Source organism: Durio zibethinus, chromosome 11 (genome assembly GCF_047325235.1).
Source record: "Durio zibethinus cultivar Kanyao isolate XHJ-2024 chromosome 11, ASM4732523v1, whole genome shotgun sequence".
In the NCBI taxonomy this organism is placed as follows: domain Eukaryota; kingdom Viridiplantae; phylum Streptophyta; class Magnoliopsida; order Malvales; family Malvaceae; genus Durio; species Durio zibethinus.
The window spans coordinates 13,302,675-13,374,763 of record NC_143172.1 but is presented as its reverse complement, the minus strand read 5'-3'; the positions used below and the strand labels follow the sequence as shown (position 1 = coordinate 13,374,763).

At 30.4% G+C, this 72,089-nt stretch overlaps 2 protein-coding genes across 12 annotated transcripts; one reads left to right on the top strand and one right to left on the bottom strand.

Annotated features, from left to right (window-relative positions):
• Positions 1–36,120: 36,120 nt before the first annotated feature.
• Positions 36,121–43,041, bottom strand: LOC111289625 (V-type proton ATPase subunit B 2). Of its 2 annotated transcripts, XM_022880826.2 has the most exons (16): positions 42,905–43,036; positions 41,633–41,699; positions 41,348–41,403; positions 41,150–41,248; positions 40,871–40,930; positions 39,617–39,728; positions 39,304–39,512; positions 38,610–38,738; positions 38,326–38,463; positions 37,887–38,037; positions 37,712–37,794; positions 37,287–37,334; positions 37,103–37,156; positions 36,922–37,005; positions 36,635–36,822; positions 36,121–36,289 (listed from the first exon to the last, which is right to left on the bottom strand). In XM_022880826.2, the coding sequence occupies exons 2-15, from the start codon at positions 41,688–41,690 to the stop codon at positions 36,637–36,639; spliced, it is 1,467 nt and encodes a 488-aa protein (XP_022736561.1). In that variant the 5' UTR covers positions 41,691–41,699; positions 42,905–43,036; the 3' UTR covers positions 36,121–36,289; positions 36,635–36,636. The 2 variants fall into 2 exon arrangements, with proteins under 2 accessions (XP_022736561.1, XP_022736560.1); XM_022880825.2 differs by lacking the exon at positions 36,121–36,289 and having other exon boundaries at positions 36,330–36,822; positions 42,905–43,041.
• Positions 43,042–56,941: 13,900 nt separating this feature from the next.
• On the top strand, positions 56,942–69,774 carry LOC111290970 (uncharacterized). 10 transcript variants are annotated; one of them, XM_089768034.1, is made up of 12 exons: positions 57,442–57,511; positions 57,741–57,808; positions 58,865–58,964; positions 59,199–59,260; positions 59,520–59,695; positions 61,074–61,138; positions 61,692–61,773; positions 61,870–62,103; positions 67,971–68,099; positions 68,187–68,248; positions 68,329–68,445; positions 69,059–69,596. In XM_089768034.1, exons 6-12 carry the CDS (start codon positions 61,122–61,124, stop codon positions 69,135–69,137), a joined length of 720 nt encoding a protein of 239 aa, XP_089624160.1. In that variant the 5' UTR covers positions 57,442–57,511; positions 57,741–57,808; positions 58,865–58,964; positions 59,199–59,260; positions 59,520–59,695; positions 61,074–61,121; the 3' UTR covers positions 69,138–69,596. The 10 variants fall into 10 exon arrangements, 9 of the variants coding, with proteins under 9 accessions (XP_089624157.1, XP_089624156.1, XP_022738225.1 ...); XR_016346362.1 differs by lacking the exons at positions 58,865–58,964; positions 59,520–59,695; positions 61,074–61,138 and adding an exon at positions 56,942–57,328 and having other exon boundaries at positions 68,946–69,163; positions 69,277–69,774; XM_089768031.1 differs by lacking the exons at positions 58,865–58,964; positions 59,520–59,695; positions 61,074–61,138 and adding an exon at positions 56,942–57,328 and having other exon boundaries at positions 69,059–69,163; positions 69,277–69,595.
• Positions 69,775–72,089: the final 2,315 nt, after the last annotated feature.

Sequence of the window (72,089 nt, the reverse complement as noted above, 5' to 3'; positions counted from 1 at the left end):
TTAAGAAACTGTTTAATAAGTATAAGTATCTTAATATAAAAGAAGCCAATACTCCATATGATACAAGTATAAAACTAACAAAAAATCAAAGTTATGCAATTACACAACTTGAATATGCTGGTGCTATTGTTATATATGCTATGCATTGTACTAGGCCAGATATAGCTTTTGCTATTTGCAAGTTATCAAGATATACAAGTAAGCCTAGTATAAGTCATTGGAAACCCATAGGAAGAGTTCTAGGTTATCTTAAAAGAACTAAAGATTTTGACTTATTTTATTTCAAATATGTAGCTATTTTGGAAGGATATTCAGATGCAAGGTGGATCACTAGTATAAGTGATAATAAATCCACTTCAGGATGGATGTTTACCCCTAGAGGTGGTGTAATTAGTTGGGCATCCAAGAAACAAACTTGCATTTTACATTCAACTATGGAATCTGAATTTATAGCTTTAGCTGCATCAGACAAGAAAGCTGAATGGCTAAGAAATTTATTAATAGATATAGAGTTGTGGTCATAACCAATGATAGCCATTTCCTTGTACTATGATAGTGATGCTACTATGTTTAGAGCTTACAGTGAAATTTATAATGGAAAATCTAGACATATTAGTCTAAGACATGATTATATTAGAGAATTGATAAAAAAAATGGGGTGATTACCATAATATATGTTAAATTTGCTAACAATTTAGTAGATCCTCTTACCAAGGGGCTACCTAGAAATTTGGTAAGAAGCACCACAAGTGGAATGGGTTTAAAATTGCTTTTAGACATCAATAATGGGAACCTAACATTGAATTAGTAACCTCTAATTGCAAAGTTTAATAGGTAACAACAAGTTATTGTTATGTGTCTGTAAACACTAGTCAACCCATTCTAAATATTTAGAATACTAGTGTAAGCCATTGTGTAAATGAAGGATGAGATTGAACTTTTAATGGAGTTTATAATTTAATGTCTATAGCAATGGAGACATGAACAAGAAACTCCACCTTTATAAACGTAAAAGTGGTGCTGCATCAACAAGAAAATTGGAAACTTTCTTGTAAATGTTTATGAATAAGGATAAGCATATGGCCATAATAGTGCTAAACCGGTTATAAACCTCTGACAGAATATTAAATAAATATTATGTGTGTTATATCTTCAATTTTAACACTAGGAGTTGAGGTTTAATTTATGAACACCATCAACTTTGTTAGAATTCTAAGGTATATACACTAATTAAAGGTTTAAATCAAAAGATACCTTATTGTATTCATAATATTTATTTGTGTGAAAGGTTAAAGATTAAGCACCAACATTCCAAACTAGTAGGGGATTGTTGGTAGTTTAGAATGTGGTGTATCCTACATTGAGTAGAAAGATCATTTATATGTGGTTTAAAAGAGATTACTTATCGTAATTAAGTAATTAAGCTAAGTGCTAGAGTAGGCTAAGTCATTTGAGCTTGCTAGGAGTTTTCCTAGTGGGTCAAACAATTTTAAAAGTCAAAAGATAAGCACTTGGACACTTAGGGCACTTGGGCTTGTTTGGTAAATAGATTTAATTTTTAAATCTTTTAAATTTTATTTTTTTATTTATTTGTTTCGAAATATTACCAATTTTGAATAAACATGTTTTAAACAGAGAAAACATGACTATTTAAATAAAGTTTATTTAAACAAGAAAATATGACTATACAGAATGTCATAACTTTTTGAATTAGCTTGATTGGTGTCTATGCATTTGTTATAAATAGATCTTTCTACATGACCAATTTCACTACTTCTAATTTATAAAATTTTTAAGGCTTTGTTGTATCTTATAGGCACAATTGCCTTTAAGATAATGTTCTTCATGCCTACTGCATGCCACTTTTTTTTTCTATTTATTCCTCTTTGCACTATATACTTGTCTTGCATTTCTTTTTTGTATGTCCGCCTCTTCTTGTCTCTACCTGTCTTTTTTTCTATTTTCTAATCTTTTGTTCTACACCTTTTTTTCCTAGTGGTTGTTGCCACTATTTTTTGCTTTGTTTTTTCTCTTTTTTTTGGTATGTTTTTTCCTGTCTTTTTTTCCTAATGTTTCGGCTATTGTTTTTCTCTTTTTCAAAGTTGTCTTCCCATTTTCAACTCTCTTCCTTTTTAGTTCTGCTTTTTCCCTTTACTTTTTAATTGTTGCTTACCCCTTTTTTACCAACTTTCAAAACTGGTTTCTTTTTTTGAATTTTTTTCGCTTTTTTGGGGCCCTTTTTACTCACTTCTTTTTTGTTTAGCCTTTTCTTTTAGCCTCACGTACCCACGAGACCAAGCCCTGCAACTACCATTTTCCTCATGTTCATGCAACTTTTCTAAAACCTCTACTTTTCTCTTCTATTTTTCAACTCAATGTTTCCATGTTCCCATGTAGTTTTTTTCATAAGTTTTTCAATGTCCCAGCTTGCCATTTCTTTACCTCTTGTATGCAAAATTCATGTAAATTTTTTTAAGGTCAAACGGGCCTACTTTATGCTCAAATGAACCAAATGAGACCACCATTTCTTGACCTTGTCTTGCATGGTGCCCAGCTTTCATTTTTTGGATGGCTTTTATTTCTCAAATTAAGCTAATTACTTGGCCTATTTTCTTGACCATGTGTTGGGCTTTCAATTTTTTATCTTTTTTTTATTTTTGGGCCTTTAAATTGTCAAGCTTTTTGTTGTTTTATTTTTTTTGTTTATTTATATATTTTTATCATTTTATATTATTATTTTTATGATTATGTTTTTTATTTGGTTTTTATATTTTTTTGTTTAATGGCCACCAATGGGCCTTAATGGGCTTTCATAAAAATGGGCCTTTATCGAGCCCTTATATCATGCCACTTTTAGTATTTTAAAAAGTGAACTATGTATTGGACTCAAAAAATGGAGATTGGGCCTAATTGCCAAAGCCCGTTCAATTAAAAGGTATAGTATCTCAGACAAAATTAAGTGCCAAAACCCCTCTTTGCATTTTTCTAAAGATCATGAATAATGCAAAAATATAGACAATAATTTTATTTGGATGTTACTTCCCAATAAGCACATTTTTTTGTTGTCTTGTTGTTTTTTTTTTGGTTCTTTTGTTTTGTTTTGTTTTTGTTTGTTTCTTAAAAGTTGAAAAGTTCATAAACTGCCAAAATTATTAAGATTGATACACAAGTTAACAAACAAGAATGCTCAGTATTAAGTCACGAATCAAAAATAAAAAATGATTGAGATTAAAATACAAGTTGGGAAAATAAAGATAACCGAGACTAAGCCGTAAGTTGAGAATGACCAAGATTAAATCGCAAGTCAGAAAATAAAAGTTATCGGGACTGAGCTGCACGTCAAGAAATTCAAATGATCGAGACAAAATCGCAAGTCAAAAATTAAAGATAACGGGATCGAAATTGCAAGTAAAAAAATAAAAAAGACTGGGACAAAATCACAAGTCAGAAAATAGAGATGACTAGGACAAAATCGTAAATAAAAAAAATATAAATGATTGGGACTAAACTGTAAGTCAAGGAATAAAGATGATTAGATGAAGCCATAACTTAGAAAATAAAAATGATCAGATGAAGCCGCAAGTTAGAAAATAAAGATGACCAAGACCAAACCGTAAGTCAAGGAATAAAGAACACTAGGACGAAGCTGCAAGTCAAAAAATAAAAATGATCGAGACTAAACCATAAGTCCAAAAAAAAAAGATGACCTGAACGAAGCCCTATGTCAAAAAATAAAAACTACTGGGATGAAACCTCAAGTCAAAAAATAAAAATTATTAGAATAATATGGTAAGTCAAAAAATAAAGATGACCGAAACTAAGCCACAAGTTAAGAAATAAAGAACATTGGGATAAAGTTGCAATTTAAAAAATAAAGATGACCAAGATAAAGGCACAAGTTAGAAAATAAAGATGAGTGGGACAAAACCATAAGTCAAAAAATAAATATGACCAAGACGAAATCACAAGTCAAAAAATAAAGATGATTGGGATGAAACCATAAGTTAGAAAATAAAAATGACCAGAGATTAAGATGTAAGTCGAGGGATAAAGATGATTAAGATAAAGCTACAAGTCAAAAAATAAAGATGACCAAGACAAAACTATAGGTCAAAAAATAAAAATGACCAAGATGAAGCTATAAGTCAAAAAATAAAAATAACTAAGACAAAGTCGTAACTCAAAAAATAAAGACGACTGGGATAAAACTGCAAGTTAGAAAATAAAGATGACCAAGACTATATCGTAAGTTAAAAAAATAAAGATCACCAAGACGAAGTTATGAGTCAAAATATAAAGATGATCGAGACGAAACTGTAAGTTATAAAATAAAGATGACTGAGATAAAGCTGCAAGTCAAAAAATAAAAATGATTAAGAAAAATCGTAAGTTAAAAAATAAAGATGATTGGGACTAAATAGCAAGTCGAAGAATCAAGATGACCGAAACAAAATTGTAAGTCAAAAATAAAGATGACCAAGACTAAATCGCAAGTTATAAAATAAAGATGATCAAGATGAAATTGCAAGTTAGAAAATAAAGACAATTGGGATGAAACTATAAGTTAAAAAATAAAGATGACTAGAACAAAGCTATAAGTCAAAAAATAAAGATGATCAGGATGAAACTACAAGTTAGAAAATAAAAATGACTAGGAGTAAGCCACAAGTTAGGGAATAAAGAACATTGGGACGAACTCGCAAGTCAAAAAATAAAAAAACCTGGACAAAATCGTAAGTCAAAAAATAAAGATGATTAGGGCAAGGCTATAAGTTAGAAAATAAAGATGACCAAGATGAAGCTACAAGTTAAAAAATAAAAATAACTTGGATGAAACCATAAATTAGAAAATAAAAAAAATTTGAGAATAAGCCATAAGTTGAGGAATAAAGATAACCGAAATGAAGCTACAAATCAAAAAATAATAATGATCAAGATGAAATCATAAGTCAAAAAATAAAAATGATCAAGACGAAGCCGTAAGTAAGAAAATAAAGACAATTAAGATGAAATCGTAAGTCAAAAAATAATGATGACCAAGATGAAGCGACCGGTCAAGGAATAAAGATGGCAGAATGAAGCCACAAGTTAGAAAATAAATATTAATGTTAATTTGGGTTTACATACCAGCTAATCCTAGATTTACGTGCTAGCTAAACTGGGTTTAAATTTTTATAGAGACCAGCTAAACTAGGCTTAAATTTTCATTGAGTGCCAATTAAATTGGGCTTAAAACTTCATTGGGTGCCATATAAACTAAACCCAAATCTTTTCATGAATGCCAGCTAAATCAAGCTTAAAACTTCTTTGGGTGCCAGCTAGATTGTGCTTAAATTTTTTTGGTGCCAACTAATCTGGGCTTAAATTTCATTGGGTGCCAACTAAACTAGGTTTAAAACTTGATTGGATATGAGGTAAACTAATCTTAAAATTTCATTGGGATACCAGCTAAATTGGGCTTAAATCCATTTACAAATGCCTAAAAAACTAGATTTAAATTTACATAAGAAGCTAGCTAAACTGGACTTAAAATTTCATTAATGCCAAAAAAAACTAGACTTAAAATTTTTTTGAGAATTGGCAATCCCTACCAGAAATGAAGAAGGTGAAAAAAAATTTTTCAACTAGATTGAATGGTTCAATATACAAAGGTCTCAGTTCATTTAAAAGGATTTTTCCACCTGAAAAGGGATAAAAAAGGTATTTTTTCCAAACAGGCTCACAAATGAAACATAAGTTTTTTCAAAAACATGAATCCCTTAAAAATCAAACATGTTAAACACTTTCTTTAACCTTCAAATGTGACATTTTGATACATGTCAAGGTTAGTTATAAGGGCTCAAGATTTTGAAAGGTTATATAGGAATGGAAAAAGGCTTAGGTTTTCGAAATCAACCATTCTTAAATGTTTGAGACTTTGATATTTTGGATCTTTCAAAAAGATTCAATTTGTCTTTGTTCAGCTTCCACTTTATCTAGTATCAAGAGTGGCTTTGATAGTTTTCTCTAGATTGCCCTATATAGAGTTTTCACCCTAGAGCCACATTCATTTTTTCTATTTGTTTCTCTTTTTTTTATTGATTGATTATCAAACCATGCACTTAAGAATTCAAACTTGTCCAACGAAAAGGATAATAGTCCATAAAGAAAATTACGTAAAAAAGAGGAACCAAAAGATTCATGGGTTTCAATGGCCATTTTTCTAATAAAAGCTCTTCAATTTTTAAACATCCATATTTGATCCAGTATGGACTTTCCATAGGATGTAACATAGGCTAAGGTTCGAGGTTGTCAAAAGAAAAGGATAGAAAGGCCCAAAATAGGTGTTTAAGGGTAATTAAAATCAAGGATCATTATTTTATTTGAAGGATTTACTTTGGGGTATATTCCTTACCATTTTTCTTGTGCTTTCCACCCATTCATTTTTTTCCTTTGTCTTTCTTTCTTTTCCTTTGTTCCTCTTTCTTTCCTTTATCCATATTTTCTTAATTTTTTTTCATTCTTTCACTTTTCCTTTTTTTTTTCTCTTAGTGGACTCAAATTTTTTAAGAACGTTTATATTAGGTCTTTGCCCCGACATATGAGATTCCATGTCTACATCATCATTTTTTAACCTTTAAATGCATTCTTTTTTGCCCCTACTGTAGAAGGTAATCTTTAGTTAAGGTTTATTTTTTAAAGAATTTTATCAAGCTCAAAGTGGCAACAAATGATGGAATTCAATATTTGAAGGGACGATAAAAGATGGCCATTTGTCATTTCAAACATGATCATTTCTATTAAAGAACAGTTTTCTTTAGGAAAATGAATTTGAAAAAAAGTCTTTCCATTTAAAACATTCTCTTTTCTTTTCTTTCTTCTTCTTTTTTTCTTTTTTTTTTGTTTTTATTTTTTTATTTTATCTTTCTTGACTTTTCTTCTAGCTTTTTCATTTTAGGTTTTTGTTTTTTTCCTTGTCTTTTTTTCAAAACTTTGAATTTGTTAGGACTTTATTTAGCTTTATTCAAACTTTTTAAGTGCATGATGTCATAACCTTTTTTTTCCTTTTTTTTTTTGCTCTTTCTATTTTTTGTGTTTTTTTACATACCTACTATAACTCATACCTAAATTCATTTTGCTAGTAATGCATTTCATTAAAGATGCCTCATTTTAGTAAACCATTCTTAATGAAAGTTATTACAAGAAAAATGTTATGTGAAATGAACGATAAAAGGTCATGTGGAATGAACCCGTTTAAGGTATCAAATGGTCCATGTCACTTTACCACAAAGAGAATGAATGGGTTAATCATAGCTCAAATTCTCTTAATAACAATGAGGTCTTTTTTTTCTGATTAATTTGCCCTTAAAACATTAGACCAAGCTAATTTTGGAGAAAAGAGCTGAAAGGTTGGTAAGTTTCTGATCAACATGCCCTTGAGACACATGAGCCAAGCTAATATTTAGGTAAAAAGCTGAAAGGTTAGTAAATCTTTGGTCATTTTACAGTACTTAGGGTGGCTTTGACTTTTAAAAATATTTGGAGTTATAACCTAACATTCACACATCAAATTGCCACATCTGAATTTTTTTTTAAATATCATGTTTGACTGATCTTCTAAGAATCTAAATTTTTTTGTTCTTTTTTTAATTAGATGTTTCATTGTTCATTGCCTTGAAAAAAATTATCATCCTTCGATCATAACATTATTAGGTGAATGTAATGTTTAAAAATTCAAATTCAAGGTTTTTGAAGAGTTATAGTGGATAGATGGAATCAATTAAATGATTTAAAAAATGATGTTTAGGTATTTGAGAAATTCCTAATAGTGATCTCCAACTTATCCGAGACTCAAAACTTTTCTATTTTTCACTTTTCTCTTTTCTATTTTTTTTTTTTAAGGCATGTTTTTTCTATAGCCTTAGGACTTAACTATGTGGGGCTTTATTCAAAACTAGCAATTTTTCGCTCTTTACTATTGTTTGTTTCAAAGAAAACCTACAAGTCCAAAATTTAAAAGAAATTAAAAATATCAAATGATAATATAAATCCATGGAATACTTATGATGCACAATATCTATTCATGCAATGCAAATACTCAAACATGACACAAAAATTCACATTTTCAATAGTATTCTTAAGATGACACTCAAACTTATAGAAACAAAAGTTTCTCTCTTAACTCTTTAGCTTTAGCATTATTGATTCGCAACTCCACTACCATCAACCATTAAAACCACTAACCAGATTTTTAAACTTCATGAGATCTTAATCAATCAAAGTGTGAACTGTATCCTAGAAGGTAATACAATTTTTTATAAAATATCTTTTGACCCCATCATGGAATTCACACTTAGCATTAGAATCATACCACTTTAGGTAAGAAGGCTTTTTGGGTATTGTAAGAATAATAGAGATCATTTGATTTTTAACTAGTAAAGTGAAAAGCTCAGCATAAGACACTGGGAGTGAATGATACATCTTGACTTTCTTTCTCTTATGGCTTTTTAAATGGCTTGGGTTGATCCTTTGTTTTGTGAATATTTGTGTTGAAGAAAATAGAGCACATAGATGAAGTGATTGAGGAAAATTACTAGCCCAAGATGTTGATTTGGAATAATACGATAACCATTAGGAATAGTCTTTCATAAAATCTTCTTGTATTCTGGTGAGGTTTCTCTCATTTCGCCCTTCAACAATTATCTCTTAGGCATATCTATCGAAAATATTCCTTTATCATTCATTATAAATTTCCACATTGGCATCCATAATTCTTTCTTTTGTTATCCTATCCTCAATTCTACCTATAGGAAATAACAAATCAATAAATTTTGAGAACGTATTACCAATTAACTTATCATAATAAGAAAAAGGAAGGGTATCCATAAATAGGGAATTCAACTTCTTATTAGTTAATGGTGGTTGGACTTGCGACGTAATCTCTTTCCATCTTACAGCATATTCTTTATAGCTTTCATTAGGGCTATTTCTTATGTTTTGAAAGGTTAATTGATCTAAAACCATTTTCAACATGTGTTGGTATTGCTTCAAGAATGCTTAAGATAAACCTTTTAAGTATGAATTTGGCTGCTTTCCAAACTGTAATACAATTGGTTGCTCCCCCAGTTAAACTTTCTTGAAATACATGAATAAGCAGCTTTTTGTCACTAGCATACCTAACCATTTTGTGACAGTATTGAGCCAAATGTGTCTTAAGACATCCAGTTCCATTATACTTCTCAAATGTTAGAACCTTAAACTTGGGTAAAACAACCATATCTAGAACTAGTTGGGATTTCTTTGTAACATAAGATTTATCTTTTCTTTCAATAGCTTGAATCCTTTTTTCTAAGAGACTATACCTCCTCTGTTCATTTAGATTCCTCCCTTATAGGTCCTACGCTAGGCCCTTTACGTTGACCATTTCTTTAAGTAAAAAATCCCTCGATAATATCTTCCATCTCTCTTATTGAATCAAAATTCTCTTGATCTTTAGAAGAAATCACATCGATTATCTTTAAAGAAAATCTTTCTTTTAAAGCACACATGAATTACATTCTATTGAATGGATACATATATAGATGAATGAATGAATACATAAATGACAAAACTTTTTGGTGACAAGTGTAAAAATTGAAAAAGGGATAAGAACTAAAGACAAACCATAATTCATATATCTAAGTTCAAAAAGACAACATCATATTAACATAAAGAAACTTTTTACAAAGAAAATAAATTCACAAAGCATTTCATTTTCCAAACAACCTATCACTTGAAAACAAAAACCCCATCCATGTTCATCATCATGCCATCCTATTCTCATTGTTCCTAAATCTTTAACTCCCTATTGTCATTGGAACGAATCATTTTGTATCTATGAGTGATTGCACCTTGTATTTAAAACTCTCATAATTCTCAATGGAATGCCCCATAATTCCACCATAGTATTCACATCTCTTATTTGGGTCAAAATATTTTGGGTATGGAAGCTTTAAAGGTTTTGAAGGCACATAGGCAACAAGGTGTTCCTTAAACAAATAGGGTTAGAGGTTTCCATATGAAATGGGGAGAATATCTAACTATTTCTTTTTCTTAGGTAATTTTTTGGCAACAGGTTGACTAGGAATCTAAGAATTTAGTGGTGGGGCAAAGGTTTAGAGTTGAGCAATTGGCTAAACAGGTGGTTGGGGAATTAAAGGCTGAAAATTTTGGTTTAGATGTGAACTTCTTAGAAATTGCATGACGTTTAGGGCATGATCCTAAATGCTTGGAAAAGACGTTGATGATAGACATCTTAGGATTTGAAAGCAAGTTCAAGTTCAAAACGATTGGTGAAGGTTGTATGGAACCTAGTAACTCTATTCTAGAAATCAAATTTTGGAGCTCAGACACTTGAGTGGTTAGATCACTCATCCATTTTATGATCTTGTCTAAACCTTTATTATTACTCAAACCATTGAATGCTTCAGTATGCTTGGGAAATGTACTAGGCCTAGCAAGAATCATTTAATCACAACTTTAAGAGTTTATCAGACTTACTTGAGCTGAAACTGGTAAGAACCCTTAAGAAGGCCTCAAAATAAACTCCTTAAGCATATCATCTATCTTTGTCAACTTAGTAAGCTATTTTGTCATCTCTCAAATGTCATGACCTAATTCCTCTTGATTGCATTCTAACGTACTAATTCAGGTCTCCAATTGATCCTTCATATTTCCAGCTTTTAATACCTACTAAAATAAAATTTTATTTTAAGTGTTTAAACCAAAAATGCATATGCTATTATTCATGCTGAATGGATAACATAATTCATGCTATACCAAAAATGTCTATGAAAGCCTGAAATGATAATGATGCAATGATATGTACACAAAATGGAATATCCTAAAATATACAAATCACCTTAACGATGAATGTAGAATAAAATGATTGAATTAAAAAAATGACAAATTCCAATCCTAAATCTCTTTTTTTTACCCTTTTTTCCATCTTTTTTTTAATTCTAACTTTATTTGCACTATTATTACCCTTAAACATAAACCGTATCAAAGTGCCCTACATATCCTAATTTGAGTCATTTCTATGAAAGAAATTGGTGTGGCTTTTAATTTCTAAATAACTACTACAAAAGGTTGACACCACTGATAGCTATATGAGATTTTTTTTTTATTTGTTGATGACTGACCTAAAACAAATAACCCCCTTAAAACATATTGCCTATATAATGTATGCAATAAAATTAAAGACTATACAAATAAAAATGAATCAATAATCTAAAACAAATAAATAACAGAAATAACATAACAACCATAACAGAATATGTACAATGTCCAAAAATTTTTTGGTGATTTTCTAAAAATGTGGCAAGGCTCTAAATTGGGCAGGCTTCCAATGGCTCTAGATATGTTGGGTCAGGATTTATTCATCTAAAGGTTCCTAAATTAAACCTTACATCATTGTCCATTATAAACTAATAAGGTATACGAATCCTCACTCATTACAGGCTACAAACGAAAAGAGTTAGATTTGAGTAAAAGTATTTTGCTAACAAATGCAAAGGTTATCACCTCACAGGAGCGTAGCTACTTAATTTCCTCCTAATAAAGATGGAACCCAGGTTTAGAACTCCTACATGTAAGTGAATGTACAAAAGAGTGCAAAAATGTACAAAGTAATATATTAAAATAACATAAATAAATCACAAATACAAAATCAAATAACTAACATGCAATTTATTTATTTATTTCATATATATATTTTAAAATTAAAATGAAGGGAATTAAATTAAATATCAACTAAAACCAATTAAATCCAAAACTATCAATAGCGCATGATTAGAATTTTTTACCTAACTCTCAAAATATCCCTAATGGAGTTCAAGCTATCATAACATATCAGTTTAGAGACTCGATTGGTAGACATAAAAATTTAAGATCATGAAAAACACGAAAATCACCACCAATCTTTTTTAAAGTATGATTGGCCACCCAAAAATTTTATCTTCTTAATAAAACAATAAAATGGGTTTAGAATTTATTAAAAAGATAATTTTGGTCTACGAAAATAAGACTATGTTCAGGAGTCAATTACGTGTAAAGAAGGATTAGCACTCCATAGTGCCCATAAAATTGGTACCAATAGATCAAACACTATTTATAATTTTAGACAAAAATGGTTTTTATACAAAATTGATTATGATTCTCTTTATTTTTAAGAAATAAAATCAATTAAAAAAATCTTTACTTAGGAATATTACGAAAAATCTTCAAATTAAAGAAATACCTTCAAATTCTCCGACATAAAGGTAAAATTCAAAGATAGTCATTTCATCTAACATTTATCATAACATTCCTTTTAAAAATAATAAAATAACATTCTTTATAAATAATAATCATTGATAACTCTCCAACATCTAGGTAGAGTACCAACAATTATATTTCTTGAAATACTATTTTAATTTTATTTACTTAGAACTAATTTTTTAAGAACTTTTTGAGCAATAAAAAAAGAAAAATGTTAATCATCAATAATTAAAACAAACATATATGCATATTATGAATGTACATGTTAATCTAAAAAATGAGACGTATGCAAATAATGATAAAATGCAAGTTTAGGAATCAAGTTTTCAAATATAAAAAGACTATTTGGACTCTCCAACATTTACATAAAGTTTGGATGTGACTGTTTATATTTAAAATCCCATTTTATTGTCTATTTATTTTTTATTCTTCATTAAAAACTTTATTTTAAGTTATGGAAATATATGAAAATTCTTAATGTAATAAAATTTTCTAAATACCCCCATCATTTAGGCAACATTCAAAAACAAATTATTTCATAAAAGATTTTCATACAAATCCTTAAAAATTTAATATGATTTTAGGGTTTTGTGTTTGTTTAGAGTTGCAAGGTTTAACAACTAAGGCTTAAAGATTTGGGTTTCATTTAGGATTTAGGGATTCGAGTTTCACTTAAGGTTTTAATTTTAAAGGTTTCATTTAGGGTTTCACTTTAGGGTTTTCATTTTAGGGTTTCGATTTAGGGTTTTGGTTTAGGGTTTCAGCTTACGGTTTTAACTTTAGGATTTTAATTTTAGGATTTTATGAACCTCTCTAAAAATCTCTAATATTTAGGCAAATTTTCGAAGTAAGTTTGTTTTTTACAATTTTTCCTTAAAAATGAAATTTTCTAGTTATATATACTCATATATTGTTCTTTTAAAAAAAAGTATTTATTGTTTATGTATCTTTTATTACTTTTATTTTTATTATTTTCGTAATTCTCCTACATCTAGGCAGAATTATTTATTTTTTTTAAAAGTTAATTTTTATTCCTTCCAACATCTAGGCATGAACTTTTTTAAAATTTTTTTATATAATTTAGCATTGTCATTCATTTTTTTTAAGAAAAAAAAAAAAAGAAAAAAAAGATGCATCAATGTATTAATAATTTTAAGGTGCAATAGGAATGAATCTCATTAAAAGGGATTTAAAACGTGGGGAATTAATTTACATACAAACTAAGATAAATAGAGAAGACATGGGCATCTAGTCTAAGTTTTAAACTTCCTAGTATGAAAATAATCACCATGAAAGACCATCATGCAAACAAAATGACTAAATCAAGTGCCTATGCCAACGTACAAACATTTTTTCAAAGTGAAGTTTTGGACTTTTTTTCAACCATGTACAAGTAGCAATAGTAATGAAAATAAAAATGGAAGCCATGACTTAACAGTAAAAAAAAACGAACACGGAAGCCATGAAGAGATTGAAGCTTCATGCTTCCATGAAGAAGTCATCTGCAGAAAGAAAAAACAGAGCAACCAATATTCTGCATTCTTTAAAAAAAAAAAAAAAAAAAAAAAAGAAAACAAAGTAGCAAAAACCTTTCCCCTTAAGCCTCCCGTAAAACCAACTTATATGCAGAAAATGAAAAAGAAGAAAACAAGGAGAAGCTTCATGCGTGGAAAAAAAAAAAGCAGCCCCACGTGTTAAACATAACAAATATAAACAACAAAAAGCTTTTAACTCAAGCATGCATGAACAAAGCAAAGTAATCCTGAGAATAAAAATAAAAGAAAAATCTGAAAGACGGCCAAAAATAGTATCGTTTCTGGTATCCTTCACCACTGCTGTTCCTTTTTCTTTTTTCTTTCTGCTCACCTTCCCGACGTTCCTGTTCACCATTTTTTTTTTTCATGTTTTCCTCTGGTTTTGATTTGCTACTGGTTGCTTCTTCCTCGCGCACCTCTTCCTTCTTTTCTTTTCTTTTTTTTTTTGCTGCGTTCCTCCTCTCCCTGCCCACGCCTCTCCCTACGTTTTTCTGCTCCTTTGTTTTCCCTTTTCGCGTCTGTTTTCTTCCTTTACTGTACGCCACTTTCTTTTTCTGTTTATTCCTCTCCGCTCTATATATTTGTCTTGCCTTTTTCTTCTGCACGTCCGCTTCTTCTTGTCACTGCCAGTTTTTTTTTTCTTTCTGTTTTATAGTCTTCTGTTCTGCACCTCTTTTTTCCTGGTGGTTGCTGCCACTATTTTCTGCTTTGTTTTTTCTCTTCTTTTTGGTCTGTTTTTTCCTGCCTTTTCTTCCTCTTCTTTTTGCTGCCGTTTTTCTCTTTTTCAAAGCTGTCTTCCCATTTTCAACTCTCTTCTTTTTTACTCCTGCTTCTCTCTTTTATTTTTTGGTTGCTGCGTACCCCTTTTTACCAGCTTTCAAAACTGGTTTCTTCTTCTGAAATTTTTTCTGCTTTTTTTTGGTGCCCTTCTTGCTCGCTGTTTTTCTGTACAGCTTTTTATTTCAGCTTCATGCACCCACGAGACCAAGCCCTCCAACTGCCCTTTTCCTCACGTTCATGCAACCTCTCCCAAACCTCTCTTTTTCTCTTCCATTTTCCCCCTCCACGTCTCCATGTTCCCATGCAGTTTTTTTCATCAGTTTTTCAATGTCCCAGCCTACCGTTTCTTCACCACTTGCATGCAAAATTCATGTAAATTTTTTTAACGCCAAACGGGCCTACTTCATGCTCAAATAAACCAAATGAAACCACCCTTTCTTGGCCTTGTCTTGCATGATGCCGAGCTTTCATTTTTTGCATGGCTTTTATTTCTCAAATAGAGCTAACTGCATGGCCCATTTTCTTGGCCATGTGTTGGGCTTTCAAATTTTGTTCTATTTTATTTTATTTTTATTTTTGGGCCTTTAAATTGCCAGCTTTTTGTTGTTTTATTTTATTTTATTTATTTATATATTTATTTTTATCATTTCATATTATTATTTTTATGATTATTTTTTCATTTGGCTTTTATATATTTTTATTTTTTTTTTGTTTGATGGCCACCAATGGGCCATTAATGGGCTTTCATAAAATGGGCCTTTATTGGGCCACTTTGAGTATTTTAAAAAGTAGGCTTTGTATTGGGCTTGAAAAATGGAGATTGGGCCCAATTGTCAAAGCCAGTCTGAATGATAAGATAAAGTATCCTGCACAAAATTAAGTATCTATAGCAGTAAGATCTTGTTAGAACATGTACCCACACCAAAGTACTTGCAGCCTTTACTTATATTGTGCATAGAACAAGATGACACTTGGTTGACTCCTACAAAGGCATACCTTCAATAGGAGTATCCACCTAATCCAATAGAATGTAAAAGAGTGTAGAAAAAAATAGCACAATTTGCGCTAATGGGTAATAGTTTGTATAAAAAAGCATTCTTAGCCCCCTTCTTAATTGTGCCTCCCCATTTAAAGCAAAATATAAATTCATGAAAGGGTATGTGGCTATCAAGTAAGTGGGTGAGCAGTAGCATAGAAGGCGCAAAGATAGAGATATTATTGGCCTACGATGAAAAAAGAAGTATAGAGTTTGGTGAAAAAATGTGATAAGTGCAAGAAATTCACCAAAGTCCCTAGACAACTAGCGAAAGCCCTCAACCAAATCTTTAGCCCATGGCCGTTTGCCAATGGGGTGTTGATATCCTAGGACCTTTCCCCACAACAATCGTTTAAAAGAAATTCATGATAGAAACCTGTGATTATTTCATGAAATAGGTAGAGGTAGAACCAATGGCTACCATTACGGTTTAAATGGTAGAACACTTCACTGAAAGTATATTATATGTAAGTTTAGCCTCCTTCACATCATTTGTTGCAAACAAAAGAATGTAATTTCAAGCTAACAAATTGAAGCAGGTTTACTAGAATTTTAAGGTGGCCCTAATAAACAACTCAATAGCCAATCCCCAAACAAATGGGTAAGTGGATCCATGAATCAGAAAATCTTAACAACCTTTAAAAAGAAGTTAGACAAAGCAAAAATAGCATATATAAAAGAGACCCTTGGCATACTTTGGACAAGCAGAACCATAAGCCATTTAGCCATAACAAAAATTACCTTCACATTAACATATGTCATAGAAGTGGTCACACTTGCTAAAATAGGTGTGAATACACTCGGGACAACCCACTTCAACCCTAGCTAGAATGAAAAAGCCCTAAAGGCAAATTTGGACTTGTTATAAAAGATCAAGGACTTGAAAAAAGTCAAAATGATTGCCAGGGCACAATAGATCACCAAATACTATAATTTCATATTCAAACATCAACACTTTCAAGTTGGTGACTTGATGCTTAGAAACTACAAAGCCAATAAATCGGCAGGTGAAAGGAAGAAATTATCACCCAACTAGGAAAGACGATACAAAGTCTCAACCATTTTTGGGTTTGGAGCATATAGATTGGAAGATATAAAGGGCAACCCCATATAAAGGACTTATAACTAGGTTCTTTACATTTGTAGAATATTTTTTTATTTTCACATTCATTTTCTTTTGAACTATGCTTTCAATTTTAATTAACCCTTTTCTGTAAGCAATTTTGTATAATGGATTTTTAATTGAAGATGGATAGCATTTTATTGCCTTTTCTTAGACTCTGTCACCCAATGCACTCCGCACACCATTATTTGCATTAAGGCATATAGGTTAACATAATCTCCATTTTTTGCCGACAAGCCCAATACACCTTGCATACCGTTATTTGCGTTAAGGCATATATTAAATAATCCCCACTTCTTGCTGACACGCACGATACACCCCACGCATCATTATTTGTGTAAGGCATACAGGTTAACATAATCCCCACTTCCTGCTAACATGCCTAACGTGACCCTAAGACCTTTATCTCTTGCACTAAGTCTTCATGCCAACATGCCCGACATGCCTCTAATACCTTTATCTCTTGCTTAAGGCTCCGCACTAACACACCCAACATGCCCTTGGCACCTTTCACTCATTGCATTAAGGCTTTGTGATAATACGCTCAACACCCTCTTAGCATTTCTTATCTCTTGTGTTAAGGCCCAACACTGACATAGAACAACCTAATGCCTCCATAACAAGGTACATTCACATATCAATTTTAACAACTTATCCTATCTCTATTAATATGTTTTTATAATGCGACATCTCTAAATTGATACTTATCCTTCTAAATTGCTTTTCATTATAATCTTTACAATATGAACCTATGTCACATTATCATATCCTTTTATATCCATCAAGTTTGGAATATCATCTTTTAGAGGAAAAAAAGTTTAGTTCACAACATAAACCCACATTATTTTCTTGTATTCTGTGGCTTAACTATATTTATCATATAAGAATTCTACAACAAAAATTAAACATTCTTGTTCAATTACATAGACAAGAGAAGTATAATCTTTCTACTCAAAGATCACCATGTTGTGTTTATTTTCTATTATGAATGGTGTTTGTAAAATCATCACATTTTAATTTTATGCACAGCATTGCTAATACACTTTAGTTTAAGCAGTATAAGTTCTTGAAGCACAATATCAATTCTTGATATCTATTTTGTTGATTTAATATAAGCTAGAGATTAATTTCTACAAGATTGGTATATTTAAATAAGACTTGAGTTCAATTTGGTCATTTAGTTAACCCATCTTTGGGTATCATATTCAAGAGACATGACTGATTTTTTTGTCTCTATATGGATCATTCTTACAAGTAAAATAGATGGGTAATCTCTTTTTTTACATCTTGGCTATCTTTTGCCACTAACTTCTTGGTTTTTGTCTAGATTTGGATCATTCTTACAAGAAAACTAGATTAGCGATTCCTTTTTTTTTTATCTTAGCTGTCTTTCGCCAATTTCATGGCTAAATCTAATTAACAGTCTAGTCATTCTCTTAGCCTCTTCCTATAAGTAAGCAAAGGGATAATTTTTTCATCTTTATTTCAATCACTTTACATGAGTAAATATATAGCCAAACCCAATAAATACATAGCCAATCCCAGTAAATTATCTTATTATTATCTCAATTATCTTTACAAGTAAACAGACGACCAATTATTGCATCTTTAACTCAGCTATTCTATGGCAATAGTTATTCCCATATCACAATACTAATTGATATCACAATGATCAAAATAGAATGACTAGATGAGACAAATATAGTGAGAAATCTATTTCATTGATATCTGAAGAACATATACATAGCCAGCAAAAATACAAGACTAAAATTCAAGTGTTACAAGCTTTAAAGGATGACTATGATATTTGTCTAGCCAATTCTTCCTATAAGAATTTTTGTAAACTAAATATCGAGAACATGTAACTATTAGAGAGACAAAGCTTTCTATCTCATGCCATAACCATCTGAGCCATAACTGTTGAAGAACAGAAGTATATGTCAATGTCTGATGCCATTAACATAACATTTCTCTGAGCTGTAATTCCTCTAGATTTTCTTCTTGAACCATAGAAACTATGATTTCTACATGAAACCATCACAAGCTAGATTAGGCACTTAATAGCTAGAAGCTTTTAGAAGTATATGTATTGGGATGGCTTCTTATCCGCAAGCTTTCATAGTAGGAAGAAAATCTATAAAATTGGAAGAGTCACCATTTTTCCAACATCTTCCTCTCTCATCAAGATGGATGATCCATAGAATATAGCAAAGGTGACCCCTTTTCTCTTTTCCTATCCACTGAATCTCCTCAATATATTCTTCATCATTTTCATTAAATCCATCAACAATAGCAATTCTTTTTAAGATCATTCTTACTTTCCCTTTCACGATTTTGCAAAAAAAAAAAAAGGTATGATACACAAAAAAAAGGCTTTTCCATAACCAACAAGCAAGAGTGAAAGACCTAAGGATCCAAGTCCTCTATTTATACTAAATTAAGAGGTAATATATTCTGCAACGGCACAACTATAAGCCATTCCATTGGTTCATAAAGGAATATGAACTAATTCCTATTAATATCCCTTTACCTACCTTTAAAATTAATCACCCAAACATGACTTTTTTACCACCTCCTTGGAAATATACAATAGTTAATTCCTTCCTTAAATCTCCCAAATTTGTCCACCTGCTCCCTAAAAAATTGATACATATCAAGAAAATGCACCAAATCAATAATCATAAAAATGGTGCCTTTTCAAAAAAATGTAGCCAATAAATACATTTGATAGCACCCACCTATAATATGCCATGTAGCCTACCTAGCCATTTTTTTAAAAAATGCGAGCTTGTACAATACCCCTTCCCATCAAACACATCCTGACTACACGCACTCCATAGATAAGTAATAAAAATCTTTATAGAAAATTTTTTTAAGTCCTTGCCTACTGGTCTCTGTCATAATATATAGATCCGTAAACCTACTACTAGACATGGACTGAAAAGGTTGCCACCAATCCTTTTTGTTTAGATATGATTTGCCAATGATCGAATCTATCTTTTTTAAAAAGAAATCCTAAGATTGACTTAGGCATATTTAAATAGTAGATTCTAATCCATGAAACCATATTTTAGGTTCGAGAGTACTGTTTCATATGAGGAAGGTTATAACACCCTCATTATGCCCATCAAAAGATGGTACCGGTTTAATTTCAAATTATCCAAGCCTTTTAAAATGTTAGTGTTTTTCCAAAATATTTAATATTGAGAATTAATCTTAAAATTACCCCAATAGTTTGGTAGTAATTTAAGATAATTCTCTCACCTAAAAAGTATTCATAGAGACTAATGTCTCACCCTTAAGAGGCTCTATCATCGAATTTATTGTTATATTTTATTCAAAAAAATTAATAAAGTCCTCTAACAATATGGTAGAATTTACTTTGAAGTAGATCCCCAATAGTTTGGTGAGATTTTATTTGAAAATATTTGTAGAAGTTTTATTCTTTTGAGAAAGTTCATTAAGTCTCCTAATAGTTTGGTAAAACTTAATTTACAAAGCAATCCTCCAATAGTTTGGTAAGATAAAAATTATTTTTTATTTTTTTAAAATTTATTTACAAAATTTTCCAATAGTTTGGTAGATTCATAAAATTTAAATCCATAAAAATTCTCCAATAATTTTGTGAAATTCATGAATTTATTTGAAAAGATTTTTTTTTTATTATTTTTTTCAAAAAAATAATTTTTATAAAATATTTTGTAAATAATAAATTATTCAATAAAAATAAATAAATAATAAAAACCAACAAAATAAAATAAAAAATTTTAAAATATAAAACTCAAAATATAAAATAAATAAAAATTAAAACCAAAAATTAAAATTAAAATAGAAAAAAAAAAAAAAACTTACGATCAGGTCAGGTCGAACCACAGGTTGGCACGTAGATCAACAATCTATGCACGGGTCTGGGTTCCTTAGAACGGTGTTGTTTTGGCACCCCATAAAAGCTAGCTTCCTTCATTTTTCTTCAGAAGCCCTCTACTCTCTCTCTAGCCCCGATTCTATCTTCTTTCTTTCTAGAAAACTCAGAACAACCTAAGAACATTCAACCGAAAATTGGGAAAACCTATCGATTTCTAGAAAACTGATCGAAAACTAGTTGAGAAACTTAAATCGTGTTAAAAAATTCATCAAAAAATTCAAATGTTCAACCTAAAAACCTAGTTTTCCAAAAAAATCTCAGAAATTTCTAGATTTTTTCAGATATTTCCAAATCCATTCAGAAACCTCATAGAATTTCAATCGTAACCCCAGAAATCCAAATCCAAACCTAGAATTCCTAAAACCTCAAATCCAAAACTTTAAAAATCAAACTCTAAGAAACTGGCCACCCAAAATTTTTTTCAAAAGTTTAACACCTAAAGCCCCTTTTTCTCCAAAAATCTACTGTCTTATTCTATAGTAATATGTTCAATTTATAAGTAGTATCTAGTAGTAATTTTGAGGATCAAACAGAACCAGTCCAAGCTTGAATCATGGGATTGGATTCTCCCCAAGCATGATTCTAAGCTAGGTTTTTGCTGATTTGTCTAGGTTGAATTGAAAGTCTTCTAAGTTGATTCTAAATTAAGACCATTGACCATGCAAGATTGAATTGATTTGAGCGATTCCCAATTTTTATTTCCTTATTCAATCGATAATTAGAAAGAAAAGGAAAAAAATAGAAGGTAAAAAAAAATAATAACAATAATAATAATAATAGTAATAATAATATAATAGACTATAATAATAATAATAATATAATATAATATAACATAATATAATATAATATAATGCAATATAATATGCTATACTAATATACTATAATATACTAATATACTATATTATAATAATAATAATAATAATAATAATAATAATAATATAGTATAATATAATCACAATATAATGTAATATACTATACTATAGTAATATGATACTAGTAACAATAAAATTGGCTCGATTGACCCCTAACACAAATGGGTGTTTACAGCTGCATCTTTTTGCACATCTCTATTAGATAGGGATGATGCAAAGACCTAAACATCCACTCTATCCCAATCCAAAAACAAGAGTCAAATAAGTAAGCAGAAATGACCGAGACTGAGCTACAAGTCAAGAAAATGATTTAGGCTGAGTCGAGATCAAACGACCAAGATTAAACCACAAGTTTGGAAAATGATCTGGACTGACCCAAGATCAAGTGACCAAGATTGAACCACAAGTCTGAAAAACAATCTGAACTAAACCAAGATTGAGCGATCGGGATTGAACCACAAGTTAGGAAAAATGATCTTGACTGAGTCGATATCAAACAACCCAGATTGAACTACAAGTCTGAAAAATGATCTGGACTGGACCAAGATCAAATGACCAGGACTAAACAATAAATCAGGAAAATGATCTAGACTGAGCCAAGATCGAATGATCGGGATTGAACCATGAGTCTAGAAAATGAACTAGACTGAGCCAAGATTGAAAATGAGTAGTAAATGATGATGCAACGATGCAAATGCATGTCCTATCTAAGATGCAAATGTAGATACAATGTAAACACAATGTCTGTAGTGCAAATGTTACTAAATCAATACCATGATGTTTCAATTATAGTAACAAGGTTCTCAAGACTCTACCACTCTTTAGCTTCTTAGTATTAATAATCTCATAACAAATTTGATCAGCTAATCCATATCATTCTTTTTATTTGGTTATAACTCATAAGTCATGTCAACCAATCTATCACTAAATTCATCACTCGGTCACCTGTGTCACTTTATTTGCCCCTTTTTAAAGCATTTTCTTAGGCTTCTTTCACTTATCTCATCTTGGATTTCTTTTAAAAGAATGGAAAACTCTTTACAAACATTGTCATTCATTTATTTACCATCATTCCAATTAGTGACAGATATGATATATTTTCATGATTCATTCAAGGGATGTACATTTGGCAAAAGATAAGAAAAATGGATCTTTATTATCGAAAAAAAATATGGCAATAATAGATTAAAGGTGAATAAAGGTAAAATATTCTCATTGTTCAAATGGGATATCAATATCCAAAATAATGATTGTTCAAACAATTTTGAACTTCAACTTAGAATTCTCTTTAAAAAACACATTCCATTAATATCTTCAGTCTTTGAGCCAATCATCATCCTCGCTCCTAGGACCCTTACATGATATTGTTTTTTCAAGTTCTCATTTTTACTTAAACTGCCATTTCAAATTTTCAGTTTAAGTCTTCCTTTTTTTCTTCTTTTTTTTTTTCTTGTTTTCACTTTTTTTTTGCACACCTCTTTCTCATCTCTTCTTTTCATTTCTCTTTTCCTTTTATCCATTAATGACATTTTGATCTAAATCCCAAATAATCCAATGGCAAATTTGTCTTAATTCAATTCATGATTCTCCAACTCAAGTACTCACATTTGATCGAAATGAACTTTTAAAGGACATAATGTAGTCTAAGTGAGGAGCTATAAAAGAAATAGATAAAACAAGCCCAAATCGTATTTAAAGGGTTATCAAATCAAGAATCATTTTTTCATGTGAAGCACATTAGCATTTTGCCCATTAATTTCTCCTTCATTTTTTTTTTTTTTCATCATTCTTCAAGAAAAATTTGAGTACAAAAGGGCTTTGGCCCCTGAATTCACTAAGGATAAACAAGCTTCTCAAACTTTGCCCCCTAGTATGGGGGTGATTCTTGGTACCTCAAAAGAAATTTTCAATAGGCTCAAATGGGATAGCAAAGGATAATTTTACCTTTTTTTTAGAAACATAGAAGAAAGATTGCCATTTCTTATCTCAAACATGAATATTCTCAATAAAAAATATTTATTAATCAAGAGCATATTTATGAATGAATAATTACAAAAATCATGTGTTGTATCCCTTTTGAAATTCTTCACCAACAATCTCCATCTATCAATTAAATTATCATGAATGATGGTTTTCAAAATTGAATCATGAATTATCATCATGACTGTCTGAACATTCATTATTTGAAATTAAAGAATGGATATGAAAAAAAAAAAGAGAAAGTAAAGGTAAATAATGGTGATTTACATAAAAGAGAAAATGATATGAAAATGCATCAAATCTGTCACTTTTATTAAAATGATAGAAAATAAGATGAAATTTAAGCACATACAAGAGATCCATATCCTCAAAAAGTCTAAAGATAATAATCAATTTCAATCAGCCTTCTCAAAATCATTACCTTAGATGGTTGGGCAATGGGTTACCATTGACATTATGTGTCATGTTTCCACTAGTGTCGAAGCTTATCAACCTTTCTTTAATCAGACTTTGCACCCTATGTTTCAAAGACATACAGTTTTCAGTAGAATGGTAAGCCACCCTATAATGATAGTCATAGTGAGTAGTGGAATCATACCATTTGGGATAAGGAGGTTCAAGTTGTTTTACGAGGACAGAAGCAATCAAGTGGTTTAAAGTTCTTAGTATAGTTTTATGTAGCACATGGGAATAGGATCAAATGTAGGTTTTTCCTAATTTCATGATTCTCGCACACCACTATTAGGGTAGTTGGATGAATAAAAGGCCTAATTGTAGATAGATAAGAAGGTTATGTAGTTGATTGGTAAGATAAAGTAGAAGCATGATTTACAGTAGGATGATATGTGGGATAGATTGACTAAGGGTAGTTTCTAAATTGCTACCTTTCGAAACTCACAACTTGATTCTTACTTTTTTATTTCTTAGGCATCTTTTTAGCAATAGAAGATTCTTTTTTTCTAGTTTATTACTTTTTATTGCATTTTCAATGATCTCACCTGAAATTACCATATCAATAAAATTTTTAGTCATATTCCTTATCATCTTCTCATAGTATGATGACTTTAAAGTGCTTACAAATAGCATCATTATTTTTTTTTCTATCAGTAGTGGCTATACTTGAGTAGCAACATCTCACTATCTTTGGGCATACTCTTTGAAAGACTCAGATGCTTTCTTTTTTATACCTTATAACGAAAGATGATCAAAAGCCATATCTATGATGTAGTGGTATTGGTTGATGAAAAATCGAGTCAAATCCTTTTACAATCTTATGCGAGTCTTGTCTAACTGAACATACCATCTTGTAGCAAATCCAGTTAAGCTATCTTGAAACACATGCATGAGCAATTTTCCATTGTTGGCATGTGCTGCCATCTTAGATAATACATTATGACATGTGTAATGGGATACTTAATATCGTCATACTTCTCAAATTCTGACATTTTAAATTTTGAAGGAATTACAACATTTGAGACCAAACAAAGGTTGGCAGCATCCATGGATCCATAGAAATCAATATCTTCTACAGCCCACAATCTTTATTCAATCATGCTCATTATTTGATCAGTCTTAGAATTTTCTGAGGATGCAACTATTTGTAACTTCATTTCTTCTTTTGTCTCATCAAGTTTGGGGATTTGGATGGGCTCAATTACCTTTTTGGTGAAGATAAGATTGGTATAACTTTGAACATTCCCTTGACTGGGTGCATAAAACATTCTTAGGTCACTGTAATTCGAGAATGTGGTCTATTATAACTATAGATTTGGAGTGGAATGTAGATTGAACCTTAGAGGATACAATGACTCAGTAACTTTATGCAAAATATCTTCTTCTACCTATTTTCCTTTATTTACCTTATCTAGAGCTTTAAGAACCTTACTTAGTTTCCCCTCAATTACCTCCTGAGCCTTTTTCAACCTTTCAAAATGGTTTACATTATCTTGCTCTATCTCCTTAGCTCTAGCTCAGGTGTAATACTGGTGTTGAGCTATCCTCGAACCTTGATTTCTCACAATGTATAAATTTAAAATAATGTCTATGGAACCCCTAAATTATGCATGAGAATGAATGCAAAAATAAAATGCATGAATGTAATAAGGAGACTTTACCACATAACAATTGTTATCAAAGAAAATCATTATTGAATTAAAAGTCATTTTTAACCAAATCCAACATTACATCCATGAAAAGCCTAGAACTACTAGGAAAAGAAACCCATAACTCGTCGATACTGGCTTTGCACTTCATTAAGGAAATCTATCAATTTTTGACCATGTGCTCCCACTGGTGGCACCCTTGTCTTCCATTTTTGAATCCTTTCTACCATGTCCTTAGCTTTGTAAATAGCCATAATGATTCGATCAAGCAAAGATTTTAACTCGTTATGTTTCTTCACATATGCTTCCTTCATTTGCTCACATTCTTTAGTCACAGCCCTTACTTGCGTTCTGATTTCCACCATCACTCCATTTAGTATCTAGATCTGCCTTAGTGCTTCAAAGAGCATTGCATCCATTTCTTGTAGTTTTGCTTGCAATTGTATGTTTTCTTGCAAAAGTTGGGCCAATTCTTGATTAGTGGATGACCATGGATCAATTGGTTTAAGGTTTTTAAAGACAATATCGATCCCTTCATGAAGGGATCGATTGACTTTTTACACAGAATGAAAATTTTGCTCTAGTCTTTGAAAATGGATTAATCACCTAGACTAGGGGATCAATCACCTGAAAAAGGGATTGATTGGTATAAACTATGGATCGATTGGCTGTGACTTTTCACATATGAAATTGTTTGAATTCTAACTAACTCAATTGATCCCCTCATAAGGGGATCGATCCCCTATACCTAGAAACACTCCAGCAACTAGTTTTTCAAGCTTCAATGGGTATTTTCAACTATAAACCATCCCTAAACAACTAATTCCTCATTTTCTTTATATATTGAGCATTCTAGCACACCAAAAAGGTTGATGAATCAAGAGAGCAAGATTAAACAAGTCATATATTCATTCTCTTAAACAAGTCTATATCTTTGTATTTGTTGTATCCAAATCATTGTTGTTGTTCATTCATTAAATTTCTTTGTACTTCATTAAGCAAACACTTAACCTTGAGAGGTATTTTAGTTAGCAAAAATCATTTGAGTTATCTTGTAAGTAAAAGGTGAGGTATTATCTTGATATTGTAAGGGTAGAGGTTACTATCTAAGCCTTAAGAAAAAGATAGGAATTTAGTACAAGATATGTTTGTATCTTGCAAAAGTTTTTCTTCAATTAGTGGGTTGAAGCCTTAGTGTAGACAATTAAGAAAAGAGGACATAGGTGCCTTGTGAAAAAAAATTGAACCTTTATAAATCATTGTATTTGATTTTTTTATCCCTATCTTCTGATATTTATTATTATTTATATTTTATTCTAGGTTCATTAATTGTTATTGATTGCATCATATTTCATCAAAAATGCTTATTGATTTAATTCCTCATTCAATTATCTTGAAATCATTATTTGAGATGAATTTAGAAAACTCCAGTTCACCCTCTTTTGGATCACCATCTCACCTAAAAAACTAACATTTACAATATAAAAATAAGACAAAATAGATTTTAAAGTTGATTCAATACTTATATTTACATCATCATCAATTTACATTTTGTTAGTATTTGTTATCATGTAAATATTAGTATTCTTAATTATTTTAAAATAATAATTATATATAAATACAAAATTTTAATATGATTACTATTTAAAAACATAATGAACAAAAAAATTCTAAGCCAAATAATTCACTTTTTAATACATATGATTGTAATAAGAGTTTTATAATATATACTACTCCCTCCACGTATTTTGTATGTTCTCTACTGATTTTTTTATTCGAACTCAACTTTGATCATATTTTTTAAAACATTATATTAAATTAAAATTTTTATAAATATGTTTTGAAATTTTTGAAACTTAAACTTTACAAATCTTATTTTTAAAAATTTGTTAGTTTTATGCTTTATTTAAAATGATGGTCAAAAGTAAATTAATTTTACAAAAAAAAATCAATAGGAACATACAAAATAGGACAGAGGGAATAATATTTATTACCACGCGTTATACGTGAATAATTGTTTATTATTTAATTTAGATTACTAATTATACATAATACAAATATTTTTAGAGCTTAAAGTTTGAAATGTCAATAATTGAATTTTTCATAATTTTTAATCTATGAATTATTCAATACTATTAGAACTAAGAAAAATATTTTTAATGAACGATATTAAATGTAATTAAAATTTTTATTTAGAAAATTAGATAAAGCTTATTAATACTAGAATGTTTCCCGCACTTAGTTACATGATTTTTTTATATTTATGAATAATTTTTTTATTTTAATATATGTACACTAAAAAATAAAAATATATTTTATAATAAATATATATTTGTAACAATTTAATTTTTATTTTTAATGATTATTTTTTATTCATTTTATAATTATAACTAAATATTTTAGAATTACATACTTAATCTGAAATATCTTTTTTCTTTTGAAAATTGAAATATTCATACATTTGACTATTTACAATGTTATATTGACTAATTGACTCATGAAAAAAAAATTTAAGTTATAAATATTTGCAACATTTGATACTTATATTAAATATATGCTAGATATATAGATAGATTTATCAATACTCTTACGTCAACGTTGTATTCAAATAATCCTCATATTGAAAAATTTTAAGAGTTTTCAATCAATTTTATGAAGGCAATAATTATCTTTAACTCAAGAATTTATTTAGAAAAATTAAATTTTTAGTCAAAGATTCCATTTTGGATTTTCAAATAATTAATTTATTATACATTTTGAATATGTTTTTATCAATTTTAATTTTTATAAATAATTGAATAAGTTATCATAATAATAATAATAATAATAATAAAAGAAAAATTATTAAAGAAAATAAAAAAAATTACTTTAATAAAAATTATCAAGATTCTTTTTTTTTTTTTTTAACTTGGTTTAGGCTTAATTTTAAACTTGCTTGTCTAGTTAATTGGATTATACTTGGGTCAGGCTTAATTTTTAGGGGTGAGAAGAATGGAGGTAGGAAATATGAAATTTTAGGGTTTTATTTTTAAAGTGGCTTAGTAGCATGAGCAAAATCTAAGCTCATTTACTTCTCTTCAAAATAAAAAATAACAATAATAATTCAATTATTGATCTAGCACATAAAACACCTAGCATCTAAGAAAATAGTCATGATTCATAGGATAAAGTGATCATTTTGTTATATAGGATAGGTTTTAATTTCTAATTTTTTAGGGATTTTTTTAATTGTATGTTATAGATGTTATAGATTTATCATAAAAGGATGTTTAATGTTATTCATTTGATGTAATTAAAATTCTTATATATAAAAATCAAACAAATCTTATTAATATTTATAATAAAAGAATTCATTTATAATATTGAAATTGAAAATATTCTTGGAAATTAAATTTTGTTGCAGAAGTTTTAAAACAAGAGACCCCATATTTTAAATTAAAAGGACCCAAAGAGAAGTGGTTGGAGCATGCATTCTGATAATAGTAAGGATTCAAATTTAGTTTGGGTAGTTTTGAAGGATATCTTTCATTTTTTTCATTGAAATTGATACTATTCACCCGGTAAAAATGACGGAAATGTTTAGAAAATATTGGAAACTTTTTTTTCTTTCCAACAATTTTCAAAACAATTTTCAAAATTTTGTTTTAAATTTGTTGTTTTTAAAATAAAGACAACCTGCCTAACATATTTTTATTTCTAATTTTCAAAAAAAAAAAAATGTGAAAAGAAAAACATAAAACACAAAATGAAAACATCTTCAAATGAACAAGTTAGTCTATGTATATAATGGTGCAAATTTTAATTAATACCTAGCGACATGCTCTCTTATATTCCTTTCATTACAATATTGCTGAATAAGTTCTTGGATAACAAGCTTAAAGATTTTCTTATTGATGATATTGATATTATTGATAGTGACGAGCTTTTACCTATGATAAATGCGTTAACTACAAATATGATGGCCGAAATAGACTGATTTTATATCTCTCTTTACTTTGAACGGGCAAAAGCAATATCTCCTTACTTTATTCGATGAAATTTAACGGGTTAAATGTTATCTAAAGAATTATTATTCAAAAAATTCTATCATAATGACAATAATTCAAAATAAATAAAACTCTATTCTATTTGCAAAAATAATCTTATTGTTAAGATTTAAAATGAAAATTTAGAATTTTAATCAAAGAGAATGATTTAATTACTTATGGACTTTAAATACTTTACCTTTATTTGTTGGAATTTAATTAGTTATGGATTATCTAAAACTTTTTATACTAATGGCCGCTAATTATTTAAAATTCAAAAATATTATAAATAAAAATTAATTTCAAATTACTAATAACTTAGAAATTTAAGCATTACTGTTGTGGTTGGAAAAAACTCAGTTTAGAAAAAATGTGCTTGAAAAGTACTATAAAAAGTATTGTGAAAAATTATGGTTGGCATTGCTATGAAAATTTGGTGTGAAAAATTAAAATATTTAAAAAAGACAAGATATCAATTGGAAGAAAAAAAAAAAAAGGTTATTTTTGTCAAAAATAAATAATTGAACAGGTTTTTGATCATTTTACCTTTAAACCATAAATTTTAAACCATAGCTGCATCTCCTAATTAACTTTTATGGTTGGCTCACTTTTAGCTGTAATGAAATACTTTTAACTTAAACTATAATGCATTTAACAATACTTTTAATTTCAAAGGCTGCAGTTTGGAACCCAAATGCAAAGCTAAATGAGGCCTTAATCAAATAAATCTATTTTCGTCAACTCAAACTATTCTCCTCATCTTTTTATATGTTATAGATATAGATTATGTAATTAACCAGTATATTTTAATTATCAAAATGGTGTATTATTCTAAATGTATGTACAATAAAATAGAAGTTTAATAAAAAGTAAATTACACCTAAATTTCTCAACTTTACACTAGATCTATTCAAGGATTAAATTATCCGTCCAAACTCAATGGCCTATCTAATATTTGAAATATTAAGCCCTTTACACAAGTTTAGGCAAAAATATTTAAAAATTCATTTAACTCCAATGTTCAAGGTTCGATTTGATCAGATATGACTCATTTTTTAATTATCTAATATATTATTTTTTATATTTATATATTATATTTTATATATTATACAAAGATAAATATATATAAAATTATAATGTAAACATTAGAACTTTTATTAAATTATTCATGTTTTAAAATTAAATAAAAAATAAAAGTATTAAAGATTAAATAAAAATATTATATTTTTATGTTTAAAATTCTTTTAGAACAAAAAAGTTATCTAGGTCGACTTGGACGAAGGTATAATTTAATAATATGATTAGGTATCGGAAAATTTTGATATCTAAATTATCAAACTCGATCAAATTTAAACAAGCTCAATCTGAATCCAATCATATCTATAAACACCTTAATATGTACTTTATTTACCCTTGATCAACACCAATCCTCTAGATTGAAAAACCTACAACTAGCCGATTGATTTTTGGATCAATTTTTATTAGAGCTAGTGTTTAGAGATTACAAATTTGAAAAAGCTTATGTGCGTAATAATCTCTTTAGCCAGTTAAATATTAAGGTAAAGGATTAAAGAGTAGATTAAGAATTTTAAAAAAAAAAAAAAAAAAAAAAAAACGTATAACATACCCCAAAATACTAAACAGAGCTTTTAAATGCAACACAAAATATACTCAATGTGTCACATTTTTTATTATAAAAATACCCTAATCGGAAATTACTTAATAAACATTTACCAAATTGCCTTTTACTCTTTTTTACATTTGAAAGCTTACAGATAAGCTTACCCGTGAACTTTTAAAAGCTCACGAATAATGGGATATGCATATCCGTAAAATAGAAAGATTAATGGCTGTGAGGGTAAAAGAGTTTAGATAATGGATGAATTTTGTTTTAGCTGTGAAAAGTAAATTTTAGGTTTTGGATTTAAATTTTGATTGTGTTTATTAAATGATATTAGAGTAAAAGGGGATTATATTTTGAAATTCCCGATACTAAAACATGGATGAGTGCTTTTATTTGCACTTAAATTTTTACTCAACACATGCCATTACTAATCACCCAAAATTCAAACCCCCAAAACTTATTACTACTCTCTACACCCCACACCCATAACATTTCAATTCCTTCATTATCCTCATCCCTCATCTACACCGAAACCCTAAAATAGTTTTCTTTTCCCTTTTTCTTGATCGATTCTTAGCTTGAAATTGTCAATTTTTTGGACAAGATTAGCAATTTTAACTCATCCATTCCAATATAAAGGTGATTTACTTATGATGTTTGAATGATTTTCTAGGTTTTATGCTTTGTAATTTGTACTTTTTGATAAAATTGTGTTACAGGAAACGTTTTTCATGTCATTACAAGTTTTCGATCCGATTTGCATATCGAAAACTTTTAATGGCTTCCAAATATGCAAATCTGAAAGCTTTTAAAAGTTGACACAAGCTTAGAAACTTTAAAAAGTTTTCAGGGATACAAATTCAAAAGCTTCTAAAAGTTTCCAAATTTGCATCTTTGAAAGCTTTTAAAAGTTTTTGACATACATATCCAAAAACTTATAAAAGCTTCCTGATTTGTAGATTTGGAAGCTTTTAAAAGTTTTTGGATAAGCAAATCTGGAAACTATAAATTTCAAATTCAATACCAATATGAATGTACAAATCAATATCAGTATAAAACATATTAAATCTTTGGATTAACTTGCACATTTGCTTTGAGTGGGAAAGTGTTTTAACATTCATTTGTTCTATGTAACAAATATGACATGAACGAGAGGACGCAATTTGGTAGAGCTGAGGGACGTACTACACTTGACACTCGAACACATTTGACTACCTTTAAGAGCATATGGCAAGTCCAAGAATATGTAAATGAGCCGGTTGACACCAATGCCAATTCTTGAGGACAAACCACCCACCCAGCAGCTTGATGATAGGGGTGGAGATGCGCGCGATCTAATTAACTCTTTTCTTAGAGGGCCAATGGATACTTTTCTAACCTTAAGAGTTTCAACACGCATGTTGTAGCAAGTATATGGAATAGGCATGTAATAAATTCAATCACGATCATACTTATGATTTATCCTCATTACTTAATGTTTATAAAGTTAATAACTAGTTTCCATTTGCTATTATTGTTATAGGAGCGAACAACATTGAAATCCACAAACCATAGCGCAAAGTTATAGCAATGATTTCTAGATGCTTCCTACCAATGTATAAGTGCACACGTTGTTAAGTCCTGGTTGCAATCATTAATCAATTGCACCTATAGTTTGTGCAACAATATAATAGTATCCACATTTGTTGAGAAGTGACAGCTTGAGATGAACACCTTTCACTTACCATTTAGTGAAACGACAATCACACTAGATGATGTGTCTACCATTCTCGATGTATCTATCAAGGAAGCCATGGTTTCTCATCAAAATTAAATGACAATCAATGAGGTGAACACGATGCTAATGCAGTTTTTTGGAGTGTCAAAGGCCTAGGCAACTAATGAGACCAAATTCTGTTATGGCGCAGCAACCAAACTACAGTGGTTGTGGGATCATTTTGTTGATACAAAGGATATAACTTCTAATTGAGGTGAAAAGTGTGCAAGCAGGGCTTTCTTACTCCATCTCTTAGGTTGCACGTTGTTTGTTTACAAGGGTGAAGATAAGATATCAATTGCGTATTTAACTCTCTTGAACGATCTCAACCAAACTGATAGATAGCTTGGGGACAGCTTGCCTATCATAATTATATAGGCAGTTTGGTGTAACCAATAGGTCTGATATTCATCAAATTACTGGTTATATAATGTTTTTTCATGTATGTATATAAGAATAGTTATACGATATTGTTCTAATTTTGTTTATTTGATTAAAACAAACATGTGAATAATGATGGTTCATATATTTGATGTAGGATGGAATTATGAGCACTTTCCTTCACTAGGATCAATAATTGTACTAAAATATTCCGATACTTAACCTCGTGCTCTACGTTGGAGGCCCCGTACATATGCCGATAAATTACGATTATGAGAGCAGCTTGATGACTTGCGACCAACCGATGTATGTTTGGAACCTTATGCAGAATGACAACAACACCCATTACATGAGATTAGTTTTTTTTTTTTTTTTTTTCTGACCGATGTATGTTTGGAACCTTATGCAGAATGACAACAACATCCATTACATGAGATCAGTTTTTTTTTTTTTTTCTAAGTGTTTGAAATGCAATAGTATCGTTAAGCCGTACATCTAGAAAGGGTTTTACAACAACTCGATTTTGTACAGGCTATTTCTCTAACCCTTTTGGTCCCGTCTTGAGTGGATTGAGGTTAATCCTGTAGCACGTATCTAGTTGCATGCAACTTTTTGGACTAGTTACGAGAAAGTAGGTATGTATGTCCTGCTTGGAGAACATGGAGGACGACATTGGGTGAGTTTTTATTGGACTATGATGTTTGGTATGTATCAATTTCACATCTGCATATTCAGAATTCAGAACGAAGATCCAAATTTCAATCACAAATAATCAATAGGGAGCCTACTAACAAATTGTACGTAATCAATTTATTTGTTATTGTTCAATTTAATAGTAATTATGTGTTATTGATTGTTATTATCTTGTTTAATTTGCAGGCTTGCTATCATCGACAATGTCATTTATTGACAGTATTATTGTCGGTGGATTAGATCAGGACCCGACTATATGGAGATGAGCATTCTTTACTATATGTGACCTATTGTTTGAGTCCTCAAAGGAGGCCAATACCAATCAATCTAGAATACCTGCTAGTAGCAATCAGTACAGACCACTTGCACCTGCTCACTCTCCATCCTCCGTTCAACGAAACTACCGCCCCCAACATCGACGAGACCATTGCCATTGCACCGCCCCCAACAACACCTCTTGCATCTACTTGTTCCCTACCACAGCAGCATCAACACCAACAACGCAATCTCCAGCAGCAGTTCAGTCTCCACCTCAACGTGTTTATTTGATAAACAAAAAAGGGAAGGATTAGGATTGGTAGTTAATAAGTTTATATATGCATGGCATATATATATAAAGTTGTACATTGTTTCTGACTTTGAAATGTTAAAACATTTTTGCATATTTGTACGTGTTATATTTGTACATGTTAAACACCTACATTTTCATTATAAAATACATACATGTAACCTTTCATTCGTATAACCTTTTATTTGTGATAAAATATTAAACATCCAATTAATTTATTCAAAAAATTTCAACAATTTAACAATTTTGCTTATAATAAAATGATTTGGGGATATAGCATTTAAGGTTTTGAAATTGAAGTTTACAAGCCTTTCAAATTTACATTTTCGGAAAGTTTAAAAACATTTCATAAATTACTTTCTGGATATAGATTTTTAGAAGATTTTTTTAATTTTCTGAAAATACATATTCAAAAGACTATTAAACTTTTCAAATATGTATTTCTAAAGAGTTTATACCTTTCGGATATACATTTTCAGAAACTAAAAATAAGTAGAGTTAAATGATAAATTCCCAAAGATTAATTAATTATTATATTTAAGGGTATTTTTATAATAAAAAATTATGTAGAGAGAAAAAAAAGCTTAAATTCACACCTTTTTTTTTTTACTTTTCACATCTTTTTTACAAAATTATTTTCAACTAAAATTATTTAATTATCCTTTTTTTCCTTTTTCTTCACACCCCTTTCACTTTTAAACTTTTAGATTTACATATCCAAAAACTTTTAAAAAATTCTAAATGTGCAAATCCAAAAGCTTTTAAAAATTTTCGAATTTACAAATATATAAACTTTTAAAAATTTTCGGATTCACGTATTTGCATATTCGAAAATTTTTAAAAATTTTCAAATTTATATACAGGAATCTTAAAATTTTTTATATGATATTTTTCTCAACTATTTTTTTTTCAAATCCTAAATGTAACTTTCTTTTAATAACTTACCAATATGCCTATTCAATAAGTTATATAACTTATAGAAAATGCATATTCAAGAATTTTAAAATTAAGATGAAAAAGGTAATTAAGTATTTTGAAAAAAACTATGTAGAGAGAAAAAATGAAGGTGTGTTTAAAACATCTAAATAAGGGTACATTTAGAAGCTCCCAACTAAATTAATAAAAGTTATAAAATTACCAAAATGCCCATACACATGTCAGTTTCACAAACAAATTATTTTGATATCCTAGTAACGTTTTTATTTTATTTTATTTTATTTTATTTTATTTTTATAAAGGTTATTTTGATATCTGGCCATTCTAATCCTTAATATGTAAGAGCAGATTTGTTTGCGAAGGTGACAGGCCCTAGGAAATGTATGTAAAAAATATTTAGAAGAGATAAGTTACTAAAATATGTGAATATAAACCTAACCAAAATGTTGAATAGAATCGATCTCACACATCATTCCCATCCTATGAGTTGCATTAGCCTGGAAGCTTGGAAATTTGTATTTGGTATAAGGTTGTAAAAGAATTGGAACAAATTAAAGATGTCTACAAACCCTGTTTACTCGTTTGTTTTAATCACATACAATACAAGGAAAAGAAATGTAGCTAAATGCATTTGGGGAAGCATTGGTCTTGGTCTTGGTCTCTATTTTTCTCATCTATAAAAAAAAAAATGGAAACCAAAAATAAATAGGGATATAGAACAAGCAACACAAAGGCTTTATAATTCCCTATCAGCCCTGATTTCATCTGGGAGAAAAAGTCGTACCAACACAAAGAGTGGCACTAATGAACACAAACTACAAAAATTACAGAATTTATAACCGTCAGGAAAGAATATTTGGTGTCTTGTTTACAAGCCAATGAGCAGCGAGCTCTAGCTGGAATTCAACCATATTATTATTTGTGCAGATAGAGGAGAAGGCAACTTATGAATGCAAGTGAGGCAAATAAACAACTTGTAAAGACAACCATGAAGGAGGCAATCTATATTAGTTTGTCACCTTCAATTAGCTGCATCTCGACTGTAGTACTGGTCAAGAGTTTTTGCTGGTATACGGTGGAGGAGTTCACGAGGAAATATGCGAAGCAGTGTCCACGCCAAATCAAGTGACTGAAAGATGTTGCGGGTGTCATATGCTCCTTGAGTGACAAATTTCCTTTCAAATTTATCCAAGAACTCCAGGTATAGCTGTTATATTCAGGGACATCACATTAGGTTCTTTCTAAGTAATTGCTTGACCAAACAATGGTGCAATAAAATTGATGGGGAAGTAGAAAAGGGAATAACCAGATCCTCGGAAGAAAGTGCTTCTTCTCCAACCACAGCTTTCATGGCCTGCACATCCTTCCCAATAGCATAATTTGCATACAGCTGAAAGTTGAAAGGATTGAAAAACAAAAGCAAGAGTTAGATGCCTTTACATCAAATAGAGGATTGAAATTATACCAGTTCAACCATGCAATCAGACCTGGTTAGACACATCAGCATGATCCCTGCGAGTCATCCCCTCACCAATGGCACTCTGCCAAAAATATATATAGAACAATGATTACACTTCATAGCAAGTCAGGATTTGTACACTCTCATTTCGACTGATGCAATGCTATCCTCTCGCACAATCAAGAGCTTGAGCAAATGAGTGCTATTCTTACCTTCATCAGACGAGACAGTGATGGGAGCACATTAATTGGTGGGTATATCTGTCCAATTCAGAAAGACGAAGAATTTATTGACACAGTTCAACAACAATGTCATCTATACAAAGAAGAAAACCATATGCACCAAAATCCACTTTGAAAACAAATATAGAGAATATCGTCGACTCCGAAATCAACCAGTAAAGCAACCAAGGTATAGGCCATCAAATCTCACACCATGATGAACCACATTCAACCCAAGTCACCATGAGAAATTTATTAAAGCAATGCAAGGATGAAGATACAGTTCCTATATAAAACACCATATTAAAAATGACATTCCATGAATAAATTGATGAGAATCACGGTGATAATTTGTGAGGCTGCATATCTCCCAGATACACAAGTTGATGGCTTGTACAAACTAGTTTTGACGTTACCTGTCTATTATGGAGCTGCCTGTCAATGTATATTTGCCCCTCTGTGATATATCCAGTAAGATCTGGAGTGGGATGTGTAATATCTGCCCAAAAAGATAAATAGATTGAAGCTAAGAATCACCATTAAAGCAAGTATGGCAGTCCAAAATGTTGATATAGTTAAAAGATGCATTACCATCATTTGGCATAGTAAGAATTGGAATTTGGGTGATAGAACCCTTTCGCCCTTCGATTCGTCCAGCACGCTCATATATTGTGGCCAAATCTGTATACATGTACCCAGGATATCCACGTCTTCCAGGTACTTCTTCTCGGGCAGCAGACACCTGCAGTGGTAATAGTAGTTTGTCTCACATAAATGGCATAAAATTCTATAAAATCTCTGAAATCTAAGATAATTAAAGACAATAAATGTCCAGCATTCACATAAAAGCTTTTGGGAGCTGAATAAATTTCTAAAAATATATGTGATAAATATCCAGAATGCAAGGGCAACCAGAATCATAAAAGATGGCGAACAATATCATATATGGGTTCATGGACCTCTTGTTTCCACAGCTAGTAGTCATGCACGCAAGAGAGATTGCATATGAGACATGGTTGCTTTTTGTTACCTCACGGAGAGCATCAGCATAAGAACTCATGTCTGTCAGGATCACAAGAACATGCTTCCCACATTCATATGCCAAATATTCTGCAGTAGTGAGGGCAATACGAGGAGTAATAATACGTTCAATTGTGGGGTCATTAGCCTGTAGAGAAGACAGAGAAGGTAATTGCCCGCTATATACATATATTTTTTTTGCTATAGATGCAACCTCTCCACCCACCCAGTCAACTTTCTCATTTTCAAAATAATTAAATGTATAGAGCCTTTGCACCTTAAATTGAAACATACCAGGTTTAGGAAAAGGGTCACTCTCTCCATTGAACCATTTTCCTCAAAGTCACGTTTGAAAAACTGTGCAGTCTCCATGTTTACACCCATAGCCGCGAACACAATTGCAAAATTATCTTCTTCGCCATCCTGAAAAATCATCCAGTCAGTGAAACAATCAGCCTTCTATGAACCTAGTGGCAAGGAACCAAAACAATCAACAAGAAAGTGAAAGGAAGGAAGAAACAGCCATATCTAGAAAAACTTTCTCGTTTTCACTAGTAAAAATATCGGTGGTAGCTTATAACAGCTAACACAAACTACATGATGTTTATTACTTGATGCATCTATATCCAAGTTAACTCCAAGGGTACAAACAACTAGTTATGACAGATTTTTTTTTTTTTTTTGGCCAAATAGGTATGACAGATTAGAAAATTAAATTGCCACTTTAATCAAAACTTCATCATAAATTCATAATTGAGTAGCAACATTGCCAAATATAATCGCTTCCACTAAAGTATGCTTTGCAAGCATCTAAGACTATCCAATTTGAACATAGTAAATAAAGTAAATGCAAAATTTATAATCAAGCTATCCTTTAGAAAGTACTCAATCAGCCATGTATACACATCTGTTACCATACTTACTTATTTAAACCATCAAGGGATGTCAAATTACTGCCAGCCAATCAATATTAATATGTGAACTTTACCTCAAGCAGATCTCCAGACTTCTCCAATCGTTTCACCAAACCAGCCTGACGACAAATCTGAGCAGCAATTTCATTATGGGGAAGACCAGCAGCAGAAAAGAGAGGGATTTTTTGCCCTCTTGCAATGGAATTCATAACATCAATTGTTGAAATCCCTGTCTGTATCATTTCTTCGGGGTAGGTTCTCTCACTAGGATTAATAGAACTCCCTACAAAGTAATAGATGAAGGATAAGTAATCCAGCAACCAACAAACTGATGATTAGAAGCAACTTATACTGTTCAAATATCATTCATTCCACAACACTGCCTACCCGAAATATCCAAATATGCCTCAGGCAAGATAGGTGGACCATTATCTATCGGCTTGCCAGAGCCATTGAAAATGCGCCCTAGCATATCCAAAGAGACAGGGGTTTTCAACACCTACAAAATATATTCAGAAGAAGGAATATAGGCAAGTGAGTTCAAAACAGGCAGGCAAGTGCACGGACAAAAAGTGAAATACTTTTCCTAAAATGCATTCAAAACTGGCTCTTTCTAGTTTTCTGCTACCTTGCTACCATGCTTCCTAGAGATTATTAACAACATTAGACACAATATAGCAATGATCCAAAAGAATCAAGAAGTAGCAAACAGCAATAATAACCTCAGTTCAAAAAACAATGCAAAACTCAGTTGCCCTTTTCTTTCTCTTTTTTCTTTTCCCCCATTTTGTGCAAGTGCTTGCCTCAATACATTTGTTTATCATTTAAGCACATTCAACATTTACAAACCCAAAAAAAACTAGTGAAATCACACACAACATCATATTAGAGTGGCTTGTTTTGTTTCTCTATGGGCACAGGAACAAGTTATCATACGGATGGCTGGTATAAGTTACGATGCCTGATGACTTTTATGTCTAATAAACCACTAAACATAAACAAGTCTACTCTAATAGCTTGATTGCATTAACTTAACCTTGTAATCAGAAATGCTGGGACCGGAAAAACAAACCATTCCCAAGAAACCCAAAAAAGTAATACACTATTAGCTATTAACCATCATATTCTCTACATTGCATCCTTTTTGAAGGTTGGAAACCATGGTGATAGGCAGAAATATAAATTGCTGATCTAAATATATACAAAATCTCTAATTTAAAGTTAATAGCAAACACTAAGTTGCTTTGAGAGACCAATAAAGGGGCTGATGACATACACCTTCAAAGATAAACTATTACAATAACAACAGCCAAAAAAGAGTCTTAGCTCACCACACAACATAATACATCCACAAGATCTAGTAACAACAATACTTATTTCCCCTCTAGTTTGTTATAGAACCAAATAACTCAAGATTCAAGAAACAATTAAAATGAGTCAACATGCCTTGTAATGTCTAAACCCACACAATCAGGCCAATAATGCCAACCAGTTATCTTAATTAAAAATTTCCTGACAGAAAAAGCAGCTATTTCAGTTATTTTCCAGCTGTGTGTTTTAAGGGAAGCTACTTTTCATATCAAACTTAGGGATGCAAGATAAGGATTAAACATAAAAATAGAAAAGGAGGAAGTCACATACCTCCCCTGTAAATTGCACGGTTGTATATTTGTTGTCAATTCCAGATGTTCCTTCAAAAACCTAGCCAGAATGCCATATAAGTAGAGCATACAAAGCATAGATGCATCCATAGTGAAATTGCAGCACCAGACTAAAGCATCAAACCTCACACCATAAATATAAGCTTAATATATTGCATAGTGAACAAGTTGAAATTTTTCCTTTTGGCATGAGTAACAGTGCACAAAATAGGAATTCATAGTTACAAAGAAATGCTAGAGAATTTAAGATAGAAATTACCTGAACAACAGCTTTTTCTCCATCAACTTCTAGGACTTGACCACGTCTGGTTGTTCCATCCCCTAAACGAATATTAACAATTTCTTGATACTTGGGTCCCTGGAGAAAGCATGAACCCTCAAATAATGAACAGATGAAATCAAAATTAAAAAGGCTTGAGAATGATAATAGATAATGAGTGAGAAAAACAGAACTTGCCTTCACTTTATCGAGGATTACTAATGGCCCAGCAACCCCAGAAACAGTTCTATATTCTGCAATGAACTCAAGAAAAGAAAGATAATTATTCTTTTAACTATTACAGTTTCTTCATGCAACAAATCCTGCTTGTTGCAATGAATGTGGCAGTTTAACCAGAATGTTATCAACAATTTATCCCTCATGATTAAACAGAACATTCAATTCATAGCAAAAACATGAATCCATTCGAACATAACTACATGGGCAAATTAAAATTGCTTATAACAAAGCAAGACAGTTTACCCATTCCAATCTCCAGCGTTCCCTCCTCCATATCACGATTGCTTTCTGCCATACCCATTTTGTAGCTCTGTCAAGAAAGAAAAATAAATTTGCCAGGCAGAAAATGCAAAATTAGAAAAAGACCAAAATTTTCACTCTCAACAACTCTAGCAAAATAGTCTAGAAGCTTGAAAATCAGTTAAACATGTCAGGCTTTGTTTTCTCCATGACTCTAGCAAAAAAATTCAGAAGCTTGAATATTAGTTAAAAATGCTGGGCTTCACTTGATTGTTATTTTGATACTGGCATTTTACTATTTTCTTCAAGTTTTAAAGCAAAAACAAATAGTAGAAAGAAATATTAAATTGATTAAAAATGAATAAATGACTAATTTAGTAGTTCTACATACAAGTGATCATGCATTTTGTACTCCATCAAAGGTACATTTTTTTTATTTTTAATTCTTCAAAAATATTGTTTCCATTTGTATCTAAACACTCCTTTTTTTTTTTTTTTTTTTTAATTTCTAGAAGCCAAAGTAGTAGAAGTAACAACCAAGCAGCACCCCCAGTAAACAAAATTGCAAACTTTAACAATTGCCAACAAAATTGCCTTATCGCATATTTATTTAGAAGAAATCATTTCCACAAAATTCTTTTTCAAACTCATTTTAATTTCATAGTTTGGCTACACTTGAAATCAATTGAATCACGGATTCCATAAAATTTTGCGGAATTTTTTTTTTTGTTCAAAAAACACACCGTTAATCTTAATCAGAATTGGAATGCATAATTTACCAATAAGTCCTAATCAAGTCATTCTAGAATTACAAAAGTAAAAGCTTTATTTTTCCATTTAGAGAGCTAACCATGTTTGGTTAAGCTAAAGTCAAAAATTAAGCTACAGATCATGAAACTTCAATGGTCAGAAATGGTTCAAACACAATTACAATTTAGCATTAAAATTCCTTTTGTATTCATTTTCTTTCATTTTCTCAGTTGACAAACAGATTCCAAATACCGAAGGTAACATCTCTTACAAAGAAAATAAAAAAAAGAAAAAGTAGACACTTCTTATATTAAGAATAGATCAATATTAAGTAAAAATAAGAAAATTAAACATAAAGAAAAATTGAACAACGTTAAAATGTAAAATCAGTGGAGAAACGGATCGAAAGAGAGTGGAGCTAAATTTGGTGCGATTCGATTAAAAAGAATTAAATTGAAGATAATTATAATTAAGTGAAAGGAAAACAAGATCTAAAAAAGCAAAATTAAAGGAAAGGGCACTTACCTATTCGTGTTTTTTGGTTTTACGAGAAGCGGCGAAGAAAAAGAGGAAGAGACCAACGGGCAAAGAGAGAAAAAGAAATAAACTGAGATCCGTTGCGGCCTAGAAAAATATATTTTTAGTATTAGTCTTAGATACCTAAATGTGAAACTAAATATTTGATTAATTTGTGTCATTTTTATGTTATTTTTATGTTGTATTATTATATTATATTTTAAATTATTTAATAATATTTTTTTTTGTTTTAACACATTTATTTATCTTTTTTTTTTGTTGCAAAAAATTATCAAATTAAAAAAGAAAAGAAAAGAGAACAAAAAACAAATAGGTATAAATTGTGTATATCTTAATTGGTCCATTTTTTTATAAAATTAATCTAAAAAAACAAAAAAATAAAAAAAAAGTAAAAAATGGTAAATGAAGAAATTTGAAAAAAAAACTAAAAGAGAATTAAAAGGGAAAAAAATAGCAGACAAAGGATGCTTACATTGAAATCTTATATTTAACTAAAAATATTCTTAAATTAAGGTAAAAAGAGTTCCTTTTTTCACACAAAATACTTAATTTCTTTCATTGTAAAATTAAAAGAGATTGATTTTTACCAAAAGGAATCGATCTTTTTTCATGGTAATAAAGCTGAAAAAAGATGGATCTCAATCCCTTTAAATTCAAACGTTTAAAATATTTAATGTTGTAACAAGAAAAGATGATCGCTAAGCAGGAATCTTCCTAGTTTTAACTCCAAAACATAAAAGCTTACTATCCTTGAGCTAAATTAACATAAAACAAAACTAAAATAAAATACTAATTTAAGGTTTTAATGATCACAAATTAATACATCCATGCCACCAAAAGCATAATACTAAAAAGTTATAAGATAATTCTAATAATAAGTTTTCATAATAAAAGTCATAAAAATCCTAATTTAATATCGATCCATTAAGCGGATGTTAAATTACATTCATCCAGATGCCCTACATATATAATAAGGCCTTTAACGTAATCTTTCTATTATCACCAGAGATAATGAATCCAACTTTAACAAACTCTTCACGAGAGATACTCTATTAAACCCCACCCAAGTCAATTATTTAATCTACTTTTCAGCTATCATCTGTTTTTTACACTTTATTTTAAATTTTGAAAACTAAACATGTATTGTAATGTGCTGTATGAATGTAATTTTCTTAATGCAATGCCATTTACTCATTAATCATTAAGTGATGTGCATTAAATCTTTATTTTTATTATTTATTATTTTTTAAAAATGATAGTGCTTTGGATAGGTTTTAGCAGACGATGGCTTCCTATTTATATGTAATAACAAATTTGAACAAAAATCAAACTCAGAAGAGTCAAATTGGATTAAGCTCAACCGGATATAGGCTCAATCGAAACCCAACTTAGTTTATGAACAAATCTAATTATAATACACACACACACACACACACACACATATATATATATAGTTTGATAACATCCATGCTAGGGACTTTGGTTATATTAGATATATAAAATGATGGATATGATAGAATAATAATTATTTTATGTTATATTTAATTTACATCTAAAGAAAGAGATAGGATTGTAAAGAGAATTAATTATCATCTTAGCATTAAATGATCCAATCCTCTTAAAGTAAAGAGAATTATTTTTAATTCATGGAATTGAACTTATATATCCTATTATACCCTTAAAAATTACGTTAATAATTTAAATTATATAAACTTTGAGAGAGAATAATTTTGACTAATAAGTAAATTATCTTATTATCCTATCATAATCTTATGCACCAAACATACTCTTTAGGCCATATTTGACATATAATAATGGTTAGGATAGGATGATAATAATTTTATATTATATTTGATTTGTATCTAATGAAAAGTATATGATGGTGAGGAAGATTAATCATCCTCTTAGTATAAGATGATTTAATTCTCCCAAAGTGGAGAAGATTATTTTTAATCTATGTGATTATACCTTTAAAAATTACATTAATAATTTAAATTATATAAATTTTCAAAAAGAATAATTTTGATCAATAAATAAATTATTTTATCCTAATCCTTATATATATATATATATATATCATACATAAGATATAATGATATTATTTCATCTAATCATAATATTATCTTATCCTATCCTATCATAATTTTATACATCAAACACATCCTTTGTTATTTAAATAATTTAAAATTTAGTAAATTTATTGTAATGTAGCAATTTAATTTTTTTAATTTAAATTAGCATAACTAAGTAACTTTGATATTCATTTAACAAATTTGTTTTTTGCCAACAAGTCACGAAACTCTAATAATTTAATTGAAATTTATTCATGTGGTTAGCTATTGAATGATAAAAATTGATCTTAAAAAGGATACAATGATTTATGAAAATAAAATAAAATATTTATTATTTATTGTAAAAAAAATTTAATAATAACAATTGTAATTAAATTTATAGAGATAAAAATTATATGCATGATTATGAAGTTAACAAGATTATAAACCAATTAAATTTAATTGCTAAAATAATTTTAAATTAATATTAATTTCAAAAATATTTTATCTTTATCCATTTTAAATTTGATAATTTATAAATTTATAAATATTTTTTAATTTTAACTATAAAAATTTGACATATTTTGAATTCAAATTTTAAAATATAAATGAATTTAAAACTTATCTTACGTGACACTGTCCATATATGCGTACAAATAAGCATATTTTATTCGATAATTTTGCATTTTGTAATACATATATATATTAATAGAGATAAAATATTCATGATTTTGAAGTTAATAACTTATAAAACAAACCAAATTTAATGACTCAAATAATAGTAACAAGAGCAATTGCCCCCACTTTGCATGGGTTTTTTTTTTTCTAATCATTTATAAAAAATATTAATTTTTAACTAATAATATGTAATAGTAGTAATAATAAAATCAAGGTAATTATTTAAAAAATATGGATTTTTTAAATTAAAATTAATATGATCTATGTATTCAATTAATTATTTTATTTAGTTTGTTATTTTTACCTTCAATTTTAAATTATTTTTAAAGTAATTAATAAATTCAATTCATTCATAATTTTTTTATTATTATTTAACAAAGATATAGTTTTTATAAATTTTATACTAAAAAACAAAAAACTTGAAATATACCTCACAAACATATAGACTAAAAAAATTATATTGGGCCTGGTTTCAAGCAGATTGAGTCTGATTATGGTTGACACAATTTACTTTTTATTTATTTATTTATTTTTGCTTTTCTTATACTCACCCCTAAACAATATGGTTTGGTTATTTAGCATAAGAAATTTGGGTCGAAAACTCAAGCTCATCCTCTTCGAAAAACAGGGGAACTAATGCCACCCTAAATTGTCCATCAAAGCATAGAAAAATTTTCAGTTTAAGTTAAAGTTTTTTTTTAACTACCTAGGGAAAAGATACTTTTTTTTTTTTGAAAATGAAGCTTTCATTCATTCGTTACTAGTCCTCGCATCATCTTCTACAAGAGATTGTAAAAGAACATGATATTCTTCCATCTAATACTTTCTTTCAGTGATCGAAAATCCATCCTTTGCTAGCTTATGGATAGCTGCATTTCCTTCTCGTTTGATATGTTGCACACTGTACTCATTAAACTCAACCTTTATCAAGTTTCCTATAAGAGACAGATCCCAATTCCAATTTTTCATTTGTTTAATTACCATCAGTGAGTCACCTTCTAAAATGATGTCATGGATTTTCATATCTTTTGCAAATTCCGACGTCCTTATAGTTGCATAATCTTTAGCAGTGAAAGGGTTTGTCACCCCAGGCAGTTTATCACAGTAAGCTCCCAAGACTTTACCTTCATAATCTCTGATCAGTTCCCCCACCTTCCATGTTTCTTTTCTGTGTCAATTGCCCCATCAAAATTGATTTTTGAGAAGTAATTTTCTGGTGGTTTCCATTTGCTTTCCCATTCTTCATTAGCGTTAACATGCTGCTGTCGAACTCTGTTAAGCTCTTCAATATAACTTCTTACAAAAGCAGCAGATACCATTGGATCTCTTCTTTGTTATCCATGATATTCATTGCCTATCATTCCAGATTGTCCATGTACAAATCATGAGCATTTGCATTCTGTTTTGCTGTGATTTTTTCCATGACCTTTGCACACCAAAGTAATGGCTCATTCTGCTGATCATCTTCCCCTTCCCACTGGACATTGAGATTTTCCCATACTTTGGTTGCCCAACAACAGCCCTTTACTGCATGGATCACTGTTTCCTCCTCATTTCCACATCTCATGCACGTGCTTACCACTGGAATGTCTCTTTGCCAAGTTCAACCTTACTGGTAGAAAGCTTTTGTTCACCTTTCACATCATTATTTTGATTTTTTATGGTGCATTAGTTGCCCAAATCTTTGTCCAGACATTCTGCCCTCTCTCTCTTTCTTCGTTTGTTTTCTCACTTGAGTCATTCTCCATGGCTTGCCTGTTTAGTAATTTATATCCATTCTTCACTGTGTAGAGACCTTTGTTATCAAAGTGTTAGACCAAACAAACTAGTTTATCTATGTCGCTCAAAGGTACCCCATTTATAGCATCTGCTTTGTATTGTGTGAACATCGCATGAACTAAGACCCACTTTCATGCTCAAGTCTGTTTATCAATCAAGTCAGCCATTAACCCATTTACGTCGTTATTGTTCGTCAGTGACTGCAGCTTGAAATCTGTATTGAAAGAGAGCCATTTATCCATCCATATGCAAGGATTTTCCATTTCCAATGGGCCATTTTAATCTGTTTAGCATAACTGCTTTAGTTGTCGATATACTCTCCCACGTTAGTGATGGGTAGGCTCTTACATCAGTATCAAGAAAAGATCCATGTGGGAAATACTTAACTTGAAGGACCTTGTGTGCTAGCATGTTAGGGTTGGCAAGAATTCACCATCCTTGTTTAGCAAGCATAGCTTTGTTAAAGCTTCACATTTTTCTAAATCCTATCCCTCTATATTTTTTATCCCAACACATCTTTGTCTAGTTTTGCCAGTGAATTCCCATTTTTTTCCTTTTCATATCTCCACCAATAATTGCTTGGCAAGCTGTTTAGTTCATCACATAGCGCGCCTTTGGTAGGAGAAAACAGCTTATTGCATAAGTTGGAATGGATTGAAGAATGGATTTTATAAAGATTTCCTTTCCCCCCAAAGACAACATTTTTTGGCTTTTCCCATTCATTTTGGATTTCATGCAATCTTTAATTCTCTAAACACTCTTTTTGTTTCTCCCAACCATTGTGGGCAATCCCAAATATATGTCCAGATTTTTTGTTTCTTGGACCTTGAAAAAATTCTTTATTCACTCCCTTTGTTTGTTCACAATGTTGGTACCAAAAAATATGGCCAATGTGTCCAGATTTATCTTTTGACCTGAGCTTTCTTTATATTGCTTTAGCTTATACATCATCCTCTCACTCTTGCTTTTGTTTGTCATAGCAAAAAGAAAACTACCATCAGCAAAGAATAGATAATTAACTCAAGGTACTTTTCGACTCGCTTGAACACCATGTAATAGCCCCTACATTTGATTTTTCTTTGATAATATTGAGAGCTCTTTTGTGCAAAACAGGAGCAAATATGGTGAAAGGGGATCTCTTTGGCGAAATCCTCTTTTTGGGAAAAACTCGTTAGTAATATCACCATTAACAACAACTGAGTATGAGACAGATGACACACCATTCATGATCTTGGTAATCCACTCAAAATAAAAACCTAATCTACCCATTATAGCCTCAAGAAAATTCCACTCTACTCTATCATATGCCTTACTCATATCTAATTTAAGTGCAAAAGACCTTCTATTGCCTTATCTTTTTGTTTTTAAATGGTGTATTAATTCATAGACTACAAGAATATTGTCAAAGCTAAATTTACTCGGAACAAATGCTTTTTGCATCTCACAATACATAAAAAGGAAGTATTCTTTTAAGCCTATTAACTAAGGCTTTTAAAATAATGTTGTGTATGACATTGTATAGACTTATGGGTCTAAATTATGTAAAGTTCGTTAGGTTTTTAGTTTTTGGTATGAGCATATTATGTGTGTGGTTTATCTCCCTATTCTCTCTATCACCCTTTAGACAAAATAAGCAAAAATTGGTTACAACATTACCAACAATATGCCAAAATTTTGAAAAACAAAATAGGTATACTATCATGTCATAATGACTTTGTTAAATTTATTTGTTTGATGGCTTGGTGAATCTCCTCAACTTTGAACTATATAAAGAGCATCTTATTCATCTCATTAGTGATACAAGGATCAACAGCCGTTAGAACATCTTCATATCTTAAAAAATTTTTGGAAAGAAATAACTATAAACCCTATTTTCATCCTTCAAAACCCTTATCCCATTATTCATTTTCCTCATCAAAGCTTGTGCATGAAAATGCCTTGTATTTCTACTATCTTCCTAAAGCCATTACATTTTTTAACATTGTTTCCAATAGGTTTCCTCTATTTTCAAATTATAGTTTAGTTTATTCCTTATGTTTTTCACCTAATTAAGTACTTTATTTGTAGGGACCATTGCAAGGCTTTTTTTAAGATCTTTTTTAAGCTGGCCTATCTTTTCTTTTGTTACATAGAATATGGACCTATGCCAAGCCTATAGCATCTTCCCCACTTTTTTTATTGCTTTTGTACTAAATTCTGTTCAATTTCACCCCAGGTTTCCTCCATTATTTGTTTACAATTTGCTTCCTTTGTTCACATGGCTTCAAATTTTTACCTTCTTTTTTAAAATAATTTTTTCTTTTTCTCCTTATTCCTTGAAGTGTTTCCATTATGGGACAATGATTCGAGACTGATGTTATTAGGTGTTGGATTTCAAATTCTAGAAATTGATTACACCATTCTTTATTCCTCAATCCTCAATCTAATCATTCCCTAACATTTGTTTCCTACGTGCTCGCTCTTTCTCATGTGAACCATTATCCTATGTATCCTAAATCTTCTAAACCATAATCATCTACAACTTCTTTAAAAGCATTCATTTGGCTCTCTTTTCTTATATTGTTCTCCGATTTTTCGTTATTCCATGTTAACTCATTGAAGTCCTTAATACATAGCCAAAACTTTTTTTTATGCCCAATGAGTTCTCATAATACCTCTTATGATTTATTTCAATCCCTAACGTCTGATTCACTATAAAATCTGTTTAGTTTCTATAGGCCCACATTTGATTCTCCTTTAATCTCCATAGCAATATGTCTTTCTGAAAAATTTCTTAAGTTTATCTTTACATCATTTTTTCAAGACAATACTAAACCTCCACTGTTTCCTTAAGAACTCAGCCTAATACATCATTGTGTTTTACACTTATTTTTTTATTCTGCTTAGTTTTTTCATGTGGTTTTGTCTCAATTAAAAACACTACATGAGGAGTTTTAATCTCCACTAGCTTATAAAGAACATGAATTACACGTGGGTTCCCAAGTTTATAACAGTTTCGAGCTATACATCTCAATCTTTTTAATGGGACTGAATCTCAATCATCGTCATTCTCTGACTAGTTTCCTAACTACCTTTCCATCTTCTTTACATTTCTTCAATTGTATATCAATCTCCATTTCTTCAACTTTTCCATATTCTAGTTTTCTTTACCCAGCACTGCTCAAACCTACTGTCATATTATTACACACCGCACGTGCTTTGTTTTTCCAAATGTTTTTTCTATTCTTGTTTCCAACGTGAGCATTACTTGTCCCATTGTTTTGGTTGGTTTCTATGTCATATGCCATTTCAGCAATATATTCATTATTGAATTTCATTTTCCTAGCATTATTATTAGCACTCTCATTGTTTCTATTCTTTATGCAATCTGATCTATGTGGATCTGTTGTTTTTTCATTTTGCAAAATTAGCTCATAAATAGTTGATCTCATTTTTCTTCTTTTAAATTACTCTGTCATAATCCCTTGATTATTTCTCCTATCTCTTAATTCTCTTTCACTTATCTTTTCAATGCCCATATTGTCGTTCATGTATTGATTAATTTCTTGAAATATTTCTTCTTTTTTCTCTATCACATTTTTCAACAACTCTTTTTTTTCTAATTTGTTAAGCTTTTATTCCTTCCATCCCTGTTGGCTTGTCTTTTAATTCCTATATAGCCTTTCTCCCTTTTGTTATTGTTTTATCATTGCTCTAAGTGTATCTTTCTCTCTTTTGTTAAAAAATTTTCTCTTTTTGTTATAGAAGCCTTCAACCAATCTCTATATTACTTGCTTTTTCCATCATTCTCTTTATTTGTTGCATGATCACACTTCATATCAGTATGACCTAACCTTTCATATACATAACAAAAATTTAGTAACCTTTCATACTTCAACTTTTCTCATATTCCATCATTTTCATTTTTCCCTAAAATTGAGATGAATTTTCTTATAGGCTTCATAATATCTATCTTCTTACCAATCCTTTTTGCCATATCCCTTTTCAACAATTTCAATGCCAATTTATAAACCCTTACCCAAAATTTTACCTTGTAAAAAATATAGTCCATTAGTCGCAGGTCCTCATTGTACTTTTTAAACATGATGAGATTCTTTTTGAAAGTCCATGGGGATACTTCAAGAACTCTGCGTTTGTCATTTTTATCCCAAATTTAAATACAAACAAATTTATTTCAAGGATAATCACTATCATTTCTTTGGATAGTTTTCAAATCATTCGTAACATGTTAACCAACGCCTCCCTATTGAAGATTTGTATGGTTAATAACTTTTACACCAGCCAAAACTCTTTCGAAGGATCGTTTCCTTTTGACAAGTATGCTATTTCAACTTTTTCCTTCTCCTCTTCTATAAGCGTTAGCTTAGAGCACATAAACTTCAATTTTTTTGCCATTTCCATTCCATCCAAAAAAACAAAACAAACTACTTTAACAACCAAACTAACCACTGATTACAATATGAAAATATACTTTCATCCAAAAAAGCTAAGATCATAGACTTTTGCACATTGCCAAGAATTAATGAACTTTCTTACAAAACTTTAAGTTTCGAAATGACTAGTTTGATACCCTTTTCTTTATTAAATAGAAAGAGTAAAAAAGATACCATTAAACACATTTGTCAAATACCAATCCATGAAAAAAAAAAACTTTGTTCATAAATACAAAGTCCCTCCAAGTTTGCCAAATGGCAAATAAATCTAAACTAATTTTTCTTTTAATTAAAGTTGCAGCATTCGATAATCTATAACTTAATATTAAAACTATCCTCAAGCCTGATTTGCTGGACACTTAAGCAATATAATAGAAACAAATTGAAGGAAAATTTTGGGAAAAAAAAAGCTAAAGCTCCAAAACCTTCTCTTCCACTTCCCTTTTTGTTATTTTTACTGTTGTTGAAAATGGAGAGAAATTTAATTGAAGATTCTCGAACTTTCTATAGACCAAAGTAATCACCATATGAAATGAAAAAATATGAGAAAAAAAAGGAAATGATTTTTGGTTGGGTTAAAACGTGAGTTTTATGGGTGGATAAAGGCGATTGAATGAAAGAGTTGAGAAGGTTTTGATAAAAAAGGGTTTAAGGGTCGAAGGAGATTTCAATCTCTTTCCAAACGTAAAAAATCAAAGGAAGAATTTAGGCTTGGTTTGAGGAATGGAATAATGCTCTGTAATGTTCTTAATAAAGTTCAACTTAGAGCTACTCCTAAGGTGAAGCCTTTTTTCTTATTTTGATTTTTTAAATTATTATTTTTTAATTATGGTTTATTTCATTTGGGTTTTTGGATTTTAGGTGGTGAAAAATTTATGTGATGCAGCTCTTATATTTGATAGAGCTACTTTGTCAACATTTTCAGTAATTTGAAAATGTAAGGAATTTCTTGGTAGTTGGGCAAGAATTGAGGCTTTCTACTTGTGAGGCATATGATCTAAAACAAGTATGTTTTCAAAGTAATTTTATTTTTTCACATCTATTTTTGCAATTCTTTTGGTTCCAAAGAAATAGATTTTGTTAAGTAATTTATTTATTGATTTTTTTTAATTTGGTTAAAATTCTTTAGGAAGACAAATATGCAAGGGTGGTGAATTGTGTTATAACGCTTAAGTCCTATAACAAATGGATGCTTATAGGTGGAAATGGAGTGTGAAATTTTGGTGAAAATATAACATTCTGCCACCACCTCGTTGGGAAAGTCAGTTGTGAGAAAAAATTTAAAGCCTTTAGTGAATTCCTTGCAAATGACCTCATCCACAAAGGAGAAATTATCCAATGTCACTCCAATGAAATTGACCCTAATAAAATGGTTGGAAAGCTTTAATTATTTAAAGTATTCACTGGTTTTCGTATTCTACTTGAATAGTGAAAATGAATACAATGAGTTTTTCTTATTGTACAAACAAGCCAACTATGGTTCATTAAGTATGCTGGTTCATGCCATTCTAATAGATAAAAAGCTTGAAGAAGTTCCAATGGTAAGTTTTTATTGGCGCATTATTGTAAAAAAAAAACCTTATTAATGATGTCATTAATTTTTTTATATTTATTTTTTGAGCTTTTAATTCTTTTGAGGTTACTTGATAGATTGCAAAATGCTGAAAAAAGATCTTTGTGGGCAACAAATGTATTTTAATTTGTATTCCATTATTTTTTATCATTGTGTAGTAACTTTATGACAATCAATGACTTTTCTGAACCTCATTTTGGCATAATATTTTTCAATATATCTATAAGGTTTATTCGAAGTGCTTAAAGTTTTAAGCTTAAAATGGAAGAAAATCTAAATTAAGTAAAATTAAGTGAAAAGGTATGGTTATGTTTGTTTTTGTTTGTGTGGTCTATCATATGCCTCTATTTATACTTGATTTTGTTGTATCTATCAATACAAATTTTTTCATTAGATTCTCAATGTATTGGAACTCCTCAAATGTTAATGTCATTACAGACTAATATATATATATATATATGTATATGTGTGTATATATATATATATATATTACAACTTATAGTGTTATAAAGAAAAACAGTTAAAAGTCATATACATTAGATAAAAAAATGTAAATTAGCATTCATTATTTTGTTTATTTTGAATATATTACATATATTTTTAAATTATCATTATTCTTATTCCCACGATGTAGTGCAGGCATGCATTCTGAAAAGCAAATAAAAATCAAATGTAAATTAAATATACACAAGGAGGATTGGTAAGCTTATTTTCCTATTTGGATGTTTTTTTTTTTTAGGGCTTTCATTTTCTAATTTAGGTACTCTGAGCAGTCTATTTTGTCTATTATGATGTTTTGTTGAATGTGTTGTACTATTTCATATTGAGATGTTTGTGTTCATAGTTTGATTGAAATATGGTGGTTTTTAAAGTGATTCGAGAATTAGGTTTTTATAAATAAGTTTGTCGATGGTAAGTTTTTTTGAAATGGGGTTTTGGGTTTAATGTAACTTAAATGTGCTAAGCATGGATTGAATTTTTCAATATGATTTTTCAATCGTTTGTTGATGCATTTGTTACTAATATTTCTTCAAGCCAATTCATGAGCAATGGCTTTATATTCTTAAAAATATAGGCATTCAATAGATCGAGAAGTTGCTCTTATAATGATCATGGCTTATTTGTCATATTTGTTGGTTGAGGTACAATAAGAGAATCTAAAAAATATTTTTTAATTCCATTTCTTTTTTTTCTTCATTTGTAAAAAGAAAAAATAACAAATTAAATTGTCACTGAAAAATCATGACTTGGGCACTGCATTTGTTAGATGTAATAAACTTACTTTTTTCTTGCAATTACTGAGTTTAAATGGGATTTTGACAATTTTCTTTGCGGCATTGTCATGTTACACTACACAGCATAATGTTATGTAAAGCTCGAGGATAACAACAAAGTAAGCTATAAATAGATATTAATTCCATGCTTAACTATGGATGATTTTGATGAATTTCCTTTTGACATATTTTAATTCCCAGTCTTTATACTGGTTAATAATTTCAAGCATACCTTTTCCACAATCTCAATAATTGCAGAAACATTTACATTCTTATATGTTAGCATGGATGCCTTGGATATTGACAAATGGAAAGCCAACAGTGCAAAGTAATTTTCTGTTACTGATGTATCTTTTAAGCTAATTACTTAGTTGCCTTTTAACTATATAGCTCATAAAAGCTACCTATCTATTTCATCTTTGCCTTGGTTTGCATTGAGAGGTCTATTTTTTGCCATACTATCATTTGTCTAACCTTTAAATATGGTTGTTGTTTACTTAGTTGAGGATTGCAGTTGCTGTCCCATTGTTTGCAAGATTTTAGAGTTTTTTGCCAAGGTAAAAAGCCATTAAAAGCTTCTATTGTTGCATGCCTTCCTCGTACATTCATTATAGGTAAACAAAGTTGTTTCATATTATTTTAATTGTTCAATGCTTTTATTTTATTTCATTATCATTTTTAAACGTTCTCACATTTTTACAAGTTAATTTAATTAAATGTTAATAATAGACTCAGAGTGAAACTCGAGCATCCTTCTAGTACAATAAAAATTTTGTCATAACTCAATTTTAATATTAAGTTATATATTATAAATTTCTTAACCAATTTTATCTTTCATCATTTTTAACTTTAATAATTTATAAAATTTTAAACATTTTCAAATTTTAAAATTAAATATTTGATTTATTTTGAATTTTAATTTTAAAATATAAATAAATTAAAAAATTATTTTATGTCTCATTAGAATAAAATTGTCTACATAAGCACATATATAAGTATATCTTATCTGATAATTTTTTTGTACATAAAAAATCACAATCTAAAAATAAGTGTAAATACTGAGATTAGTTAAATATGACTACATTAATTAATTAAGCTAAATTTAAGATTCAATTTTATATCTTGTAAAATAATATATAATCGTATAATTTATTTATATATACTATAATAAATTTTTTACTGAGTTGGTAATTTGGTGTCATGAGCCAAGTCATTAAGTGAAAGAAAGTTAATAAAAATAAAAAAATCAAATAAAAGTATTTTAACAAATATAAAATTAAATATATTTGTGTCTTTTCACTAAATAAAAAGTAAATATTTTTCGTATATTATTCTTCTAAATCTCATTTTAAAAACAATATCAGCATAGTGAGTGGGTTCTAGTTATTTTATATTAATAGATGTATTATTTAATATATTAATTTAATAATTACCTTAAGTATAACATATTTTATATGTAATTAAGATGAAATTTATATTAAAATTTATATTTTTTCATGAAAATTTAAACCGTTAATAAAAAGATACATTCTTTTGTTAAACTTAGATTTATTATTTAATCCATTACTTTACTTTTTTTTTCCCTTTCTTATTGGAAACCCAAACACAATTGAAGAAAAAACAAATCAAAAGGATACTTTCTCAGTACAAGAAGTACGAAAGTGTGTGATTATGCGAAGTATATTAGCAAGTATTTTTTTTCTTAATTTGTTAATTAAAATTAAAATTATATTTATTTGTAATTATTGTTTTACTTATTAAATTGCGAATTGAATTAAACTTTTAAAGAGGGCCTTTTAATATCATGAGATATTCCTAATTTTTAATGGGAGTAGAATTCGTAATTGTAAATATTGTATTTTTTTTTTCTTTTATTGTCAAACTCTTATGGAAATCTTTAATATCATGAGATAACAGATTATAAATTTTACATTTATTTTGATTTACCTACAAATCTAATGAATTAATAATCAACTGTAATATCCTATGGTTCATTTTTTTTTTCAATCAATCCAATTTGATCTCCAAAGTTTTTTGAATTTGATTAGGTTTTGTCAAGTTCAAGTGATTTTAAAGTAAACAGAAAATAATAAATAAATTTGAGCTTTGGCCAACATAATACTTTAGAGACTGAATGCAGACACATAACACTTTATTCAGATGAATTAAGTAATAGTAAAGGTTGACATCAAAATATATTAAAAATTAAAATTAAAAAAAAAAAAAAAACTTGTGTTTAAATTGCGGTCTGAAAAATTTTGATGGCGTGGGTTGTGGGAAAGAGAAATTATTAGAAATTCAACTAATTGCAAGCTTTTGCTAATGTATTTTCAACTGGGATATTATTCAAAATTTAAATTCAATAAGCAATGCTGTTCAATTCACAGCCACACACACACACGAATGGCCAAAGTGGCCAATGGCCAGGCATCAGTCATCTTCAACAATCGGAAAGCGAAGCAAACCGACCCATTCTCTTAGTCTTTGTTAAAACCACAAACAGCAAAATCCAAAAAGAATAACCCATCTTTAAGCAAACAGAAAAAACCCAGCATAATAAATCATCAAACAATATGGGAACTGTTATAGACTCCCATTTCTTAGCTCTAACTGCCGTTGTAACTGTAAGCTTTTATTTTCTTTTTCTCTTTCTCTTGTTTTTGTTTCCTTTTTTTTTTTTTTTCTTTTTTTTTCTCTCTAGAATTGATCCTCTGATTTATTTTGGTGTTTTATGTAGGTGGGATATCAGCTTTTTTTCTTTATAATCACTGCTCTTCTAAAGTTTGATAAAGTCACTGACTTTGCAGGTATCTAATCCATGCATTTAGCTTCTTTAATCGTTCTTTTTAACTGTTTATTAGAGCTAAGCTTCGAAAGTTCAAATCTTTGGGAAAGGCCAATACATCAATTCATAGAATTCTTCAAATGCATAAAATAGTTTTGTGGATTCATTGGTCGCTAACATTAGATAGGAGTTACTTTTGTCCAATTACCTTTTACAATTTAGGTAAAAATATCATTTTGTTTTTTACTCAGGAAGCACGAATTTCATTATAATTGCTGTGTTGACTCTGGTAATTAAAGGGTCATGGCATTTTCGACAGGTAATTGAGAATTTCCATAGATGAAATTACATTGACAAAGAAACTTTTATAGTATCTCTGAAATCGTTGACTGCGAAAATGTTTGCATTAAATATATATATATATATATTTAGTGAATCTTTGGTAGGATTATGATTCTTATATGAATTTTACTGAAACATTGTTGGTTTGGTGTTACAAGCTCTTTTAAAAGCTGTTGATCTTTCAATTTAGTTCATTTCTAATTTTGGTTGATTTTTTTGTTAATATTTAGCATGCTCTAGCTCTTCTAATATTGTTAATAATGATCATAGTTCAACACTCGTGTTTATAAGACTTAAGCTGATAAGAGTTTCTTCTTGGGGATGCATATCTTATTTTAAGATATTGCTGGTCTTTTTTCCTGCCTACAATTTCTATCTAAGCTATCGGCTGCATTTCATAAATTGATTTGGTTGAATTGATTTTTTCCTTTTCTAGGAAATTGCCTCTAATGACTCAGTTAAAAAAAAAAAAAATCAAATGCATAGAGTGGGAAAAATCAATTGGGTGGAGCATTCACCCTTTAATCAAATGTAAAGGGAAAAAAGATAAAACTTGCTGTCACTTATGTACTTTGGTGGAATGCTCCACTGCTGGCAATTTAAATCTGCTTTAATATCATTATCAAAATCCTTGTTTGTATTCAGTCTTTTTTGCCTAACTTTTTGTTCCTGTCAAACTTCTTTTACCTCGATGCCCACAACACTTTCCTTTTCTAGGTTAGAACCCTACATTTGCTTTTTGAATGGATTACATTTCCTCACTCCAGATGGAAGGTGTGTTTAATATAGAGATATGTAAACTCTACGGTCCTTACCTCTATGTTGGCAATTTCAAATTTAAAGTTTTCCGTGTATATCATATTTTGATGCTTTCTTAATATGTGTATTTTGCAGGTTTTTAGATTCCTCTTTAATAAATTTTTTATGACAGTAGTTATGATGCTTTAGCTGAAGCTTTTGAGTCATCTTAGAGGGTCTGTTGAGGGTTATGTGGTTCTTACAATTTAACTCGTTCAACTTAATTTTCATACAGACACACTTTGCATTAAATTGTTTGCATATTCACTGGTGGAAGTAACCCTAGGCAGAACTCTAATGAGATGAGCTAGGTTCAAGCTTTTTGATATTAAGTGGTACAGAGATTTCTTAACATTTTCCTTTCCATTTTTTTTTGTTTCTTTTGTAGAAAAAATGAAAAAGGGAAAAAACTTATGTTATTTTATGTCTCCTAGAGACCACCAATTTTGTATGTCCTAAGTGACAGCTGAGAATCTTGATGATTTGATACTTATGTATCTCTTTCAGCCTGGAATAATGTTCTGTCGACATATTTTTGCTATGAGTGATTTTGCAGCTCTGCTTTTCAGGTAGTCTTAACTTTGCTTGTAGTAATATGGGGCCTACGCTTGGCACTATTTCTCTTGATGAGGTATAATAGTATGAACTTTTATAAAGTTACTCTTCTTTTATAAATATATATTATGTATCTTTTTTTATTGTATATTTGATGCTTTAAACTTTTGATTACCATACGGCATAAAATATTTTTGGTTACCATACGGCATGAAATGCTTTCTGATTAGCATTGCTCCTGCTTCTATACACTTATCTTCAGTTATTATCTGTGTAAATTGATTTATCCTTTTTCCGGATCATCTGAATAAAATATTTTGCCCAACACTATGTAGGGCTCTTGTCAAGTTGAAGGCCATAAAAGAGTGAAAGATAAATACATGCGTGATATATACGAATATAATCATAGATATATACTTGTTTAGTGGAAGTGGAAGCGAAAGTGAAAGCTTGACTTGAATTACTGGTTGTTGAGCCAGATCACAATACGGAAATTGTTCTTTTCCAGAGTGTAAGTCCTTCAATGCACTGAAGCAAGAATTCCTCTTGAGAGTTTTACAATCCCTGCCCGATTGCTCTTTCTCCTTTTCACTCTCTTATTATTATTATTATTTTTTTGTGAGAAACCTTTTTTTTCTTCTCTTGTTAAATGGCCAAATACTTTTGATAGGAGATATGGGTGGCATTTTTCAGTTTTAATGGAAACTGGCTAAGGCAGTTTCATGATAAGAAAATAAACTGCCTAAGGCAGTTGATTTCATGGGATATACCCTCCTATTATGGGCAGTTATCCCACTATCCCAACAAAGAGATTTTCTGCACCTTGCAGATCCAGTTATTGGTATTTGATGTACATGACTTAGTCATCTCATACAGGCTTTTCATCTTTGCTTTTATAGCATCAACAGTTTATCTATGGTTTATTGCTTGTTGACTACCTACATATATATCGATGCCTAAGAGCCTATCTATAATACCTTCACTTTCTTATAGTCAGACTTAAACCAAACAACAAAGTAATGCCGCTCAAAATTATGCTTTTATCAATGTTCTCTAATTTTGGGACAGCATTTTTTATAATCTCCCTTTATTCTAGATGCTTTTGATTTGAGTCCTATTGTAAATATATTATCCTTCAATTTATAAAGACTCAATCAGAGGCTCGTTTTTTCTATTTCATATGAAATCACAAAAGAAACTTATTTTATTATCTCCCTTTATTCTAGATGCTTTTGACTTTTTATTCATATTGTAAATATATTATCCTTCAATTTATAAGGACCCAATCAGAGGTTTGCTTTTTCTATTTCATATGAAATCGCAAAAGAAATTTAAACAGCTTTCCTTGGTGTAGTTATTTCTAAGCATAGAAATTTTAATTACTGGTTTTATTGTCTTATGTTCATTAGTGCTCACACAAAATAAGCATAGCATCTACCTGTGACTGACAGAAATTCCTATATATACATGTCTAATTTTATTTTAACAGTAATGTGATGAACCTATAATGAGATCAAACAACAAAATTACAAGCATGCATAAACAACATAATAAAAGTAGCCTTTTGAGTAGCTTGTTTAGCTTTGGACACTGGTGTGTATTGCAAGATGAACTAGATAACTGAAGTTTATATCTTTAGGGTGCATCCATAACTTTTTGTCCAATAAGTGTTATTTAGCTAAAAATTACCTCCTACTTTTGTGTTAATGGACTTTGTTAGATTTTCTTGCCTACTTTGTAGCTTGAGGTATCTATTTCTGTAGTACATTTTATCCTGTAATAGTTATTTATAAAAAAATTATCAAATTATCTCTCAGCATCTATAATCAGAGAAAATACAATAAAAAGAAATACTAGTATGGGAAGGTTTTTTTTGTTTTTGCTATCAGGAAGCAGCAGATCAAGCAGCGATGAATGATGACTAAAACAGTGTAAGCATGATTAAAACTGAGAGGTGAGGGGAAATATCTATGGGCTTATTGCTGGACATGTTTTCATGCAATATAAGACCAAGACTGCATCAAAAAATTTTTTTGGCCTAATTGTAATTCAGACTAAGATTTAGCACCACATATTTAGTCCTTAATAATGATAGCTTGATAATAATCAGTTCTATGAAATTTTCTTTATTTATGCAAGATGCCCCATTTTGTATGATTCTTGTAAAAGGTTACACTTGATAGGTGATAATATTACTGTTATGATTATTTCCATTTGTGCGGGCTAGGCTATCCATAGACCAGTGTTCACTTGGGCCTGTGGTAGGATTAACATTATGCCTCATGCATTGGAAGGACCCCTTTCGTTATCGGTAAAAATCAGGCAAACACTAGTCACTTGGTAGGCATGCTACTTTGAACTAGCAAATGTTTCATATCATCTTTCTATCTTATTGATTCTGACTCTTGTGGAGTTTGCCCATATACTGTCGAAGGAATGCTTTTTGTAACAATTCCTCTTATGTAAAATTGTTCATAATTATGCTTTTGTAACATGCTGGCAATCAGAATTTTGCAATGGGGGGAGGATCGACGTTTTGATGAGATGCGCAGTAATTTGGGGAAACTAGCAGTTTTCTGGATATTTCAGGTCTTATTATCCGTCTGCTCACAGCTATTTCTTTGCTGTTTATTGGGGTGACATGTAATAAACTTTAACGTACCCCAATCTTTGCATGCATGGCAGGCTTTCTGGGTGTGGACTGTGAGTTTGCCTGTAACAGTGGTTAATGCGAGTGACAGAGATCCATCCATTCAGGCTGAAGACATTATAGGGTGGATTATGTGGGCAGTGGGTATCTCTATTGAAGCTACAGCTGATCAGCAAAAGCTTTCTTTCAAGAATTCTCCAGAAAACAGAGGAAAGTGGTGCAACATTGGATTATGGAAATACTCTCGCCATCCAAACTATTTTGGTGAGGTGAGCATCATGACCTTCCACTGTCACCAGGAACCAGCAAGATAGTTAGAAAAAGAGCTTTGACTTTCTTATGCATCTGGTTGCATGCTTCCCTAGATGACTCTAGCTAATAGTGCTTTGATTTATTTAAGTGTCCCAATTGCTTAACTGCATAATTCATTTTAATCTTGTTAGCTTCAATACTTTATCATCCTGCCTCTCATGAGCTCTTGCTTCATGGTCCAATCATGTGATTCTGAGATATAAAAGAAAGTAGGTTTGTGGAAATCTAATCTTCATTATTACTTGATTAGTTGATTTTATCTATTTTAGTTAAGTCTCTTATTTTTATAATAAGAATGATTTGGGTAATTACACTAAATCCATTAGATATTTTCCTATTATGTGTAGAAAGTAAATTACTCTTTTGATTAGTTATTTTAATGCATGAAAATCTTTGGTTTTTAAGGTTGAGAATATTCAGTCTTTAGCCTATATTTTTTCATGCAATTCTAGCATTGTAATAAGAAAAATATAGAATAATAAAATAGTTTTACTCTAGAGATTTCTTCATGATATCAGAGCACGATCTGAACTTTTGAAAAATTTCACTCGGAGTCTAACATGGCCAGCAGAAAGGAGAGTCCGACTTCAAAGGTTACCTTTAATCTCGAAAATAGTGTTTCTCAATCATTGAAGAACATTACCACTCCTATTCGAATATGTTCTTTAGCACAAAAAGGTAATTTTCTAAGTACCTTGAGTGTAAAACTAAAGAAATCAAATTCATAAATTGTGGATTCAAGAGTTTCAAACCATATGACTAGGGATGCATCTATATTTAGTAAATATAACTCATGTCATGAAAACTTCACAGTTTGAATTGCTGATGGGTCACTTTCAAAAGTAACCGGTACAGGTTCTGTTATTATTACCAAATAGATAACACTTGATTCTGTTCTATTTGTCCAAAATCTAAGTTGCAATCTACTGTCTATAAGCAAACTTACAAGAGACCTTAAGTGTGTTACTAAATTTCTTCCAAATATGTGTGAATTTAAGGATTTGGATTCGGGGAAGATGATTGGCAATGCTAAGATGTGTACAGGACTCTATATCCTAAGAGCTAATGATTTTGAAAGACAATATCAAAAGACCTCTTGTGTGGCTTCATCTTTTTGTAATAATAAAGAGTACTATCATGTTGTGGCACTATCAACTAGGTCATCCAAATTTTTTGTACCTTAGAAGGTTGTTTTTCTCATTATTCAATCAAAATCCTAACAACTTTTAGTATGAAGTTTGCCAACTATCTAAACAAACGCGCATCACATTCCTAATCAACCTTACAAACCATCCTATTCTTTTTTAACGATACACAGTGACATTTGGGGTTCCTCTAGAGTAAATAACATTACTGGCTCCAGATGGTTTGTCATATTTATTGATGATCACACTAGAGTTACTTGGGTATTCCTTATAAAGGAAAAATCAAAAGTGAGCCAGCTATTCCAAAACTTCAACAATATGATCCAAACTCAATTCAAAACCAAAATACAAGTCTTGAGAATTGCCAATTGGAAAGAATACTACAATTCAATTCTTGGATGATATCTAATGATGTACGGTATAATTCATCAAAGCTCGTGTTGACATTTCTCAACAAAATGGCATTGCTGAAAAAAAGAATCGACATTTGTTGGGAGTTGCCAGATCCCTCATGATGGCTGCCCATGTGCCTAAGCATTTTTGGGGTGAGGTTGTTCTTACTGCTACATATCTTATAAATAGAATGCATTCTCGAGTCCTAAAATTTCAAAGCACTTGCCAATCCCTTTTCAGTTCCTATCCTCACCTTCGAATTATTTTGTCTATTCTCATTAAAGTGTTTGGATGCACTGCGTTTGTTTTTACCAGCCAATAAAACGAAAGCAAGTTAGATCTCAAATCCATCAAATGTATATTTCTCGGATACTCCCCGAATAAAAAAGGATACAAGTGTTACCATTAACAAATAAATTTTACCACCGGTTGAATGTTACTTTTTTGGAAAATCAACTTTACTTTTCCAAAATTGCCATTAAAGGGAAGAATCTAATCACACGAGAATATCAACTTTGGGAAGATCCTATTGTCGAACTATCAAACACTTCTCAAACTCCCTTTCATGTCCAAAACATCAAACCGGATCCTCTAACTCCCTTTAAAGTTCAAAACATCCAACTAAAGCCCTCAAGCCCGAAGTCCACACTAGGGAAAACAAACAAAGAATTGATTGTCTATTCAAGAAGACAAAAAACTCATAAGGATATAGGATAATATGCATCTTCAAAGCAAAATCAAGAATCTAAACCGATTACAGAGATACTTGAAACCAACACAGGTAACACTATTATTGAATCTGATTCAATTGAATCTTTTGATGATCTTGATCAACCGATTGCTCTACAATATGTTTGGATTGAGGGGAGAGGAAGGAAAAGAAAGTAAAGTAAAGAATGTAAAGGAAACAAAACCCCTTTTCCCTTGTTTGGATAAATTTTTAATTTATAGTGTGTTTGGATTGAGGGGAGAGGAAGGAAAGGAAAGTAAAGGAATGTAAAGAAAACAAAACCCCCTTTCTTTTGTTTGGATAAATTTTTAATTTAAGGAAAGGGAATGAGGTGGAAACCAAATAACCTTTGGTTTCCCTTCTAAACCCAATTATTTTAATACCCCGATTTGGAGGAAAAGCTAAGGAAAGGAAAGTTGAAAACTATTTTTTTTATAAAAAGACTATTATGTCCATCTTTTTATTAATACTAAAAACCTAATAAAAAAGCCGAAGCAGATCACAATTATCTTGTAATTTTTTCAAAGCCATCTTTTTTTTCAAGTAAGTTTTACATATCTCTTCTAATATAAAACTTTTTTTATAATTTTTTGGTGATTTGATTTTGATGAATGGTTGAATATGAATAGATATATTTTTTTGATTTATAAGATGACAGACTAGCTCAAAATCCATCAATGAATGTTTGTAAAATATCTTCTTGTTTCACTTGATTAAAAACTATTGATATAGCAGCAATTGTGAGGCTAGACAAGATAACAAACATATCATAGTCCATGAGTGCTCTAAAATCATAAGCAATGAAAGGTTATAATTGGAAAAAATTATTATAATGAATCATTTCCTTTCCTTTTCACTCTTTATCCAAACAATGGTTGTTAGAATTCCTTTCCTTTCTTTTCTTTTATAAATTTTAATTATCCAAACAAGGGTTACATATATCCTTTCCTTTCCTTTAAAAAATTTCTTTTCCATTCTTATCCTTTACTTTCCTTTATTAATATTTATCCAAACATAGCGCTAAGGAAATGTGTGAGATCATGTACTCAACACTCAATTTGTAATGTGGTTTCTTATGAAGGTTTATCACCCAGTTATCGGGCTTTCGTTACCACACTAAACAATACGCAAATTCCCAATAATATTCATGAAGCACTAATGCAACCAAAATAGAAGATGGCTGTTTTGGAAGAAATCAAGGCTCTAGAAAAGAACAAAACATGGGAGATTTTAGAACTACCCAAAGGGAAAAATCCAATTGGGTGCAAATAGATTTTTACTGTCAAACATAATGCAGATGGAAGTATTAACAGATTTAAAGCTTGCTTTGTTGTAAAAGGATTTACTCAATCTTATGGTGTTGACTATGAGGAGACATTTGCTCCGGTTGTTAAACTTAATTCAATCCGGGTGTTATTATCATTGGTAGCAAATCTAGATTGGTCACTCCACCAACTAGATGTCTAAAATGCATTTCTTAATGGCAACCTAGAAGAAGATTACATGGAAATCCCTCTAGGATTCAAAAACCAAGACAATTTTGGCAAGGGATGTAAGCTTCAAAAGTCTTTATATAGTCTCAAACAATCCCAATGTGCATGGTTTGATAGACTAACAAAAGTGGTAAAGAAGTATGATTTTTCACAATGCTAGACCAATCACACCATGTTTTTCAAACATTCACGTGAAGGAAAAATATCCATTCTTATTGTCTATGTGGATAACATTATTCTTGCTGGAGAGTGTGGAAGAAATTAGCAACCTAAAGAACTTCCGAGCCAAAGAATTTGAAATCAATGATTTGGGACACTTCAAATATTTTCTTAGCATGGAGGTAGCTTGCTCAAGAAATAGCATCTCTGTTTCACAACGTAAGTATGTCCTAGACTTACTAAAGGAAACTGGAATACTTGGATGCAAACCTGCTGATACTCTTATGGACACAATGAATAAGTTAGGAATGGAAGAAGGAAGTCTACCAATAGATAAGGGTAGATATCAAAGACTTGTTAGGAAACTTATCTACCTCTCTCATAAAAGACCAAATATCGGTTTTTCAGTTAGCATGGAAGTAGATTGATGAACAACCCAACCAAGGAACACTTGAGGGCTGTGTATCGAATCTTATAATACTTAAAGAAAAGTCTTGGCAAAGGGTTATTTTTTAATAAGACATCACGCCGAAATGTTGAAATTTACGCTGATGCTAATTAGTTGGATTTGTTATTGACCAAAGATCAACTACTGGTTATTGTACCTATGTGTGGGGAAATTTGGTTACTTGACGAAGCAAGAAGCAATCGGTGGTGGGTAAAAGTAGTGCGAAAGCTAAGTTTAGGGCTATGTATCATGGCATATGTGAGGGAATTTGGTTGACAAGATTGCTAAGGGAGTTAAAGGTCTTTTCAGAAGAATCCATGAAGATATTTTGCGACAAAAACGCTGCCATAAGTATAGTAAAGAATCTTGTTCATCATGATAGGACTAAACAAGTGGAGATTGATTGTCACTTCATCAGAAAGAAGATAGAGGATGGAATTGTTTGATTAGTTTATACTCCCACATGCCTCCAAACTGCAAACATACTCACTAAAGCTCTCTCTCGAAATAACTTTGAGAATCTAAAGTCCAAACTAGGCATGATTGACATCTACCACCCAGCTTGAGGGGAGTGTGGAAATCTAATCTTCATTATCACTTGATTGGTTGACTTTATCTATTTTAGTTAAGTTTTTTATTTTTACAATAAGAAGTAATTTGGGTAATTACACCAAATCCATTAGATATTTTCGTATTATGTGTAGAGAGTAAACTACTCCTTTGATTAGCTGTTTTAATACATGAAAATCTTGGGTTTTTAAGGCTGAGAATATTCAGTTTTTAACCTATATATTTTCATGCAATTCAAGCATTGTAATAAGAAAAATATAGAAGAATAAAATAGTTTTATTCTAGAGATTTCTTCAAGGTTCATCTAATTTTTCTGATTTACAGATTGCTATAAGCATGTGGATGTTTTGGATCTTTAGATTGGAACAGTGTGGGTGTAACAATTTTTGTTTCTGTCCAAAACTCTGGTGCACCTTCAGCAAAAACTGCTGAAATTTCATTTGCATTTTGACATCATTCCTTACTAATGTTTTCACTGCCTGGTTTTACCTTTCTCATAGTTAGGACCAGATTCCAATCTCCATTTATGTGCGTCTGTACCATCTCTAATACACCTGCAATTGTAGGTTGTAATAGTTGGGTATCTCTAAGCTGAAAATAACAGGGTATAGATTTGCCTTTTGTTAGATGAACGAGTAGAATCTCACTCAAATAGGTGACATGGGATTCAAGTAATTGAGAAATGTGGGGATTGGGTTATATTGCTTTTAAATTAAAAAATATAGATCTCTTTAACTGTATCCCTTTGACATAACGTAACATTCCTTTATGTCAAAGGGAAAATAGAGTTGAACCTAACAATACCAGAGCCACTAGAGCCTTGATACTTTGCCCTTGTTTAATAATAATTTCTCTAAATGATTCTTTTAACAAATATATTGGCCAGATTTTCCTATGGTGGGGAATTTTTGTGGCATCTGCAGCCATACTTGAAGGTTCTGAATGGCTTGTAATTCTTGGGCCAATCTTTCTGACATTGCTACTTCTTTTTGTTAGTGGCCTACCATTGCTCGAGGTTTGTTTCCTTGCTTAAGTTCTTTTATTATAAGATTTTGCCACAATTTTGCAATATACTGATGTTATATTACATCTATGGACTCAGGAGTCAGCAGACAAGAAGTTTGGTGATGTGGCTGCATATAGGATTTACAAGAAAACAACTAGGTTAGTAATCCTTGCTTCTGCTATTTAATCTCTTGAAGTATGAATTGGAGGAGGAAGTTACTATCTTTTTCTGATTTCAGCCCTCTTATTCCACTGCCACAAGCTGTATATGGGAACCTGCCGTTATGGTTCAAGGCCACTTTTCTCTTCGAATTTCCTTTCTACAGTCGTAATTTTCCACAAGAAGGGCCCAACTGGTGAGACTAAATCTAATCTTTCTGTAAGTGGTTACTTTTGGGCTGTTATACAATCTTGAACCTATTTTCCACTAGTAAGTTTGTCTTTGGAAGAACATATTGTACTTGAAACTTCATTTGAAAATTCTTATAATATGACTGTATCCTTTTAGTTGCCGATTAATACTTCTCTAGCCCATGTTCTTGATATTTTTGACCCCTTTTTCATCCTATCCATTGTTATTTTGTTTTAAAGGTGCTTGATATTTAATCGCCTTCATAAGGTGGAAATGACATCTGATTGATCTCCCAACAACCCTACTTCCTCCAGGAAGGGAAATGGGGGCCAATTTATTTATTTATTTGAATTTTAAATTTATGAGAGGTAAATGTTTTAAGAAAGACAGCATATATTGAATTAAGCTTCAAATTTATATTTTGGACTTCATTGTTTGATTGCTTGTGATGGTCTTTCGTCAACTATGGTTATTGTGTATAATCAATGTTTTCTACCTTGTCAGGGGGAATTCGATTAAATAAATTGCTGTTAAACTGCACAAATTAGACCTCTTAAAAGCTGAGGTCAAGAAATGACAAAAACAAAAACATAAAATCAAATGTTATACACCCGCAGTTTTGTTGATGTTTTCCAAGGACGTAAGAGCACCCGTCTTCCCTCATCTGGTGGCTGGGAATGTGATACCAGAATATAAATGACCCATTGGTGAAGACATACGAGGTAGACCATTGACCAAAGTTTTGCTGTTGCATTTTTTTTTTTAAGAATATTGCACCAGCCACAATAGCATCCAACTGCTTGACCATTGATCCGAGTTGCCGTTTGCCGGACAGAATTTTGTCCTCAAGCAGAGGCTTCAACAAAGATCCCATGTTCCTGATTCCAAATCACTTGATGAGACATCACTAGTGTTCATGGACTTGCTCTCATCCAGCATCCTAGAAACTGCCTAAAGTTCACAAAACCAAATTACAAGACCTGTTGTTTAGTTCTGGAAAATTGTAATGCTAATCATTCATAAAATAAGTACCTCAATTCTAAACAACTGTGTTGCCTTATCTGAGGAGAGAATCTCAACCTGAAGAAAACAACAGAGTGAAGAAAGTGACTCTTTGCAAGAAAAATTGTTATTGGATACAGCGAGGAGCGTAACACATGAATTAAATCTTCAATATCAATTTGTTTAATTCATGTGAGTTTACACTTGCATGCATTTCAACACTTGGCATTGCATTGATGTTTCTAAGTTGAATTATTGCAGAAAGGTGCTTGGGTTAAATTATTCCACTGATTTTGGCATATGATCAATTGATATTTGGAGTCAAACTTGATTGTTTCTTGCTACTATTTAAACACAGTTAGGTATCCTGCATGCTGTATTTAAAGTAAAAAAGAAAAAAAATTTAAAGGAAAAGTGGAGACCTAAAGTGCAGAAATAGATGTGATATTTGATTAACCAGAACCATTCACATGTACAATGTTTGAAAGACAGACCTGGGCTTGTTTCTGAATTAAATGATCAGTCAGCTGTCCAAGCCTTCGCTTCAGCTCAACTTCTACTTCTGTTGGGTCCTCCAACTCTTTCCTTGTCGATTCAATGCTTGCTTCCAATTGTCTTGCCTGTTTGTAACAAAAAAAAATCAAATTGGCATACATAAAACCTAAAACAGTTCTATACTAATAAATCAGGCTAAAATATTAAAAAAGATCCTGGTACTTTCTAAAATTTCGCAGATAAAGCTCATATGTTATACTGTACAAAAGTGAGCCCTTTAAGTACTATTTTTGTTTAATAGAGCCCCCATGTGGATGGAAACCGAAAAAATCTGTTATCTTAGCCGTATCAGCACGTTCGAGGCCATTCTCTCTGCCATGTCAGCATCTACAAAGGTAATATACATGGCAAAATAAGGGCTCTGAAGATTGATTCTGTTGTGGCATGTCATGATAGCTAGGGCTGCATGCCATGGAAATGCTACCTCAGCATGAATTTTCATATTTTTGCCATATAGGTGCTGAAGTAGCAAAAGTAATAACCACGCAGATACCTGACAAGGCAAAGATAATGTACTTCAACAGATTTATCCAAAATATGGGCCTAGTAAAACAAAATAATGTTTTAAGATCTCAATTGGGTGCAATGGAAGAATAGGAGCTTATCTGGAAAATTGAGGAACGTAACGAGGCTTTTCTAATATTTTAACCAACACATAAAGGGACTGAGTGAGCTTGACACCGACTCAATTTGTGAATTTATAGAAAAATCACAAATAATAATAAAAAAATATGATCAACAAGGAATATATATGTCCATTTGGACAAACTTTTTTTAAGTTGATGTTCTCCCTGCCTTACGCATTTGAGTTTTGACCTACTAGTGTTCTCCATTCCCTTTTTCTCTCCGGGAAATTACTTCTATGACATTTCCAGCTAATAATCAGTAAAAAATCAATAAGGATTTCTTGTATGCATAACCAAAATAATGCCCACATACCTTCCCACGTGTTCCAAGTTCCAACAATTGTTACCACTTCCCCCTACACCCAAAACAACTCTTTTGCACCCGGGAATGAATTCAAGATTTTGTTTCACTAGGAACAAACTTACTATTTAATATATTTACTTAAAATTTCTTATTTAATGTAAAAATAATGTCTTCTAAATATAAAATAGACTTTTAGACCAACAAAATGTAAAACATACTTTTAACAAAAATATTTGAAATATTTCTTATAATAGCAAAGTAATAAAAAGTTTAAATAGAAATTAACACAAATACAACAAAAACTTATAATATTGAAACTTTTAAATATCAAAATTTGTCATTTTCAAATGAAAATAATTAATACTCGATAATTGAGTCGAATAATTTTCATAATTAAAAAACGTAAGAATTTTTTTCCTTATCAATTTATATATATTTATTTGGTTTCGAATATTTTCTCTAAAATCTACTTTCTTTTATTAAGATATTTGTTCTTAATTAATTTAAATCAAATACTAATTCAGATTAACTAAGTTTATAATGCATAAGATAACATATGAAAAATACAAAATAAGAACAACATGATGCTATTTTCATAAATACATATAAACTTTTTTTTAATAAATTTAAAATTGATGCTTGCTTTTTTAAAATTTTACAATTTGTTAGATTATATCTCTACATCATTATTTTACACTAAATATATTATTAAAAATTCTAAATAGTATTAAATAAATACCTTATCAAATTATCCATATGAAAGAAAAACAATAAAAGAGAGAGTTTTGATATATTAAAAATGAATTTTTGTATCATGGGGTTTTGGTGGTTGTTGCATTTTATCCATTATGTAGTTTTACACTACAAGAATTTTGCAGCTCTAATTTTTACTTATTTTCCATTTTAATGTTTGACTTATGTTGCAACATGCGGATTTGTAAACTCGACTACAAGACATAAAATTTTATATATAAATAAAAAAATATGAGAAGTCGCAATTAATTTTTTGTTAGATGTGATTGGCTACCTAAAAATATTATATTTTTAATAAAATAAAAAAAATAAATTTAAGATTTATCAAAAAGATATTTTTGATATTTGAAAATAGAGCTGGATTTAGGGGGTACAATTATGCATGGAGAAAATTAGCATTCCTATAAT

What these genes read in the sequence shown, in the direction of transcription:
- LOC111289625 (XM_022880825.2), bottom strand. Translation starts at nt 41,690, where the DNA reads ATGGGTATGGCAGAAAGCAATCGTGATATGGAGGAGGGAACGCTGGAG. An exon ending in GAGAAAAAGCTGTTGTTCAG is followed by an intron (nt 40,931 to 41,149) that starts GTAATTTCTATC and finishes CATTCTGGCTAG; the next exon opens with GTTTTTGAAGGAACATCTGG. An exon ending in GGCATATTTGGATATTTCGG is followed by an intron (nt 39,513 to 39,616) that starts GTAGGCAGTGTT and finishes ATTACTTTGTAG; the next exon opens with GGAGTTCTATTAATCCTAGT.
- LOC111290970 (XM_089768032.1), top strand. Translation starts at nt 57,278, where the DNA reads ATGGGAACTGTTATAGACTCCCATTTCTTAGCTCTAACTGCCGTTGTA. An exon ending in TTTGCAGCTCTGCTTTTCAG is followed by an intron (nt 59,199 to 61,691) that starts GTAGTCTTAACT and finishes GCTGGCAATCAG; the next exon opens with AATTTTGCAATGGGGGGAGG. An exon ending in ATCCAAACTATTTTGGTGAG is followed by an intron (nt 62,104 to 67,970) that starts GTGAGCATCATG and finishes TATATTGGCCAG; the next exon opens with ATTTTCCTATGGTGGGGAAT.